Below are 69,945 nucleotides of genomic sequence, written 5' to 3'. Positions count from 1 at the left end.
AATTTACCTTTGTGTACCTCAACTAAGGGCAGCCAGGCTTCCCGCGGGGCTGGGCTGAGATCTGCCATCAGCCCCTGAAAAGGGTTGGGGGGCACCAGGGCTCCCTGTGGGGCTGGTGGCTGCCCCAAGCCTTCCCCTGCCCCAGGGGGCAGCCCGAGGATGGGGGGCTACCAGGGGTCTGTGCTTGGGGACGTTGAAGAGCAGGGGAAATCCTTATTCAGCAATTAAGCAGGGAAACCCAGAACGGTCAAGAACATTTCTTTTTTCAGCCTTTCCACTTTTCCCCAAAAAAGAATCTCAGCTGGTGTTTTCCTGACTGCAAATATAAACTAAGATTTATGAACGAGCCAATCTCAGACGCGTGACCGTTTCGTGTTGTTCTGACCACAACCTGGGCTTTGGCTTCTTTGAGGGACCCAAACTTGGGAGTGGTTGCTCTTCTCCTCTTAGCCTGTAAAATGCTTGAAAAATAATCCTTTAATATGTAGTTTAAGATTATGGACTATCTTTGCATTTCTTATCTCTGAGTTTACTTAGCCCTAAGGCTACCAAAACAAAATCATCCATTATGCCTGGGATTTTTATGAGCTCCTCATGTAAGAGCTGGTGGATTGTTCAGCTGTGGGACCTGCAAGGGCTGAGCCGCGCTGGGGGGAGGCTCAGCACGTTGGCACCAGCGAGAACCCATGAGTGCATCTCCTGAACGCAGCACGTGCTCTTCTCCTTTAGATTTTGGAGTAAATGCTTGGTGATGGCTTGGAAAGAACGGGAAACCCTTATGGCCCCGGAGCTGCTTTCCCTGGAGCTCTGCAGAGGCACCGACGCTCAGGACTTTCACTAACCCTTGTCATCGATGTCTGTTTATTCCCATGAGAGCAAATGCCTCTGTCCCCCCGTGAGACGTCACCGCAGCCCCCGGCCCCACAGCCTGGGGGGATGCGCAGGGGGGGAATGGCCACGGCAAAATCACCCTCCAGGGACCTGTTCCTGAAGGACCACTGGGCTGTTGTTTCCTCCCGTGCAGGGTTTCAGCGTTAACCTGTTAAACCCTCACCAGAAGGGATACAACAGCAGATGTAGCAGTGCAATTGCTCTGAAACGGAGCTGGGATGCTTTATAAAAACATATTTACTGCTGTTATTATGTGTGTTATTCTCGGGGGACAGGGGACTTGAAAGCAGCAGCCGGTAAAATGCACTCGCCAGAGCCCACAGCGAGCGCAGCCCTTGGTTTTGCTGTTCACAGCCCGGCGTGTGCTTCAAGGGGAACTGGCCACCAAGGCCACCAGTGCCGTATGGAAGGAGTCCTCAGCAGCTCCCCTGGGCAGGTGACTTGGCTCCTGTGAGCCACCAGCCCTTGGGCTTTCCTTCTTTTTCTTTTTCTTTTTCTTTTTCTTTTTCTTTTTCTTTTTCTTTTTCTTTTTCTTTTTCTTTTTCTTTTTCTTTTTCTTTTTCTTTTTTCTTTTTCTTTTTCTTTTTCTTTTTCTTTTTCTTTTTCTTTTTTCTTTTTCTTTTTCTTTTTTTTCTTTTTCTTCTTTTTTTTCTTTTTTTTTTTAAACCAACTTGTTTTCCTTACCCTGAGCGAGACGTTTAAACCTTACACACCCCAACGTACAGCCGCTTTAATGGAGATCAGCAGCGCCCTTGGAAATCCTCAGACAAAAGGCGGTCTATAAATGCAACAAATTACATTTCCGACAGGAGGAGTTCGGCAAGATAAGAAAAGTTCCAATCCCCATATTTTCATTTTAAGGAAATTTGAGGAATCTGGGGCCTATGTGTATTCTAGGATATTTTTAGATCTGGGCATTTCGCTTTTATTATTCGCATCAAAACAACATTCTGTTGTTGTTTTGACCTGGAGTAAAACACCCTTCACCTTCAAGGTGTCTGTATTTTTTTACCTCAGCTTTACAAGCTCGTTTTATAAGCCAGGTAATGAGTTGGGTAGTGTGTAGGTACGTACCCACATATATACATGCTTTTATGTCTAGTTTGACTGTAGAAACAAAGAGAGGGTTTCCAATGCTGCGAACACTTCCGCATGCACTTAAACATACGCAATTAATGCCATGGAGATTACTGAAGGAAAACAAACTGCATTCCTGAAGACGATGGGGACCATTCACTTCCATTACCAAAGGAAGATTAAATAGAGATGCTTGTCATTTAAATGGTCAGCTGAGAAATTCCCAAGTAAGTAAACTCAGAGTAAAAATTGCTGTTTTTTCCAGTGTCCGTTTTGCTTTCAGTAGAGGTTTGTTTATGGGATTTTTTAGGGCCGTTCGGGAATACTCAGAGGCAGGGGATAAATTAAATGGAATTAAATCAAGACAGGTTCCTGCCATTCTTGTGTCAAAACCCTTTTTGGGTGGAACTCTGTGAATCTGGGGAGTCCTAACAGCCGTATGCGCTGCCTCAGCCTTGTGCCGCTTGTTGTCTGCAAACAAGCACATCGATATTGCGGTGATTTATCTGCTGGAGAAGTGAGGCTCTCGCCGGGTTGCGGAATGCATCTGGAGCAGCCTAATGAGCACATTCTTCACCATCAGAGAGGCTGAGGAGGGCTTGCAAATATTTTAGCCGTGATTCACGGAGCCAAAAGGTCTTGTTTACTGATACGCTATTTATACCTAGCTCAATTAAACCTCTTCGGGAAAAAATAAAATCAAGGATGCCAACAGTGGCAGTGCTGTTGGAAGTGAGCATCTCCTCGTTAAAAGGTTAGAAAAACACCATTAATAATTTTGATAGATTCTTGCAGGCATATTTATACCTTAGTCTTTGTCCAGCTGCATCAAGTGTCCTGCGTGGTGTGGTGCCGGCAGCAGAGGAGATCAGTCGGAGTGTGACCGTGTCCCGGTGGCAGTCGGTCCCCCGTGGGCTAGCACGGGGGCTCTGGGGCAACCAGCCCTGAGGGAGGGACAGATCCAGACAATCTCCTGGAACCGAAGAGCTGCAGCTGCCAGGGTTGCACCTGGCAGCAACCCTCTCCCATCAAGGTGTTTCCTCAGCAGAGGGGTTTCTGCTTGGTCCTGCTCCTTATGAGCGCCCGGTGGAGAAATAATTGCTAATTCTCAGGGCTCAGTAGTTGCCAGGCCCTGGGGATGGAGAGGGAGAACAGGGCGGTGGCAGAGGATGATGAAGGCAGACAGCAGGACGTGCAGCTGAGGACAGGTCGGTTCCCTCAGAAGAGGTAAAAGGGCAGAAGGTCCCATTCTTTGTGTGAGTCACAGGCTTAGAGAGAGAGACGCCTGTTTAAAGGACAAAGCTAAAGAACCGTTCACACCATTGGAATCTCACTTTCTTGGAAATCCAGGTCTTTCAAACCTGATGGTTAAAAAAAAAAATCAAAGCTTATGCATAAAGTTCTACGTGCTGCAAAGTGCTGTTTCCTGGAGCCTTCACAGGGCGATGAAATACCTTTCCTGGGAATTCCCATTAATGCCTGTAGACTCCTCCTGGTACAGGAACCAGCCGGGGCTTCTGAAGGCGCTGTGTCCCCCTGAGCAGCGTGGCCGTACCTTATCCCACCCCTTGATGCCCTCAAGAAGCCTCTGAGATAAGCGTGAACCTTCACGTGGCAGCGAGCGCTAGCAGCATTGACATGAAATACTGAGATGTAAATTAGTGGTGGAAAGTAAGCACAGCAGCCTTTATATAACACTTTAATATGATGAAGCCATTAAATAATAAAGGCTTTGCTCCCTTAATACACTATTAATAAATTTCAAACCATCATATCTTTAAAAAAACGTGCTTCAGTCAAGTGGAAAGCAGAGTAATGTGGATTTAGAAAGAGGTTGGGAGTGCAACAAATTATAAATGCTTTCTACTTTATCAGCATTACAGAGTACTATTAATTTTAAAAATAGCTTTTAAAAACATACATGGCATACCATAATGGAGATGGCTGCGTTTCAATACATCATCCTGATGACTCTTTCCACAGCAATGAGTTCTGCGGCCACGCCAGGCTCTCTTTTGCAAATATGGTACGTACCGTGCTCCAGCCCAGAAAAAAAAAAAAGCAGTTTTGTCCTTTGATTCCGGATGGAGCTCTGCCGGGGCTCCCGGGCGCCAGCGCCCACGGACGTGCTCTGGGTGCTCATCGAGGGACGGGGCGCTCCCAGGGAAGCACCATCCCTGCAAAATCTCCAGTGCTCATTATCCCCACGGGGCGCTGGAGTCAGCCCAGGATACACATTTTGAATGATTAAAAATAAAGATGTTAATGGAACCCGCTAATGTAGCTGAGTAGCCCCTTTAAAATACTTTGTCTATAAGAGTTTTCAGCGCTAATTGGCATGAGCGCCCTCAGAACGGTGCGCTACGTCTGTCTGAATGATGGAGGAGGTAGTTGCCATAGCAAGGACTGTTTTTATTGACTGCTTAAAGGAAAGAGACACATAAAACCGTAACTGAGGCCAGAAAATGAATTAGAAAAATCCCTGGGTGGCTCTAAGTTGGACTCGAGCTTGTTTGCTTGCCTTTTTTTTTTTTTCCTTAGACTGCACAGTTCCCTGCTCCTCACAAAACAGCAACTACAAACAGGACAGCAGGCAGGGACCCCTTACGGCACCCTCGAAGGCTCGGGTAGAGCTCTGCCTTCTGGCAGGCTGGGGGGGCCCCGCGGTCCCCAGAGCCCCTGTCCCCAGGCTTTGTGCCCAGCCTGCACCGTGCCCCCGGGCGAGCAGCAGCCGCTTTTCCCTTCGGGTGTTCTTAGGGTTTGGTCCAAGAGGACGCCAAACCTGTCTCTGTGCGTGGGGGAGATGGTGCCGTCTCTGTCTGCCTGTTCCCCATCCCTTCTCCCTCCAGTAGTTCCAGTTTTGGCCACTTTGCAGGGAGGCTGCGGGTCCCGAAGGGCTGGTGACAGGAGGGGCTGAGAGATGGGTCAGTGCCCGCTCCCATGGACACCCCAGGACCCTCAGAGAAGATCTCCATTATGAACACGACTGACTGTGAGAACCGAGCCTGAGTTTGGGTCGTTTTGAGGCACGGGGGATGCACACTGGGGTTCTCTCACGCGTGGCCTGGGTCCCGTGCTCTCAGCCATGAACCTCAGCTCAAGCGTTCTCCTCAGCTGCACCATTCCGGACTTTTCTTCCTCAAGGTTTATATGCAGGACTACATTGTCACTCCCTGCAGGTAAGAACACGACTTACAGAGCATGTACGTGCTGCATTAATGTGTTCCCTAGCCCCATTTTATTTTATTTAGTCACACGCAAATATCCCTAATTTAATCACCATTTACTGGCTCCCTAATTCAACCCAAAAGACCAGAATTCACTAAAAGGCAGAAGATTTGGTCTCTAAAAGCATTAGAGTAATGATCAGACACTAGCTCAAGCTCTAATGTTAGCAAAGTCATTTATTTTATTACTTTATCACTTACAAAAAATAAATATGTCCACCTAGAAATGGCAGGCTCCGTTTCCCTGCGCCCTGGTCTGTTCGACGTCCTTCCCCCAGGCTCCTGCCTCCCCACCAGCCCGTGTCCACGGAGCTCAGCGGGGTTTGTCGCCCCGTGGGGGCTACAGCGTCTGACTCTGGCTTCGTGCTCCTTCACGGCAACGTCCGGTTCACGGATTTGGAGCCGCATTGTCACATTCTCGGTCACAGGAATGCCAGGTGCAAACCCATCTCTCTTCATAATGCCCACGTGGCACTCTGTTTCCTCTGTTGTTGATGTGATTATACAGATAAATAATTCCACCAGAGCTGTGCTGGATGAAATCTTTGTAATGACAGGTACAAGGAAATTCCTCTGCCCAGATTTACTTCCACGTGCTGCTCTGCGACTCGGGGCCATAAATCTGGCTTCGCTTGTGGCCAATAGCCACATTCCACAACCATGTTTCGAGTGTGCCCGGTTGTCAGGCTGTGATGGATGGGAGCACGCTCCACGGTCACAATCAGCCATCGCCAGAAATTCACTCACTCTCTTTCTTTCTTTCCCAAATTTTCCCAGTACTTCATATGTGAGTTTAATATCCAACTGCACCTTCTCCGGATTGTAACTCGGACCATCATGTGATGCTTCCACTTAGAGCTCCTGGTCCCTAATGAAAACACCAAGGAAGGATGGTGCACTCATCGATTACAAGCTCATGTGGCAGATGGGAATTAGTTGCGATGGTAGGACCTCTCACCTTGTGCCAGGTGTCCGTGTGGTGCCAGCTTTATAGCAGATTTTTGCCCTGAAAGGGTTATGAAGCCTTGGAATGGGTTGCCGAGGGCAGTGGTTGAGGCACCATCCCTGGAGAGATTTAAAAGACGGGTAGATGTGGTGCTTAGAGACATGGTTTAGTGATGTTTTTTATCAGAGTTAGGTTGGTGGTTGGACTCGATGGTCTTAAAGGTCCCTTCCAACCCAGACAATTCTATGATTCTATGATGAGGTGTTGTCTGTTATCTCACACCCAGTAGAAGAGTGTGAGTCAACGTCAGTGCCACCTTGGCACCCTGGCCAGGACAGCAGGGCTTCAGCTGGGCATTCGTCCTTGCTCCACATCAAATCTGTCCTACGAAAGGACACAGACTTCGGATTACCGCTCGCTGAGCCCCTGCCTGCAGAGCAGAGTAGCTCTGTTTGTGTAGGATCCTGCTCCACTGCAAGCTGTAACATCAGTCTCTCATTTTTCCTGTTGTGTTATGATCAACGGCTGCTGTTAGAGAGTGTTTCAGCTCCATTCATGATGCACACACAGAAAAATGTTCTGCACCATCGTTCTGAGAGTGAGCTATCCAGCTTAAATGAAACATGATCGTTTCTGCTTCAAGCAAACGAGAAGAGACTTTCTATTTTGCACATCACTGAGTTCTACATTTTGGCATTGTTTATTTTACTGAGCCTACATTACAGAATTAAAATATTGATATTTTGGCGTTATTTAGATGGTAACATGAGTGTGTCTCTCATTTAGATGAATTTCCCAGGAGGGAGTTGTTTCAAAGACCCCATCAGAGAACAGAAATAACTTTATCTTTTAAAATCATGAAACACGCTCTCCCTAATTCCCAGTCACAGGTCTCAGTGCCACATCCCTCAGAATGCTGGGAGAGCCCCAAAGGTGGTGAACTGAGATCTCAAAAAGTAATTTATCTTTCCCAGAACATGTGGAAGTGTTTGCTGTCTCGGTGAGGGGCATTCCCTGGCTTCCAGCAGCGCTCCTGTGTGGTGACACTGGCCACGGAGAGATCGTCGCCCAGGAAGCCTCTGAGACAATCAACAAACAAGTGTGTCAAAGGGAAGTGGTGGTTTCACAGGGTGCCCACACCTCAACTGGGGACTGGAAAACCTCAAGTCTACCTTCCCCCTCCTGCCTACAGGAGAGCTGGAGCGGGACTCTTTGTCAGGAACTGTAGCGATAAAACGAGGGGTAATGGTTTTACATTGAAAGAGGGGAGATTTAGATTAGATACTAGAAAGAAGCTCTGCTGTGAGGGTGGTGAGAGCCTGGCCCAGGTTGCCCAGAGAAGCTGTGGCTGCCCCATCCCTGGAGGGGTTCAAGGCCAGGTTGGAGGGGGCTTGGAGCAACCTGGTCTGGTGGGAGGTGTCCCTGCCCAGGGCAGGGGGGTTGGAACTCGATGATCTTTAAGGTCCCTTCCAACTCTGACCATTCTATGATTCTATGACCCTTGCTATGAGGGGAGGAACGTCTGACCCTGGTGTTTGTACCCACGGCATTTGACCAAACAGGACTAAAACCATGAGGGCTCGTGTTGGGAAGCGTGGTTTTCAGATATGCTTCTCTTCCATCCTGACTCTCCGGGCAGAGATGTGTTTTAATAACCCTCCATCTCACTGCCGACTCAGCCCCCCAGCTCCTTAATGCAGCCTTGAGCCAAAGGAGGGCAGAATTCCGAGCGACAGGTCCGAAGAGTTACAGCCCCTTAAATCAAAGCAGGAGACAGCGTCTGAGTGGGAGCCCCCATGAGATGAACGAGCTGGCAGTTCTTAAAGAGTAACAATGAGGTAATAAACAAGATTAACACAAAACTAATGGAGGAATGGAGATAAATACTGGGAATGTCCGTGTAGTGTCGGAGGGGGTTGCATGCCAGACCGCTGGCAACGTGTTGGAGACGGGAGTAGGTAACTCGTACCTACTAAATCACAGCCATAAATCCCGCGCCGCGTTAACGGGACGTGAATGATCTGCTCTGAAATGAATGGGAAAGGGAGTTCACTGTGCGTGATAAAACGAGCTGCTAACCCAAGCTGCTCCTTTTTGCTTAGAAAAGCTCGTCAGCGATGGGGATGGGTGTGCGCGGGGCAGCCGGTCCCCCAGTTTCATGGAGATGGCCCCTGAAGAAGGCCGAATCCTCAGGGTGACACAAAAATATCTCCCACAGCTGCTGTTTTGAAAAAAAAAAGAAGGGGAAATTTATACTGGCAACTTGATTCCGAATTACATAGCGAGACCTAAAGGAGGTGAAAATGGCCCGTTCCTTCCCCTCCAGGCGGAGCAGATCCCTTCCAAAGCCAAGACAGCCCACACCAGCCCCAAACCTGCCTCGTGGGTTTGCCAAGAGATTTCAGTGGGGCACATCTCCGGGTACGGTCTGAAGGCTGAGTCATTTTTGGTTAAACATTAATGAAACAAAGGAGTTTATTGCTTAATAGGGAGACTTACTACTAACAGAAGTGCAAATGCCTCCCCAAAGGAAAGGATGATTTTGTGGTGACGGCACAAGACTTTGCAGATCTGATGCAGAATTGCCCCGTTATTGTAAGCAGGTCTTGAGAAGTTCCTTTGTCCTTCACGTTTATTTGGACAAAACCTGGGTAAGGTAAGGGACAGTATCTTCTATTATGTGACCTGATGCGCTTGGAAAAAGGAGACAAGCTTTTGAACTGACGGACGTCATCAGATCCCAGCTCTGTCCGCTCCTCGGGTTCAAGTCGTACCAATGGGTCTAGAGTGGGTTTACCTTCTCTCCGCAGACCTTCGGGCCTTCTGGCCGCAGAAAGTGGAACGAGAGGGTTATTTTCCTGCTGCTGTGGAGCAGTTGAGTGTGTCTGTGCAAACATGGGGCTACAGCCCGGCACTCGGCGAGCACGTCCTTATGAGCCTCCACGCCTGGAGAGGGACACGGGGCCGGTCACGCCGGGGCCATCCTGGCCGAGGGGGTGCCAAAGGGACTACCACGCGGTTCCAGGCTCATGTTTTAGGCATTTAAGCTCATTCAATACTTGGAGTGAAACCCGTCGGTGCTCCTTGGTGTCCTTACAGCCATTTGAGCAAATCATGGAAACTATTACGGAGGGGATTGTGTCAGCCCCTATGGTACAGAGATGCCTTTCATTTTTAAGTGCTGCGTGGTTTCAACTTGCAAGAACATTTGATAAACTGTAGCTAAACTATAGGGAAATAAATGCTTTCTTTTAAATCCATAGTTGTTTTTTGAACTTGTGAGCAACCCGTTAAGCTAGATGGATTTAGAAAGGCCCTACAGTGTTTTTCTGTTGAAATACCAAATGATAAACACCATTTTTCTTGTGTCCCTGCAGAAACAAGAGAGCCCAGGGTAACATAAAGTTTTCTTTTACTTCCTTCCAACAATGGCACATTTCTTCTTTTAGAGGCTGATTAATATTTATTACTATAGTAAATGGCAACTTAAACATATGCTAGCAGTTCTGCAGTATATCATTAATTTAGGAAAACGGGACACCTACTATCAAACCACAACCCTTCCACGATGAATAATGGCGGTGATATGGCAGCCTTTTAAAAGGAATTACTGAAGCACCGTGGTAGTGATTGAAACGGCAACACGTCGCCGTGCAGAAGCAGACCATTCCAGCGGGTGCGTGTGATTCCACGGCCAGGCGATAAGAGAGGAGCCCGAGGCTACGCACTGCGAGTGGCAACCAAAGTATAAGAAAGTGGGAAACCAGTCACAAGCTGAAGAGGAAAATTAGTGTTCTCCTCATAAGGGACAGTGAGGGGGGTCCTTCCTCCTCTGCCCATCCCAGGGGTGCAGGGGCGCATCTGATGGGGCTGCGGGGTCTTACTGCACCGTGTGTAAAAAGCTACTCCTAAATTCTTCCGAAGGAGGGTTTGCAGTTGGAGCTGGGAGAGAGACTTTGGGGGCTGTTTTTCAACTAAAAAGATACTTTGCAGAGGAGGAATCTTCGTTTTCAAGTATTTTTCTTTTTTGAGATTCCTGGGTTGTTTTCAGATGTGCCTTTTGGAAAGTTAAGAGAGGACTCTTAGTGTCAAAATGAAAAACTATTTAATCCGTAAAACTACATACCAGACTCTAAAGAGCAGGATCAGATAAATTTAGTTGTACTTTGTTAATGGCTCTATTTTTTAACTACAATGATCTGCAAAATTGCTTTTTGTTACTTTTGTATTCTTGCACTTCTCAGATTCCTCACTCTGGTAGTAAAGCTCTTAATGCCGTAACCTGCAGTCCTCAAATAAAGACCACTCAGACAGCCCGGTACAGACACACACACGGGGTGGCAGAGGTACACGATGCAGGACCCAAACAGGAGGCCACTGCTTTATTTACACGTACACAGGATGCACGATAGGGTTGCTGGATCCGTAGGTCTCTGCTTAGAGATTTGCAGCCCTGAACCAAACCTCTCCTGCCCCAGGATGGCTCTGCCGTGGCTCAGGCACCACAGCTGGCTCCCATGGTCCTGGTCTCTAACGGCAGCTCTTTGCCTGCCCTTCCACCCTCATCATCTCCACCGCCTTTCCCACCACGGGGCCGGTCAGTGTCCTCCAGACCCGTCTGCTGACCTCCGACGTCAGCGAACTGCAGCCCTTCACCCCGGGACATCCTTTCGGGGACCTTTCTTGGTTCCTCTGTGCACGCCCACGGCTTTCTCAAGAAGTTTTGCCTCATCCAGATTAAACTTCCTCCCTCCCCACCTCTGCCTTCTACCAGGTGGCACAAAGGCGCTCCTTGCCAGCCTGGCCAACTGGGCGAAGGACGTTCACCGGGCGATGGAGATGGGAGGTGGCAGCCCCATAAAGCTCCCAGCGCTGGTTGAAGCTAATGGCAACCACGGAGCTGTGCCCGTCACAGCACCTGTCCCTCCGGAGCCCGGAGGATCCTTTGCCTCGGCACAGAGGCCGGTTGTTCCGGGCAGCCCCTTCCCGACGGGTCCGGCTGCACTGGAACAACTTCCTCTGAGCAGCGTGGCCAAGGCAGAAGTGAAAAAAAAAAGTCCTTGATTCAAAATAAAAGGGCAAAAAGGATGATTCGTTTTCTTCATAAACACCATATGTCATATCTTACTTTATAGATCTGCTCATGGAACTCAGAGGCTCCGACTGACACATGATTTTGAGAGCTTTAGTCACTACAAATAATCTTTTGATGATGAAACTAGCTGCGTAAAGCTCTGGAAGAAAGACCTTGCATGAATATGGCCAAATTAGGAAACCCATATCGTAACAGCTGTGTTCATAACCACATGTATTGCTGGTTTATTTTTTAATCTACATTGCTGGATCTATTTTTGACTACAAACTAGATGACTCATTTGATCACGGCCAGTGAAAAAAACATAGTATGTTGCCACAAAATACTTCTTAGAGTTGATGCAGTATGGTTTTTTTTGCTTTCCACCGCAACCATATATCACTTTACAACCAACCATGGGCAAAATCAGCCCATTCAGGAATTTGGCTTGCTGTATTCAATAACCAAGGAGCTGCCTGGATTTAATTGTCATTTGTCTGCCTTTTTGATTAGTTTCTTCCATTTATTTTCCTGGTTTTTTTCTTTGATTGCTCTGCTCTTACGCAGAGCCCAGGAGACGAAAATGTCTTCAAAAATATTTCAACCAAATCTGCATTTTTACTACTACGCTCATGGAAGAGGGGCGAAAACTTAACCAAAAGCAGCTGTGGAGCAGTATTTTCTACTTCATTTATCCCTTTATGTTCGTACAAAAGAGAAAAATTGAGAATTAGCCAAGAATGTAATACCACAAATTCTCTGACTAGAAAACAGGGCATAGTTTGCAGTAATCCCTTTAACCATCGCATTAGCTTCTTGATCCAGCGCACAAACCCTGCTCTCGGAGGGGCAGGCGGCTCCCCCAGCTCACGCCGACCCCGGTCGCCGGGGCTGCGGTGGTCCCTCAGCCCCACATCGGGGGGGGGCAATGGCTGCAACTTCAACCAGCTCATGGCATCAGAAATATTTACAGCTGTGGGCCACTTCCATTGTCTTTGGGCCAAATTTTCACTTGCATCAGTCAAGGAGCAAGTCCAGCAGCTCTTTTAAATGAAGAGCATTGGTGCGGATGTGCCCTGGGGTTCGGGAAGGGGCAGGGAGGACGTGGCCTTCATTCTCTGGGGTCAAAAGTCAGGGAAGGGCTGGGAAGCAGCTTGCTCCATTCTTCAAAGCCACGGCTGTAACGATAGGAGTGGCAGGACTATAAATGAGGGATAAAGCTGCAACTGAGTTAGACCTTGCAAAATCCGTCTTAGAAAGCACAGATCCTGACCTGAGAAACGGGTATTGCTCAAGATGCTCTAAATGACAGAGAACGACGCGCTGGGAGGGACAGCCCTCCAGAGACGGCCTCATACGTCTTTTCCTCCCCTGTCCTCAGTGACCCCAACAAACTCCTGACCCTGCAGAGCAATAAAGACAAACGCTAAGGAGGTAGGACGCCTGGCTTCACCTTCGGCGTCGTGTCAGCAGAAGCTGTGCTTGGTTCCGAGGCGATTACTCATGTCAGCCTCTTACTGCCCTTATATCAGCTGGCAACTATTTTTTTGTGTGTCTGTGGTACCGGCTGTCTGCAGAGCTCAGCTGAGGGCACGTCAGGCAGCGACGGTCTGGTGACACCTCTGCGGGGATAGTTTTGCCCTGAGAAAAGCTGCCGGTGAATCAACAGGAAGCCAAAATCTCTGTTTCTCATAGTGGAGCATCTTCCCCCTTTGTCCATCTGCCGGCAATTTATGGGGAATGACTGCTGCAGGGATTGAGCTGGGTTTAGTCATAGGATGATTTTGTCTCTTCCTAGCACAGAGCTAAGTATAGCGCAGACTCATTATTCAGAGGCCGTCAGTGATAAGTGCCCTTGGCATCCTTCCTGAGGCTGGCTCCTCCTCGGAGCCAACTTTAACGTGCCTTCGCCTCCCCTCGGCTCCGTACGCAACCTGCGGCGAGGCGGGAGCGGGTCCCATCCTCAAAGACAAGGTTTCTGGTTGTTTATTCCCCATGACAGGCTGAATTGCTCCAAAACCTGGAAACCGAAACAGGCACCACCCAGCTTGGCCGAGGTTCCCGTCTCTGGTGTGAGAGAGACCATCAAGTGCTTCTCGAGGGGATTCCGAAAATCAGGAATAATCTACCTTCTCGCTCTGGCTGCGCTCAGCCATCGCGTGTCATGATTTATTTGTGTTATCATTAACTATGACAGTTCCAGATGTATTTTATTGCAGATATAAGCATCTAGGATGTTTTAAAATCTTATTCTAATCTTGGTTTTATTATCTTCCGATATTAAGAAATCACAGCGCCTAATTACACGCTGTCTCAAACGCCATTTCCACGCTGGTGAAAAGCCTTCGTTACACGGGGGGAGCCTGGTCACTGCCCTGGCACCCGGAGCCGGCTGGTGCTCAGCTTTACAACCGGGATTTAAAACTAAAAACAAGAAACAAACAAAAAAAAAAGCCCCAGAGCCAGCACTTTTACGCTTGACGTCTCCCAGGTGCAGCCACCCACGAGCAGATCGCTTTCTCTCCACGCTCAGGGGAGAGAAAAGCAGGGCAGAGCCACCGCTCCCCGCTGGGTCCTGGCCCGTCACCCCGTGCCTCGTGGCTCCCCAAAATCCCTTTGTACGTTCTTTCCTACTTCCCAGGTGGCCACGTGCGTGTGCGCGTCGGGAAAGTGAGATAATGTCACCCCGTTGCCATCCCAAGCGTTTCCCGGGGCTGCCAAGCCCTGCATGGCAGGGGTTTGGAAAACAATATCCCTGTGCTGTTCCCTCCGCCCGCCCCCCAAATGCCTCCGGAAGGTCAGGTCCAAACGCCCTCCCCGGGGGAACTTGGCTCACTCCAGAATTTCTTTGGAAATTCTGCCTTTGCTTTTTAACCCAGATTTTTTTGAGGCTGTTTAAATACATCTTCTAAAAACCAAAAAATAACAGGCATTGGCTCTGTGTGTCGGGGCGCATCCCCGCTCCCTCCCGGGGGGTCCCCAGCCCCTGTGGCCCGTTTGCTGTGCCCACCCGCTGTCACCCACAGGGCTCCATCCCCGTTACTTCTCCTGAGCAGGGAGAATCCCACTCCCCGGGACGGACCCTGGAGGCAACAACCACCCAGTCCTCGCTGCGCCAGAGCTGCAGAGGAAAGCCTGGCGTTCTCCAGCCTGGAAAATGTTGTCACCTCTGTCCCTGGGTGATTTTGAGGCCCACGGGAGGATTTGGTGACCCAGCCCCCCCCGAGGCACTGTGCAGATTTACCCCTCCCTGCACAGACCTGGGCAATACACCCCCTGGCTGGAGGCACCAGAAAGTCCTTGTCTTCTGCTGCAGGCTGAGGAACCCTGCGAGAGCCGAGGCAGAGCCTGGCTGGGGCACAAGGGGGCAAATACCGGCGCCTGCATCGCCCTCCCAGTCTCCTCCCAGTGGGGTACCAGCCTTTGCCACCGGTCACCCATTTTCCTTTCCACGCGGCCACTGGAGATTGTATTCCTTCATTCCGGAACAGCTTGTCCAGGTGTTGGGGATAAAATGCCACGTGAGCTCTGATAAACCCTGCCGGGGTCACACGGAGAAGCCAACGAGCAAAAGGGATGTAATTAATCACGAAGCACCCTCAGAAACCAAACGCGGGTCAAAATGAGCCCAGGGTATTCCCTCCTCGGCAGGAAGGGATGCAGGGAATCTCAGGAAAATGTACCACCCTGGGAGATGTTGCATCAGCACAGGAGTGCTGAGGAATGGTTTTTTTACACTACAGTTGTAAAGAGACAGTTGTGTCCCCAGCTGCGTTGTGTCCCCTGCTCCCGGTGGCTCTGCTCCCACCACAGAACATCAGGAGACGGCTGGGTCCCGGTCACTGTTATTCCAGCAGGGTTTTCCCTGGACTCGGGAGTGATGAGGAAGGGACAGAGGGCAGGGGACAGTGGGCAGGGGACGGGGACAAGAACCGGGAGCGGGAGCTCGAGGAGGCTCTTACGCTCCCCTGCACAGGGGGGCTTCGTGCTGGGCCCCCGGCCAACACAGGTGGTTGGAAGCTGGCAAGACCTTGCCATCTCATGCAAAACCACCCCAAACGGCAACAGATTGTCCCTCGACGCTTAACTTATGTTGAAACAACAAGAGAAACACAGTTTTGGACAGTTTTTTCTGCTAAAAACATTCCATGTCTGTCTTCCGTGATAAACTGCCCCGGCACATTCCTGTCTGCCTCGGGAAATCCATTTCCCTGTGCTTGGTGTCCCAGCCTGGGACAGCAGGAAGGTGGGATGGTGGGACAAGGAGACAGTAGGATGGCAGGACAGCAGAACGGTGGGATGGTGGGACAGTAGGATGGTGGGGCAGCAGGATGGTGGGACAGCGGGAGAGCGGGATGGTGGGACAGCAAGGTGGTGGGACAGTGGGATGGTGGGACAGCAGGGTGGTGGGACAGTGGGATGGTAGGACAGCGGGATGGTGGGACAGCAGGGTGGCAGGACATTGAGACAGCAGGATGGTGAGACAGCAAGATGGACGGACAGTGGGACAACAGGATGGTGGGACAGCAAGACAGGGGGATACTGGGAGAGCAGAATGGTGGGACAGGGCGACAGTGGGACGGCCCCCTGCCCAACCAAGAAAGGCAACTTGGCTTGAGACCTGCCAGCTCCTTCCAGCCCGGTGGGGCCCACACTGCTGGGGTACCCCCATCCCCGGCCCCCACCCTCTCCCCTCCGCACCCCTCCCGGCACCGCCGCTTTGGGGCGGGAGTACCTAAAAACACATTTTTCTTATTTTTTTATTGGCCCTTTTCTTTGTCTTTGGTTTTCTCTCAAGCCCCGGGCCCCGCGCTCTCCCCTTCAGCCCAGCGCCGCGCGGAGAGCAGCGCCCACGTGCGCGCCTTGCCCGGCGCGCCCCGCCCCGCCCCGCCCCACCGCCCGCCATTGGCCAGGGAAGTTCGGTGCCGGCGTCGGATTGGCGGAGGGCGGGCCGGGGCAGCGGCGGTCGCCAATGAAAGGCGGCGGCGGCGGCGGCGCGACCGGGCGCGGGAGAGCGCGGAGCGGCGCGGATGGAGCTGAGCCCCGGGCTGCAGAAGGTGGGTCCGCGGGGGCGGGGGGAAGCGACGGACGGACCGACGGACAGAGCGACTGGCCCCCGCCCGGTCGGGGGCGGCGCGGTGCGGGCTGTCCGGAGGAAGGGCGGGCGCGCACCTGGGGTTGGCGGCGGGCACCGGCCGGGCTGTAAAACCGCGTTATTTTTTTTTCCTGTTTTTTCCCCCCATTATCCCCTCACCTCCTGCCCCCCCCCCCCCCCCCCCCCCCGCGCGGGGCCAGCGGCTGGGCTTGCCCGTGTGTTTCACTAAATAGGGGGTGCCGACCGCCCCCCCCGGGTGGGGGTGGTAGCGGCTGGGGTCGCCCCCGGTGCCGCCCCGGCGGTTTGTGCCCCTTGAGCTGGTGCTTGCGGCCCGGCGGGGCGCTCGCTGGAGCCCGCGGGGGTTGCGCTCGCCCCGCGGGGTGGCCGCTCTTACGCGGGTCTGGAGCCGGGCACGGCAGCCGCGGGCGCCGAGGGAAGGCAGGGCGCGGAGCCTGCGAGCAATTAATTAAGCGCCGAGGGGCCGGGGCGGGCGGGGGTGATCCCCGAGGCCCCTGCGCTGTTCCCGCTCCCCGCGGGACGGGGCCGGCGGCGCGGGGCGGCCTCGCAGGCGCTGCCCGGGGACGCCTCGGGGTTTGCTCTTCTTTCTGTACAAGAAACGTTCCTCGGCGAGGCTTTTGCTGGAAAAGGAACCGTTCATTGTCTAAATGAATTGTGCGTACCCCCCCCCCCCCCCCCAGCGCCGCTCTGAGCCTGTGGCCCCGGGGAGCTGCCTGGCTCCTTCCAGACCCCCGGAAAGCCCTGGCCCGGGTCCCCGGGGCTGTCACAGGCTGGCTCTGCCCGGGGCATCCCGGCTCCCGCCACAGTGTCCTTGGATGAGCAAAAGAACCAGAATAACTGAAATGCCCTCTTGGCGTGGCGTTCTGCTGAACGGGAGGGATTTTAAATGCTGAATAAAAAAAAACCCCCACCGAACCCGTGTGGAACGGGTTGCCAGGGAGCAGCTGCTCTTACGACCTTCCCCGCTGTACCTTTGTCACTGCATAATTAGGGGATGAGTTAAACGCTTAATGTCAGCGCTTCTCGGTTTCCACATCGTTGTCATCCCATCTCCTGGTGGCAGATGGCCCCGACCGGGCAGTGCCCGGAGCTGTGCCCTGGGACTGGCCTCCGTGGGACTGCTGGGGTGCAGGGACACCCCCAGACCTTCCTGGGGGGATGGCACCCTTTGCCGTGACCTTCTGTGAGAACTTCTTCGCTGACACTACCTCTGGAGCTCCCTCCCCGTCTCTGTTCTCGAGGTGTAGCTCCCTCGGGCCCCTTAAGTTTGAGCTCTGCCGCTGCTGGCTCCCAAGGAAAACTTATTTGTGGGGTTTTGTGGAAAACTGGATGCTCCTAGCAGGTCACCCTGGGCAAATGTTGGTGTCTGGTGTGTGGGGGGGTGGTGTGTCACTGCGTTGCCATCTGGGTCCTGCGCTGTGCTCCCCTCTGCAGCATGATGCTCCTGCTCTGTGTCCTGCCTGAAATACCTGATTTTTGGGGATTTCCCTCCTTCCAGCTCTGCCCACCTTCCTTGTCCCTGCTGACCCTGCTGACTGCCCACTGTGGGGACCCCCACTGCAGCACCCTGGGGTCACCCTGACCCTCAGGCGTTTGTGGGGTGGCCAGGGCTTGGTGAGGATCTGCCGGGAAGGTCTCCTCTGGTGCGTCATCCCCACTTGGAGCAATGTGTCCTCTGCCAGCGGGTTCCTGTTGCTGATAACCCTCGGGCATGTCCATATGGTCCTGGTTGCCACAGCTGCTGTGGGGAGGGCACAGTTGGAGGCCCTTGGGAAGCTCTTCCCAGTCACCAAGTGGACATCGATCCTCCAAGAGTGAAAACTGACTCTTTTTCTTGGGTAATGGCAGTTCTGTGGGCTGTTTGCTGGGCTGTGGGCAGTTTGGTTCCCCTCACCTGGGGGGACTAAGCAGGGTGGAGAGCCTGCCAGCAGCCCCAGGCTGGAGTGGGGGGTCCCCTGTGGGAGGGAGCAGAGAAGCAGGGCTAGATATGGCCACCAATGAGGGCTGAGCAGATCTGGGCTGTGGAGCAGGAATGTGCCCTGGCGAAGCTGTCTCTGTGCTAGACCCATCTCCCAGGAGCTTCTCGAGCATCATCCCCAGGAGCTGGAGCAGTGGGGGCTGCACAGCGGTACCATACCAGGCACCCCAAAGTCTTGGGGGTGGGGAAACCATCCGAGCCTCTCCAAAACATGTGGCTGGATGCTTAGGGATGCTTAGCTCCCTTGGTGGGAGGGCGAAGGACAAGGTGTCATCTTTAATTTCGCTAAAGTCTGTGGAGGGACCAGCACAAACCATCTGCAGTGGAAGGGTGTAGTGCTGCTGTGGCTTCTCTGCGGGGCAGTGCCCAGCAAGGGGGGGTACCCCCTGTCTATGTTGCGCTCCTGGCGCCCGGACTGGCACCGGCCATGCTGGTATAAAAAAGGAAAAGTCCCAGCTAGTTTGCTCTTCCAAAGGGATGTGAAATGACATAATAAAAACAAGGAGGAAAAAAAAAAAATAGAGACCTTGGATCCCTGTCTGGATAATCCATGCCCAAAGACAAACGGGCGTCCTCGCAGCAGACGGCTGTTTCGTTTCCTCCATTGGGAGAAGGGCACTTTTTTTATTTTTTATTTTTTTTTCCTGGGCACGGGGTGGAATCCTGTCAAATTGCAATTTGGCTTGGCAGTGCCGTGCAGCCAGTTCGAGCAAGTCGGGGGAAGGCAAGTCTGGAACTCATTAGGGCTTGTTGCAAGGCCCCGAAAATTTGATTTTCAGTCGCTGTTGGGTTTAATTATTGTTGATGTCTTGCCTAGCGTATTGTGGGATTCTTTCTGAGGAAATTAAAACAGCATGAGTGGGCCGGCGTTCTGCTTGGCAAAGGGGTTGTTTAGATTACATTCTAAGCGGAGAGTTAGAACTCGCAGCAGAGATAAAGCGGGATGGCTGGCATCGGGCACCGCTGGAGCCGGTTCAGCTGGAGCGGGCAGGCAGCAGGGCCGGTGTGCCGTTCTCACTAAATTCAGTCCGTTTTTGTCAGGGGAGGAAAATAACCCACTGAGCTAAAAGGCACTGTTCAAAGCCAAGGTAAAGTTTACTCGGTTAATACAAACTTTGGTTCTTTAACGTTTTCTTCCACTCTCTAGCATGGGTTTTTGCAAACACCTGAAGCCGGGGGGCCGTAGGAGGGGAACAGACCCAGCCCCAGCCTGTGCAGGGGGGTGTCGGGGGGAGGCAGAACCCTCCCTTTTCTTCTTCTATGGTTGATCTTGATGATCCTAAAGGTCTCTTCCAACCAACGTGATTCTATGATTCTCCATCAGTGAAGTATCCAGACACTTGAAACTCCTCTGCTTGTATCTGGAGATGCACATGGGGAGGCTCTTAAGGGTTGGGAACTTGCCCTTCGTGGAGTCCAAGAGTTTAGATCTTTTTAGAGAACTTGAGGAATACATTGGAGACCCAGCTCTTTCATTCATTTTTTCATAAGCTGTATCCCAGGACCAAGGTGTTGGGGGCACTGGGGCTGATGTTTCCCCTTGGCAGCACTTGGGCAAACATCTGGCTTCCTGGGGAAGAACCGGGGTTAACAAATAACAGGGGTTATGCCCAAAATTAGTCTTCTATGGGACACATCTGTGACATCTGTTCTGTCCAAACCCCCTTTCAAGCAATTTGGGTGCAAAGTGATAAAGACGGCAAGGGCTGTAGTTGCAGTGGGTGCCTGCAAAGCCGTCGTGTTCCTTGTTTAAACATGCCAGTGTTACAGCGTGAACGCTGTCAGGAACTCTACAAGCAACTTCAGCTCAGCTTTGGGAAGCTGGACCTCATCATTTTTAACAATTAGACCGCAGAAAGTTATTTATCCCTTGCAGGCTCCTTCCACGCTCAGGATCTCTGTAGTCCCCACGAGCAGAAGCTCAGAGTTGCAGTATGAGAAGTTGGTACCTTCTCGGTAAAGCCTCCTCTCGATGGACAAGGGGTTTGCTCCCCATTGGTGACAGGTTATTCGTGGCTGGTGGCCTGGGGAGAAGACTGTATTGTCCCGTTTGTCCCCGTGGGACCGGGACCCTTGCTCCGAGGATGTGGTCGTGGTGGTGGAGCCCACGGGAGGACGCGCCACCGCGGGGGAACAGATGTGGACCCTAATGCAGAAACTGCTTGGCTGGGAGCGAGTATTTATAGGTATGAAATCACAAAGCAGCACACGGGTTAAAGAGCTTATTTTGGGACTTGGGCTCAGAGCTAAATCGAGCCCCATAAAATACAATTTACAGGTTACAAAATCCCCCTTGTCCTGCAGGGAGGTGGTGTCTGGAGTATTTGTTTAGGCTGAGGGTTTTTTTCCTCTTTTTAAAAAGGAAATATTGTATTTCAGCCATTCAGGAAAAGAGGTATTCAGATGTCCTAGCTCCAAGCTATTGCTCCATTTAAAGATGGGGCTCAGAGAGAGGGGAAAATTTCAGGGCAGCTATTCACAATTCTTGGAGGAGCAGGAGTTTCCTGATGCTGGTTACCAGCCCCATTCCTCCTACTTCTGCCATCCGCTGACTCCGAGCCCTCTGGATTCACCACCTCGGTTACAGAAAGCCTTTGAACCGCTCCAGAGCGGCAGGGAAATGCCCTCTGCAATGGGGGGCTCCTGCTGGGTACGCTGGTTTTGCACCCCCTGCGTGTCGGTGCTTTAGTGAGTCAAATGCAAAGTATGTTAAAAGCAGTTGATAAAACTGAAGCAAACAGCAGCTTTGGCTTAATTGCTGATGGATAAGGCATCATAAATGGTTAATGTTTAGCTCGCAAGGTGCAATATCTCATACTGGTTTGGCAGTGGCTCTTCAAAGGGGAAGGGAAGCCTGGGTGACACACACACACCCCCCCCCAGTTAAATGGGCACTAATGACCAGGAGTGCTGCTGGCTGGCCTGGCAGTCTAAGGGTGCAAATCAAAAAGTACTAGGGAAAGGGAGGAGGGTGGCTGAGTAGTAGGAAATAAGGAAAATAAGAGGGCTTTTCCTGCTAGCACTTCATTGTCGGTGCTGTGTATCTTTCAGACGCGCAAAAATCTGCATTTCTCAGAAAGTGACTTTTGCTTGTTCCTGCAGCGGTGAAGCCCTGGTGAAGGGCAGCACTGGAGCAGCTGGGTGGCTCTTGTGTACAAACTGCTGTGCAAATACCAATGTTGGTTTCTAGCGCAGTTGTGTATGCCTGTTGGAAGCTTTAAATGCTGGGGGTTTATTGCCTTCCCAAGAAAACGGGCTAAATTCTGCCAGGATTAGCTTTTACATAGACTTTGGCAAATTATTCCAGATGGGGTTTCACTGGGAAGGGACCTGTTGTAGGATGAAAAATCTACTGTCGTCTTATCAGAGGAACATGGGAAAGCAAATTTACCCCAAGGTGTTGGGGCCGGTCGCCCGTGCCCTGCTGGTGTTTGAGGTGGCACAGCTCTTTGGCTTTAGTGTTGGGGTTCAAAATTAATACCAGCCACAAAATTAACTCTGACTTCATTTGCTCTTTCTGAGGACCTGGAAACCTGTCATTCAAAAGCATCTCACTTTATTTTCCTTCTATACAAGAGGGGAACTCGCCGAGATCACGGAGCTCCAGGCACAAATAAACAATCTCCCCTGTGTTTAATGGCTTTAAACTGAAAGAGGGGAGATGTAGATTAGATATTAGGAAGAAGTTCTTTGCTGTGAGGGTGGTGAGAGCCTGGCCCAGGTTGCCCAGAGAAGCTGTGGCTGCCCCATCCCTGGAGGGGTTCAAGGCCAGGTTGGAGGGGGCTTGGAGCAGCCTGGTCTGGTGGGAGATGTCCCTGCCCAGGGCAGGGGGTGGCACTGGGGGGGCTTTAAGGTCTCTTCCAGCTCTATCAGAGGTGCTGCCAAGTCTGCTTGGGCTACCAAAGAGCGCCCAGGGGAGCCAGCTACAGCAGGGAGGCTGCAGGATGGCCAGCCAGCTCCTGTCAGCCAGGAGTCTTCATCCAGAGCATCAGGATGTAGTAACAGAGTGGGATGTCTCCTGGTTTAAAGTACCTGTCCCGGATCTGGACATCTAGGATGGGAACCTGCAGCCCAGGAGCTGGTGTGGTGCTGTCTCAGTGGCTGTCAGAGAGCTGTGGTTTTACTGCACTTTTTTTCTTAAACACTTCATGCCCAAGGCATGTTTTTTGCACAGCTGGATGGGCCTTTTGATATTCTTTTGGAGGGGTTTGTGATAGTGGCCGGATCCTGTGGAAGCCTTGGAGCTGATGGAGGGAAGGTGCAGCACAGGAAGGATGGGGTGAAGGAGAGGATGGGTGGCCTGTGGTGAAATGCCTTTGTGTCTTTGAGCACATCTTCAGCTTCCTTCTGTCTCAGCTGTAACACGTGAAGAGTAGAGCTCAGGAGGTGTTTAGAAGAACTGAATTGTACAGAAATTTGATGGAAGCAGCTGCTGAAGTGCAAGGTGTCATTGTCCGGAGGGACCCCCATTCCTGGTGGCATTTCACGACCTTCTGCTGGTGCTGGCGGTGGGAAGGATGAAGCTGGCTGGGTGAAGGCAGTTGGGGACTGCAGTGAGACACTTACCTGAGCCCTCTGGAACTCAGCACAGCTGCTGTTTAAATTTGGGTGGGTTCTCCCTGTTCCATACACCTACTCACAGCTTGGTTTGCTCTTATAATTAAGACCAAGTGCCTGAAGCACTGCCTTGCCTGTGGAAAAATCTATTCATCTTATTTTTTTTTTTCAAAGTTTGCCCTTCTCTTATCATTATTTCACACATTGTTGGTGGAGAAAGGAATGCTGCCAACTATGCGCTCTTGGAAGAGCGAGGTATTTGCAGAGGCTGTGGCTCTGTTGTGTCTCTGTCATTCTGTAGGTTGAGATCTGGCAGCTCCATTGAAATAGTTCTTTCGGATGGCGATGCCTTTCCCTCGTCTTTATGGTGCTAAAATAAAAGACAAACTTCTTACTCTGCAAAGTTTAATATCAATAAGTGCTTCCAGTGTTCCAGATGATACCTGCTCATTTGCTGGTGACTTCAGAAAATCCTATAGAGAGAATTTAAGATGAAACAGTCTTTTGTAAGTGATTTTTCTTCCCCCCCCCCCCCCCCCCCCCCCCCGAGTGTGGTAATTGGGTAACTGTGCTTGCTCATAATCTGGCAGGGAAACAAATTGCTTTCAGGTCACGATTACAATAGATGTTTTCTGTCTATGAAAATGAGAAGAAAATAAATCAAAACAATCCTTCACTGTTCTCAGTCAAAATTGTAGTAGCAAGTGTGAGTGTCGATTAATGCACTTCTAAGGGGAGCTGTGTGCCCTTGGACAAACTTATTCCACTTGGAGACACTGTCCAGGAGCCCCTTCCCCAGTCCGGGGAAGTTTGTCCAGCCCAGCCCTGAGCTTCCCCACCCGAGGTGAGCTCCTGCCCTGTGTGTCTGGGGTCACAGATGTCTTTTGGGGGTAGTTTCCCCCCAAAAGTTTGAGAGGTGGGTTTAGTGAGGAGCAGGTGATCCCCTTCCTCAAGGAATTTATTAAGAGGTTTTCCAAGATGGGAAAACTATCTAGGAAAATGCTGAGACAGATTGCCCATCCAAACCATCAGTTGAGGTGCTTGAGGCCAAGCTCTTCAAAGGAGGTTTCTGCCACCCAGGAGAGGGTTGATTTGTGCTCTTCTGCATGGGAAAAGGACCTTAACTCACTCTTTTAGTATTAAATGTAATTACTTTAAAAAGTATCTAAACAAAGCTGTGGCTTTTTTTCAGACATACTGGGAATTTTTAGGCCAAGTTTTCAATGCCTTTAGTGTTTACCTGAAATTCTGGATGATCATTTAGGTTGCACCAAAAATGAGGTTTGATTATTTTTTTTATTTTTTGACATGCACTTCAATTGCATCTTGTGAATGCAGAGCTCTAGAGCATTGCTGGGCTGGAATGCAGGCAGTGGTGCATTGATAACCTTGCACTTAAATGCATAGACCAAAGCTAGCCAAATGATTAAAATCAGAAGACCTCATTCAAGCAGTCACCTGTGAGTTCAGAGTGATGTGAGCCTTCTGCCAGCACAGGAGCCACGGGAGGGAAAAACCACCTTGGTGATTTGATCAGATAAAAGAGAATCTTATTCTTGTTCTGGTGCATCTGCTTTTCAGGCTGAATTAGGGAATTAAAATAGGAGTGAGACTATTTGACGTGGATTTCTCATTAGTTCTGGGTGAATGTTACCTGGGCGCTACCTTTACTGCATATAACTGTTTGAAACATTGATGCTATATTAAAGTCTCCCAATAGTGTACAAACCGGTGTGGGCTCAGAACTGGGGCGGTTCTAGTTACTAGAAGGTTTTTGGGGGAGCAGCAGAGGATCTCTTCACTGCCGGCAATGGCTGAGAAGGGACAGTTGGGTGCAACACGGGGTTGTGTATAACAGGACAATTACAACAAATCTGCCCTGCTGGACCCACAACCGGAAGGAAAATGTGACCAAAAGTGGCTTTTTGTAGGTACCCACCCTGGCTTTATTCCTGCTTTTAACTAAAAGGCAGCCCTTTGGATGTGTTAATGTTGTGCTGTTGGGCTTGGCTGGCTCTTTTCCCGCAGCCCATGTCAATGCAGCTCGGTGTAACTGGTGGTAACTGGTGTGCTGTTCCACAGCTTGCAGCGTTCCCCTCGCTGAGCTACAGAAACCTCTTCTGTCAGATGTGAACGCTGACACCATCCAGTTATTGGAAATCCTTTAGGAAGTTTGAGTTGGCTCCCTGTTATTATGCAAGCTTAGCTCCATTAGAGTCAAGTAACGACAATAAATTAATTGCTCTTCATCCATGTCCCTGAACTCCTCAGTTGTGCCGAGCAAACCGGTCCCACCCATGTGAATATCCTAGGACTTCTCCCTTTTCCTTTGTTCAAGAGGCTTTTCTCAAAGTCGGAGCTGTTAATCTCCAAAACTCGTTGCAGCTGGAGGAACCAACTCCACCCAAAGTGCTCACGTGGTCCCTCTGGAGCTCTCCTCTGCCCCGGCTGTGATTTATCGGGGTGGGTATGGAATGTGAGGCTGCGCAAGGGTCTTCCAGGGGCTGCAGGGAAGGGTTTATGTTGGACTTGCTGGGGGGAGCAGTCTGACCGTGAGGAGAGGTGAAATGGGGACCTCGGCTCTGAAGGGCTGTTGTGAACTTTGTAGTAACTTCTTTGAAAACCGGCTTTTCCTCTTCCCTTCCTAAAAAGGAGGAGAAAACATACTTGAGGTAGTTACGTGTCTCCATGGCCGGCTTTAGTCTCCAAATAAGGTGTTGTGCAGTAAGTGCTTTCAGGATCCAGAAACCTCTGCAGAAGCAGGAGGTCCCCACTCCACCAGTCCCTTCTGGAGCTGTGGCTGTGGCAGCTGGTCCCTAGCACCATTCAGAGGCTGGAGAGCCACGGGTAACCCATGGAGCAGTGCCCAGGAGGAGTAATGCATTCATGGGATTCCCCTTCAGCCCCCTTGTGAACCTGCTCGGGTGGGACTTGTGTTCTCTGCTGGCATTGAGCACAGCGAGTTGGGGCAAACGAGTGGAGTCCTCCTTGCATCCCATTGCCACCTGTGAAAACAGCTCTTGCAGGAGGGTGGATGTTCTTGGAAGCTTTATGGGTCTCCAGCATTGGACCATCTTGCCAAAACCGTGAGCCATGTCTGAGGCCCCAGTTCCTCTGAGGATGCAGCTCCAGATGAATGGAGCTCCAGGGCTGGGCTCCAGACCCTGCAGGTCCAGGTGTGGTGGCCAGGCTGCTGCTGACCAAAGGCATGTCCTCTTCTGGCTGAAGCTGCCTGGCATTTTCTTGTGGTATGTGATCTTTGTGCTTTTAATAATGAAACCATCCTGCTAGGAGACATCTTGGCCTTTTGGGATGTTTGTTTCCAATCTGCAGGACTACTACAAACTCTTCTTGTGATTAGACTAAGGTCCCTGTGGATATGCAGGAGAAAAGAGAACTAAAGGTCTTCCAAGGGAGTATGGTCTAAGCATCCCTGATCAGATAAGTGTTATCCTCCTTTTGTTACAGTGACTGGTTTAGCAGCTGGAGCTGGCTCCACTTTCCCGTTTCTACCTTGTTTCTCACTTAACCATGTCCCTTGCCTGTGCTGTGGTCTCACAACATGTAGCATGCTTCTGCAGGAGGTCAAAACTGATTTATCAAGTCTGTCTTGACCCTGTGCCTTGTGCATAGCCAGAGAGAGGTGGTGGAGGAAGCAGCCTGGTCTGAGCAGCCTCATAGCAAAAGGAAGAAGACTAAGGATCACTGAAAAGCAAGTGCCAGGCTCGTGACTGCATTGCCCTTATGTGGTAGCAAATTCTTCAGCAAAGGTGGGTGCCTCTGGCTGGGGGGGACCAGCCTGCAGGCAGTCAAACAGCCCCCCAGGCATGTGCTTGGCTGCATTAGATACTGGTCTGATTCCCCTTGTGTATCAAACTCATTAAAGCCTTTAAAGGAAAGCAGAATATTGCTGTGGGCTCTCATGGCACTTGGTGGGTTAATCCGTCTTAGAGGTGTTCACTGGGACTTCCCAACTCTGCAGTGACCTGGGATAAACCAACTTCTCTATTAGTGGAGGATGTTAGGATGTTAGCTTTCCCTAACTGGTCTTCTTGCAAGCTCTGTGAAAATCTTATACTAACATGAAATTTCTTCTCCTCAGTGCTCCATAAAACAACTGGGTCTCATGGTGTGAGTGTCCCAGGAGCAGTGTGCTGGAGCCACCCCATACTTGATGGCTGCACAGAGCAGAGATGTTAAATGCATCCCAAACATCCCAGGGCTCTGTTTTTCCTTTCTGTACCGTACATCGGCCGGCTCATCGCCGTCTGAGGAGCATCTCAGCAGCCATCCCACCACTCATGCCTTTGGCGGTGAGCTGTTTATTGCTACAGCTTTAGACTGGGTGTGTGGAGACCACAAAGCCGTGACAGCTAGTGGCTCTGTGTCCATATATATCCAATTATACATAAGAGGGAGAGCACTTGTGTAGCTGCAGCTCTAGAAGGGAGGAGACACTTCTGAGGGGCTGTGCTTATGACAACTGGTGTTGTCTGAGCACTGGCAGCTCTATTTGTGGTCTAGAAGTTTGCCAGTAGTGTTAGTCTGGGCATGGCATGGTTGCTACTAGAAGAGCGTTCACTGAGAAACACCCAAGTTTAGTCTGAAGTCTCCTCCTCGTGGATGTACTAAATCTCTGGCACTGAACTGGTTGAGGAGAGTGGAAAGGAGTTTCCACTTCTTGGAAGGAACCACATTCAAGTCATGTGGTTGTGAAAACAGTGTTTTCTCCATGTGCTGTTGAGGACAGTCCTTTCATGACAAGCTCAACTGTCAAACTAGCTTCAGTAGACCCTTTGGCAAAAGGTCATTGGTCAAGATGTGCTGGGCTGGCCAGGGAGTGATGATACACCAGAAAAACCTTCTGAAGCCTGGTGGAGGTGGACTCTGACCTGCTCATAACTTCTAACCAGGGGTCCACCTCACCAGACCTGCCTTGGCAGCTCAGTGTTCCTTTCCAAAGGAGTTCTCAAACTCTAAACCAAGGTGGAGCCACATTTGGGGTTTTTTTTGTCACTTGTCATCATAGGCTTTCTATTTTCCAACCATTGAGTGAACTTACCAGTGTCTAGGATGGCCCTGCCTTTGGCCAGAAAAACAGTGAACCATGGTATTACTGGCATATTCCTGAGATCGTTCAGAGATGTGTTTGTGGGTAGAATGGCCTCAATTTCCTATCATTTCACTACCTAAGAATTTCCTCTGCACTGACTTGCCTTCTCTCTTTTAATAGCAAGAATGCTATAAGACCAGAAAAAAGCCAAAACAGAAATCTTAAAATGCACTGTATATCTAGTCATGGGCAGCAGAATTTTGCTTTTCTTCCAAGTAGTTTGTTGACACAGGCTGCTTTTTTTGAAAAAAAAAAAAAGGCATTACAAATGTCTTCAGACTTTTTATCTTAAACTTCAGTCTGTGTTAAACAATGCTGTTCCCAAACGGGCTTGGCCATAGGTGGAGTCTAAGATAGTTGGAGCATTTGTTTTGCATTATCTTACTGGGTTTGGGGTTTTTTTGCTGTCTTATGTGTCTTTTTTTTTTTTTAAAGAAATCTCCTTTTATGCATATTTGAGGAGCCGGAGCGGAGCTGCGAGGAGAAGCTCCATATCTGGGCAGGAAGTCCTGCTGACCAGGCAGCCCGAAAAACAGGCAGCGGCGCCTGTTATGTTTGGCCCCTGCACAGAGATGGAAGTGAGAGAGGCTCGAACCTCCCTGGCTCCGGAGGGAGCGAGGAATGGCGTTGTCCCACAAACAGGGACATGGCTCTGCTTGGAGTTGTCATCAGGAGCCACTGCCCAGAGGGGTCTGAGCTTGCAGGGGAGGGTGATGCCACGGTTGGTGGGTAAGGGCCCCGTCCCCATGTGGAGGGGCTCAGGTGTGCTCACTGAGGTCTGCATGTGCCTCAGGGATCTCCCCGAGACTCCACAGGGCCACCTGAGCCACACCACAGGCAGCGGTGGGGATGAGCTGCCATCCCAGGACCTTATCCTGCTGCTGGAGACCTAGTCTTCCAAGGGCAGGGACACCTGAGCTGTCTCAGGAGCCACTTCTTGCCTTGAAGAGCCTCTCAATTTTCATGTTTCCCATTTCACCCCATATGTTTCCCTATAGCCACTCTGGAGAGCAGGTATGAGGGTGTTCTGGAGAGTACGGGTTCAGTAGGTACTTCCATGGGGTTTAGACTGAGCAAAGAGCAGTTAACCTCAAACTTGGACCTGGGATGTGAAGCAGAAGTTGTGTTTGGACAAGTAGAACAAAATGCCAGATTGAATAAATTACCAAGAAAGGGTTGTGTTAACACTGAACTAATAAAGTGAAATTCTGGGTTTACGTATCAAGGTGGAGGTCCCAGGCTGGTGGCCACCCCCAGGCCATGGGTTCCTGCGCTGACACTTGGACTGTGAAGCACCAGGTTGTCTTTCTGGGGCTTCATCTGCTGGTTCTGGCTACTGACCATGCTAATCCCTTTGCTTTCCCCCTCGTATGTAATGGAACTCTTCCAAATGAGTTTATTTAATCCAGATGCTTGTATTTTAAATAAACAACCATTGGTAGTCCCTTGCCTATACTCAGCTTCTGTCTGACTCATTAAGGCTAGAGTCAGTGAAGAGCCTACTGAGTGATGGGTTGGGTTATCTAGCACATGGTTCCAGAACTGGCAAGATTTTAAGTGGTTTGTGCTGGACCACTTAAAATGTGTCTATTTTCTGTAGAGCTGACACATAGCTGAAGAATCAAAAATGTCCTGTTTTTCTGGATATTAGAAGCAGGGTGGAGTGTGTGCGTGCACTTTAAGACCATTTTTAAGGTGTATTTTTATGAATTCCTGGGGTGAGAGGTCTTATCACTGGCTTCAAGATACCTGGAAAGGCTGCAGGTGAAAAATGAGGTTAAAACTCCAATTGAAAGCTGAGGCAGAAATGAAATAACAGTTCTGTGGGTCGAAGTGAGGGGAAATGGGCCATGTCCTACCCTTTGGCTGCGCTTCTCAAGGATGAGCAGCTTCTATGGAGACTTCATAGTTCTGCACAAAAAAAAAAAAAACATGTGAATGCTTGTCATATACCTCAAAATTGGCAAACCTGCATCCGGCTGCTTCTAGAACCATCTGTTCATAAAGGCTTCATCCTCATTAGCAGCACTGGGTGTTCAGAGTGAATTAAATGTCTTTCCTGAGTGCCACCAAATAACCTTTTCCTCTGGAAAGCCGCAGAACATGGGTTTGAATGTCAGAGGAGATGTCAGGGTGCCCCAGGTCCATGCGGGAGCTGGTGGATGGGGGGGTGTGGGAGGAAGGAGCAGCTGCTGCCATCATCACCAGCATCACCACAATCACTGTGGAGCCCAGCGCTGCTGGGCAGAGCTTTAGGGGTGGTCACCAGTGAAGCTGCTGCCCCACGGTGCCCGGCCACCTGTGCGGGGTCCCTGCAGAGCCTCCTCAAAGGGGAATTTGTTGTTTTAACCACCCACAGCTCTGCGGTGCGAAGGAGCTGAGCACATTCCTGCCCCCCCAAATGCACACTTTAAAAGCAACCTCTGCTGTTGATCCCACCATTTGAAAATGGAGTTGGCCAGGGTGGCATCTGCCTGTCCCTGTGTGGAGCTGGGAGCACCAAGCCCTCGTGGAGAGGGGAGAAGAGCTGGGGCTGGGCGAGGGAGAGGAGGAGCTGGGGCAGGAGGAGGCCTTACAAGATCATACACTGTTTAAAATTGATATTGTTATGAAAGACTATCATGGAAAACACATGGACTAGGTTAAGGTCACCCAGGCAGGCACCACCCTTCTCCAGCACCAGAAAGCTCTGCAGCCTTCCCTGTTCTTCTGATGGGCTCTACATGGGTACGCACAAACCAACAGTCGGTGCCTAGAACTAGTTTGTGTTTTGAGAGGGGTTAAAGCTTTTCTACAAAAATGGGATGAAGGGGTGCAAGCCCCGGAATGGTCGTGGTGGCCTGAGACACCTACGTGCTAAGCCTTAGCAGAAGATGCAGGCTGTGTGGTCCAAAGTGGTTGGAAAATTGCAAGAGGCTGACACTTTACAGTGCTGCTGGAGGGCTGGAAGTGTTGGGGTTTTGTGGAGGTGGGCGACCGTCCTGCAGTTCAATCTGCAGGGTGAGACTGGGTGAAGCTGAGACGGGGTGAAGCTCCAGTGATGCTGCCATCGCTTCTGCTGGGTCCTGGGGTGGGACTGTCCTGATTTCCCCTAAGTCCAATTTTACAGGGAACAAGGATGTCTTTCAGACAGGAGTCTGCAAGTTTCTGTAAAAACAGCCAGGCTGAGGTAAATTCAGCGTCCCGTGGCGTCCCTTCTCCCTGATGCTCCCTGCACTACTTTGGTTTTGTCCCCAGTCGTACCCTCCTGCGTTCTTCACATTCAGAGAGCCACGTTTGATAAATCCACGGCGCAGGCACTAAAATAGGTTTGTTTTCAATGTTGTTGGCTCCTGTTGTGGCGTTTTGCACCTGCGTCTCTGCTGGTGGGAGGTTGTTGGGGTGGTCTCCGTGCAGCGGCGAGCTCCCACGGGTAGAACGGACCGTCCTCAGCGCGCGGCAGAAGGCGCAGCCCAGCCCCAGCCCTTCCCCGACGGGTTTCCTCTTCTCTTCCTCTTCCTCTTCCCCGCCAGCGCCAGCGGGGTGGAAACTTGCCGCCTTCCCAAAAATACACTCGAGCCCCCGTGGAAAGAGCGGGGAGGTGGGAGCTGCGCCGGTTCCTGGCGATGCACCTCCACGTCCCGCTGCGCGCAACCAGCTGCAGCGAGGCGCGGGCAGTATAGAACCCGAATCAGGATAACCTTGTAGTGAGACCTGAGGCTTCGGTGCCTGAGATCAAGGCGGCTGCCCAGCGTGTGTATCGCGTTCGCTGTGTCTGATGTGCCACCTTCCCTCAATTTAAGGTGAAAACCTTCATCCCGGGCATCCCTGCAGGAGCTTGGGGCAGGGCTGCACGGGCGGTGGTCAGATGGCGTTTGGGAGGTTTGAGGCTTCGCAGGACACAAGGCACGGCTGAAGAAAACGTCTGAAGGATAAAGCACGTTGTTAGTGCTCCGCTCGCGGATAATCTTTGAGGATAAAGCCTTTCCAACTTGGGTGTCCTGTTCTTTTCCAGATGTCGGTGAGCCAGCCGCAGTCGGGAAGAGGTGTGCCTTGTTTACGCTGCAGAGGGACGTGCTCGGGCTTCGAGCCACATTCTTGGAGGTATTGTCTTGCCCTTGGCGGGCCCTGCCCCGACACTGTCCCTTTGGTCCTGTCGATATCCGGGCTCCAGTGACTTTGAGCGCGGGGAAGGGCTGCAGAGCTCTCGAGTGGCGCAGGGAGGACACGCTCTCTGGCTTGCTGAGAAGATGCTCGTGCTCCCTGCTCTCCATCCCTCTTCTCTCACCGATCCTGCTCTCCTGTTACTTTTTTGAGTTAAAAATCTCATCCACGAGTGCTTAAACCAAGCTGAGGCTTCACGCAGTGGGTTTTTTCCTGCCTTTGCTAACACTGCCTGCTCGCTGGGAGCTGAGGCTGTCTCTGCTAGGTTGAGCACAGGTCTGGGCAGCAAGCTGTGGCGTGGGAAGAGGAGATACCTGGACCGAGGGATGGCCCAGCCCATGGAAGGGTCTCGCCTGCCACGGGCACGTCCCCAGCACAGCCTGGCATGGTTGGTGCTGCTCAGTAGGATGTTGGGAGAGGGGCACGGTGCCGAAGCTGCTGCACCCTGTGCTTGGCGTGAGCCACCCTCTGCCTGCTCTGTGCTGCCTTCCCAGCCCACCAGATTGTTTGGAAACTACTTAGTGAGGGCAAACGCGTCCCTGCTTGCCTTGGAGGCAGGGAAATGCTGCCCCCCAGGACAGTCCGGTGCTGTGGGCGGGAGCTGAGCCGAGTGCCCGGCTGTTGCCCTCGTCCTTGAGCACCACGGTGGCTATTGCTGCTGGTGTCCTGAGCATCCCGATGGCTGAAATGCTGTGCTTAGTGCCAGAAACGCCTTGTTATTTGATACTTTATTTTCAGTTTTTCCTCTTAAAACCACTAAAACAGCCGCCGGTGTGGGTAGCCAGTGGGAGCCGAGCAGAGCCGTGTCTGGCTCTGGGCAGGGGCTGCTGCTCTGCCCTCTCTGCTTCCAAACCCCAACAGGGGAAACAAAGGGGGCTTTGAAATGGAAGGCAGCTCTCCAGATGTCATTAATTAAAAAAGAATTAATGCCCTCCGAGGCTGTCTTGCACAACACTAGCCTCTTTTCTGCGAGACCGCAGAGCTCCTGTTGGATGTGGGTCCCGTCCAGGGGTGCCCCGAGCCCGCAGCCCTGTCTGTGCTGCTGAAACCATCCACGGTGGTGGCACCCACTTGTGTCCCGCAGCCTTCAGTTCCCTGTTTCAGAACCTCAGCTGTGTGGAAATCCAGACTTTAAAACACTCTTTTGGTTGAAATGCTTTTTTTTTTTTTTTTTTTTTTAATTAACTCAATTAGAGGCTGGTTTGAATCATGCTTGTTCCAGGATCCTGCTGAAATACTTGGGGTTGCATCAGAGTTAGTTTGTACTCTCTGCTATTAGAGTTTGATGGAAAAACTGGCCAGCAGAGAGCGGCCTTATAGACTTATCTCTATTATTTATGGCTGTTATAATTAAAATCATAGACACTTCAGTATCAATTCCTCTTTTAGCAGTCACTCTTTCAATGGCGTGTAAAGCTTTGTAAAAGGCGAGGCTCATGCTCAGCTGTTGGGGGCTGGTGAGGGGGGGAGATGATGCTGGGAGGGCTGGAGCCCCTCTGCTGGGAGGACAGGCTGAGAGAGTTGGGGGCGTTCAGCCTGGAGAAGAGAAGGCTCCAGGGAGACCTTCCAGCCCCTTCCAGTCCCTCAAGGGGCTCCAGGAAAGCTGGGGAGGGACTCTTGATCAGGGAGGGGACAAGGGGGAAGGGTTTGACACTGCAAGAGGGGAGATTGAGCTGAGATGTGGGGAAGAACTTCTTTGCTGTGAGGGTGGTGAGAGCCTGGCCCAGGTTGCCCAGAGAAGCTGTGGCTGCCCCATCCCTGGAGGGGTTCAAGGCCAGGTTGGAGGGGGCTTGGAGCAACCTGGTCTGGTGGGAGGTGTCCCTGCCCAGGGCAGGGGGTGGCACTGGGGGGGCTTTAAGGTCCCTTCCAACCCAAACCATTCTAGGAATTGTGCTGAATTCCCATGTGCAGCTCAGGCCATGGGAGCCTTTTGTCTTATGCCATATCCCTGGTCTGTGTTCAACCTTTGGAAGAGGCTGATGCTCCGTGGCTGAGCCGTCGCATGATTTCATGCCTCCCACGGCCCATCTCTCATTAAAAGGTTTGATCTCATTTGTCACCCGCAGGAAGATCTGCAAGTCGTGCAAATGCAGCCAGGAGGATCACAGCCTGAGCTCAGACCTGGAGGACGACCGGAAAATTGGGCGGCTGCTGTCAGACTCCAAGTACGCCACGCTCACCGCCCGGGTGAAGGGAGGTGATGGCATCCGCATTTATAAAAGGAACCGCATGATCGTCACCAACCCCATCGTCTCGCGGAAGGACCCCACCTTCGACACCATCACGTACGAGTGGGCCCCCCCGGGGCTCACCCAGAAGCTGGTAAGACAATCCGTGGCGCCTTTGGCTGGTGCTTGTGTGGCTTAGTGGAGAACGTAGCTTGGCTTGGGAAAAAGTCATCGGGGGAGAAAAATAGTAAAACATATGGTTTGTCTCGGAGAGCAAGAATGTGCGTAACACTTCGTATTTTGGAAAACTGCGTAAATAACCAGAGTAGGTAGGGGAGGGGAATGGATTGCCTTTGGGTTTTTATAGGCTTGCTTACATTTCTAGGAGAAGTCTTAATGGGTTTTACAACTAGAAAGCTCGCTGCTTTGGTGAAGCTCGTGTCCAATAATAACATTGCTGAGGACAGATCCTGTCTCCGCTGTCCTGCCAGTTGTACAACGCCTGTGCGGCCCACGCGGGTTCCAAACCCAGCCTGGGGGTGGGAGCCATTCCTCCAACCCTTCCTGGGGTGGCTGGGACCTGGTCCTCTCCCCAAACACCCCAGGAGGTCACTAAAGGGGGCAGAAAGCTGTGGGACATGCACAAGGGCGAGGGGTTAACTCCAGAGACCCGTCTCCATGCTTCTAAAACAACACGGTCTGGACCAGGCTCCTGGGAGCAGCTTGGAGACAAGCTCTTTGGGTGGTTTCATGGGGCAGAAGGAGTTGCCCTGGGCTTTGGGCTCCCTGTTGGAGAGGGAGGTCCTGCCTGGCTTGGTGAGTCTGACCTCTTGCAAACCTGGCTGTGAGCTTGTCCCGAGAGCAGGCAGCGCAGGTGGAGGTGGCTGGCTGGGACACTGCCTCTAACCTGGGGGGTTATTTCAGCAAACACTTCAGGAAATGATGCTTCAGTCTGTCTCAAAAGCAGAGAAATTAAATCAAGGTGGAAAGAAGCAGTGCTCTAAACCCAGTGCTGGGTTTGTAAATTATTCTGTTACAGAAATGATAATGACAAAATAACTCGTCTTTAATATAGTAATAATTCTCTTTGCTTACCGAGGTACTCACTAAAATGACTGAACATAGTCTGGTCCAAATAGAATCACAGAAGGGTTGGGTGGGAAGGGACCTTAAAGCCTACCCAGTTCCCCCCCTGCCCTGGGCAGGGACACCTCCCACCAGACCAGGTTGCTCCAAGCCCCCTCCAACCTGGCCTTGAACCCCTCCAGGGATGGGGCAGCCACAGCTTCTCTGGGCAACCTGGGCCAGGCTCTCACCACCCTCACAGCAAAGAAGTTCTTCCCCAGATCTCATCTCAATCTCCCCTCTTTCAGTGTCAAACCCTTCCCCCTCCTCCTAGGGCTCCCCTCCCTCATCCAGAGTCCCTCCCCAGGTTTCCTGGAGCCCCCTGAGGGACTGGAAGGGGCTGGAAGGTCTCCCCGGAGCCTTCTCTTCTCCAGGCTGAACCCCCCAACTCTCTCAGCCTGTCCTCCCAGCAGAGGGGCTCCAGCCCTCCCAGCATCTCCGTGGCCTCCTCTGTTACAGGTTTTGTAAAGAGAACTCTGGGTGAAAAGGGGGAGATGGGGATTGTGGTCCCATGCCAAGGGCTGGGTCCAAACCCAGGCTCCCAGCCCCACCGTCCCTCCTGTTTTCCATCCGGATGAACAATATTGCTGTGTGGGAACAAATGGAAGTGGTTTTCGGCATGTGGGAGTGTTAGCCAGCAGAGCCCTTCTTGAGGGAAAGCTTTAACTGGCTTTTAGCTGTGTTGTGGTACTAAAAACATTACATATTACACTGTCATTAGCGGACAGCTTTTGCTCTTCAAATTAAACAAAATAGTTTAAAGCTGCTGAAAATTGCAACCAGATTTTGTAAAGAATTGGGGAAACAAATGTGGAGCTCCAGCTGCAGACCCGAGAGGCAGACTGACTTATTTCTCCTTAGAACCCAGTTGCCCTCATCCCCTTGCAGAGAGGCTGACTGGGAGTGGCGTGCAGCCCATCCTGGGAATGCAGTTGGGACCTGTGGTGCTAATTGGAGCTAATTGGGCTTTAATGAGGGACTGAGAACCCCCGTGCACCCAGCTGCCCGGCTGTTTAATCCCAGCACTGCTCTCGCCGTCTCCTCTTCATTTGTCTCCTTGGTAGACGCTGGCCCAGCAGGGATGTTTGAACCCCTGTTTGCCTCCCCCCGGTCCCAGGGGAACTGGGGAGCTCAGGCGGGATGGGGAGGACAATGCTGGCACCCTTCCCACCCAGCCCAGCCCATTCACGGAGACTGCTGCCCAGCCTGGGGTTGATCGGGGACCCAGGATTGATTCTGCTGGCAGCGTGGGGCTGGGTGGGCTCCTTGCTGTGAAGGATGCTCAAACTGCAGCTCCTGGGCTGCCTTCTCCTCCTCTGGGCCCGGACCCCAACTGTACCCCCTTCTGATCGTGTGTTTGGGGTGATCCCAGATGCAGCAAACCCCATCCCTGCGGTGCTGGCGAGGGGCAGCTGCGGGACCATGGGCTTCAGGAGAGCTTTGGGACTCCTTATGGTGCCGCAACGGACAGGAGGATGTCACAGGTCAAGTAAACAACGCGCGGGAGCTTTGAAGACAAACTTTGATAAATTTTGGCTTTGAAGATCCACTTGACAAACTTTTAGGAGAAATGCTGGATGTCAGCTGTTCTCGGTATAGTTCAAAAAGGGATTTGGGCCAAAAAGCTTTGAGTGCGTAACTGACTTGCTCCGGTGGTTTCCTTCTGAAGGCAGGCTGGAAACTCGGGGTTGTTTTTAACGTTGTTGTCCTGAAGTTGATGGTCCAATAATAGGAGGAAGTTCAGAGTGTGTTTTCATTAAGCCGTGCCTGGAGAAGTTATGAAGTAGATATTTGGGGTCCTTGGGGAAAGTGAAAAGAACAGATCATAAAATACCTCCAAAATCCAGTAGTTAACAGTGAAAACTTAAAATGCTCTTCCTCAAAATGATCTGTGCTAAGGCAGCATAGCGTTTGACTGTAATAAAATGTGGTAGTGGCAGAAGAAAACACTTTTTCTTATCCTTCATTTCAGTTTTTGGTGTCAGGTTGAATTTTTTTCCCCTGATCTATTCTCTGGACACATCTGCGATTAGAACTTTAGGTGTTCCCTTGATCGGGGAGTGAAACCCACCGTGTGTCTGTGTGGACACTGAGACCTGCCCCCGGGCAGCCCTTCTGGACCCTTCAGAGAGACCTGAGGCTTCATCTTCTCTCTCCCTCCCAGCACAGACGTTGTGGGTGCAGGGTCCGGCGCTGGTCTGAGCGTTCGTTAGTCTTGGCACCTTTGTAGAGGATTAAGAAGTTCTTCCATTAAGATCCTACCATGCTACTACTCTGCGAGTGCTCTTGCCTGGGGCTGATCCAAGCCAGCGCAGGGAGGGGGGGGGGGGGTCTGCCGTCCTGATGCCCCCGCTCCTGCGGCACCGGGGCTTTGGCTGCTTTTCTTTCCAGTTGTGGGGTTTCGCTGGCAGGGTCTGTGTTTCGTGGGGCAATGCTGTCAGGGAGTTCTCACCTCTTGCTTCTGCCGTTCCTGTTAGGGTTTCTCGGGTCTGTGAAAGCCATCTGTGCACTGGGTCATTCCCACAGCATCCTGTGGCTTCAACAGCGTTCACAGAATCACAGAATGATATGGGGTTGAAGGGACCTCTGGAGATCATCTAGTCCAACCCCCTGCCAGAGCAGGTCCACCCAGAGCAGGTTGCACAGGAACGTGTCCAGGTGGGTTTGAATGTCTCCAGAAGAGGAGACTCCACCACCTCTCTGGGCAGCCTCTTCCAGGGCTCTGCCACCCTCACAGGAAAGAAGTTCCTCCTCATGTTTAGGTGGAACTTCTTATATTCAAGTTTGTGCCCATTTTCTCTTGTCCTGTCACTGGGCACCACTGAAAAAAGACTGGCCCCATCCTCCTGACACCCACCCTTGAAGTATTTACAGGCGTTGATCAGATCCCCCCTCAGTCTGCTCTTCTCCAGACTAAAGAGACGCAAGTCCCTCAGCCTCTCCTTGTAAGAGAGATGTTCTAGTCCCCTCATCATCTTTGTAGCCCTCTGCTGTACCCTCTGCAGCAGTTCCCTGTCCTTCTGGAACTGGGGAGCCCAGAACTGGACACAGATTCCCGAGCAGCACCTTCTCCCACGGGGTGACAGCCCTCCCTCGGTGAACTTCTGGATGTCAGTTCCTCCATTGCACGATGCGCTGAGTGTTGGTGTCTGATATCGTAACGTTCAGCAACATCAACCTGGGGAAGAAGCCCTGCCTCCATGAAATCATTTATCTATGGCTGTTGCAAATCTTCGGGCAGGAGTCTTGCCCTGCCGCCCTGCTCCGACTCTGCAGGTTTTACAGACGAGACGAGTTGTTCAGGGTAGTGCAAATGTTTCTGTATTTAAAAGGCCCTACCTTTACAGTAAACAGTTAATTGCTCCTCCACTTTTTTTTAAAAAATTCGTTTTTTTCAAGTGCTGACCAAGTAAGAACCAAATCTAATGCAGCTGGATGCTGGTCTTTCCGCGGGAATGGCAGGGAGCCAACTGGCTGCCCCTCTCCTCTTCACACCACAATAGGAAAAATGCCTTGAGTGGGAAACTCCCTTCCCCTTAGCGCCCGGCCAGAAGAAGTTAACTCTGCCAGCCCCGCCGCTGCAAACGCGAATGCAGCCCAGGACAGGTCGTGGTTTACTCGGCTGTTGAGATAGTGGCTGGTGGCCAGCTGAGTAGAAGACTTTATTTTGGAGACTGTTTGTTCCTTGGCATTCGCTTTCTGTGGGGCAGGGCATCAGTCACCGAACACCTTCCCTTCCCTTCCCTGCGGAATCGGTGGCTGGGGAGAGCTGGTGGCTGTCGGGGTTAAGAAAGAGGTTCAGCTGCCTCTGACTACTTATTCTTGTATAAAGATATTATTTTTTCAAGTGATGATAAAGGGGGATCTTTTACTGTAAACTATGCCGCATGCAGCCCATGAGGGCTCCCCGGAGCTCTCCCAGTCCTGGCCCGGGGCAGTGGGAAGCTGCCTGCTCTTGGATTTTGATGTTTATGGGTTTTCTGCTCTTTTCAGCTGCCTTGCTGTCAAGTTACCCGGGAGAGTGGCACTAGTGCCAGCAATGGAGGGTGTTGGGATTTGGGTGCAAACTTGTGAAGGAAATCTCTGCTGCTTTCCTGGGGAGTCTGGCTTCTTAAAACAAACAAAAATCCACAAAAAAATCCAAAAAACCCCCCACCCAACCTGTTTTCTGAGGATGAAATGATTTACAGTAGCCTGGCTGCTACTTGCGTCTAAGTTTTACTTCAGCCTTTTATTTCTGAAGTGTGGGTTAGAACGACTCAGAGGTGGAGGGAGGGGAAGGGACATGTTTCCTGCCACCGCTCCATGAAAACTGGTGCTTCCCGGCCAGAGGGGGCTCGGAGTAACTGTGGGTGCTCTCTCCCTCCCAGGCCATGCAGTACATGGAGCTGCTCCCGAAGGAGATGCAGCCGGTGGCAGGGACGGACGGGGCGTACTATCGCCGGCGGCAGCTGATGCGACAGCTCCCGCTGTACGACCAGGACCCCTCCCAGTGCCGCGGCCTCGCCGAGGGCGAGCTGAAGCTGATGGAAGACTTCGTGAAGAAGTACAAAGCCGAGGCGCTGGGCGTCGGGGAGGTGGCCCTGCCGGGCCAGGGCGGCGGTGGGAAGGAGGAAGGGAAGCCGCAGGACAAGAGCATCGCTGCCGGGAAACCCTCCGAGTCCACCAACGGGGCCCTGGAGAGCGCGCCCGCCGGAGAGCACTATGTAAGCCCTGCGCTTGGCGGTGGGACGGGCTGGCAGGGGTGTCCCGGCGCTGCTCGGGGTCCAGGGAGCTTTTGGGGAACAGATTTGGTCTCAATGAGAGCAGGGGGAAAGATTGCATCAGCCAGGGTTAGCTGTTCTGTGTTGACAGTGCTGCTCCTGAGGGCTTCTCCATGCTCTTTCCAACCAGTGGAGCAGTGCTGGGGAGCTTGGTTCCATCATGGTGTGCTTTGGTGCAGCACTGAAAAACCCCGATGGGTCCCCTGGGGTGGTTCTGCCACCCTGCTGACCACCGGTGTCCATCCAAGAGGGGTGGGCGATCTTCTCTTCACCATCTCCCTCCCTCCACAGCAAAACCTGTGCCGAACCACCAAGGTTCTCCATTAGCTGTAGGAGCTGGTGACTTCACCTTTTGGATTCTTGGCAGCTCTGAAAGACAGGGCATGACATGTCCCTGGATGATTATGTGTCAGTAAGGTGCCCAAGATCAGAAACTGTGTTTTACTGTGAGCCGGTGAGCATTTCCAGCTGGGCTTCCCCGCCAGCACAAGTGGAAATACCACAAGTGACAGGTGGCTCAGTCTAATTAATGCAAAGCTGGGAATGTGGAGATAGCGCTCCCAGGGCTGCAATCGCTCTGGGGGACTTTGAACAGACCGTGCGTGTCTCTGGGCATAAAAATACATTTCCACAGGGGGATGATTGAGATTTCCCTAACACCCTGGGAGATTTATACTCTCCCAGCGCCGTCTGGAGTGGCCATTGTGGTTGCTGAACAAATGCTTATCATAAAATATGGTGAGTCAAAAACCTCATACTGGCCCTCGTGAGGGAAACTTGCAGCAGAGGACTAAAAGCTGGGTTAAAAAATGGTGTCTGAGTATTCTTAAGGCAAGATTTTTCTAGGCATTGCTGCACTGAGATTGTAACACATTAAGAGCAGTTTTCATTTTCATTCCATATTGGGTAATGTCTCCCCTCTGCTACGGCCTTTTCTATCCACGTGCATCTGACTTTCGGAGCCCAGGGATACAGTAAAAGTTGTTCACTATTGCAGCAAAATACTGAACTGGACAAAGAATTTTAAGCTAAAAAAAATAGCCAGAAAAGGAAGGTTTCCATTAAACATATCAATAAAAGTCATTTTAGCAATGAGGGTTTATTTAGACTTCAAGGTCGTCCTTCCAAATAAATACATAACTGTGATGTTATTCGCTGTAATTTAAAGCATCATTTGTCTGGAGGCACTCGCTGAAAATGGAACAGCTTCAAAAGCAGTTGCAGGAGATCACTTCGACCAGCGCAGGCTGCAAAGTGCTGGGGGTTCTTGCCCTGCTGAAGACAGACCCCCCTGTTTCCCCTCTAAAAAACACCACTCGTTTTAATTCGATCTCCCGTGCAGGAGCTGATGAGCTGACCTGGTAGGAACGGACTGTGTGCCGAGGTCTGAAACTTGCTAAACTTCCAGAAGGTCTAACTGGCTTTCACAAAACTGCACTGGGAGAAAAGTTCTGCCATAGAAAAATGAGATATAGCACTTTATTTTGCAATATGTGGGGGGCTGAAAGTATATGGGAGCTGAGGGAGCTGGGGTCGTTCAGCCAGGAGAAGAGGAGGTTGAGGGGAGACCTTCTCACTCTCTACAACTCCCTGAAAGGAGGTTGGAGAGAGGTGGGGGTCAGTCTCTTCTCCTGTGTGACAAGGAATAGGACAAGAGGAAACGGCCTCAAGTTGTGCCAGGGGAGGCTTAGGATGGATATTAGGAAAGATTTCTTCACCGAAAGGGTTGTCAAGCCTTGGAAGAGGCTGCCCAAGGCAGTGGTGGAATCGCCATCCCTGGAGCTATTTAAAAGCCGGGCAGACGTGGTGCTGAGGGACATGGGTTAGTGGTGGGTTTGTCAGTGTTGGGTTGATGGTTGGACTCGATAATCTGAAAGGTCCCTTCCCACCCAGGCAATTCTATGATTCTATGAAAATGAACCATATAAAGACTGAGAATGGCTGTAAAGGGACTGAGAAAATGAAGTGCATGAAGCCAATGACATTGGAGGCTTTAATGTTGTCAGTGTATTCAGGGTTGAAATGTAGATGAGCACGCTCCAGATGTGGAGGTTTTGGTACCTCTCTGCTTGTGTGACCATCTTCTGTGTGTCTCCTAAAACTAAACACGATGCCTGCTCCCAAGCCTGAGGAAGCTCCCCCGATCCTCCTCCGCTGCTGCTCTCTGGGATGCCACAGGTGATGCCCACAAGGACCACCAGCCGGCCCAGGGCCACTCCAGGCCATGCTGTCCTTGGCTGGGAGCGTGTTTGTCCCAACCCTCAAAGACTGGCAGGATTGCAGCAGTGAAGAAGGCTTTTTGAGAAGATACAGTGCCTCTGGTTCAAGGGCATAGGGGGAAAACAAGGTGCGGAACAGCTTATTTTGGACATCCTGATTCTCAAGCAGCTTGTGTGGTGTTTTTTCATTGACTCCATTGGAAGTAGGACACAGATTTGAATCTATGGAATATCAAACTTGTCAATCAGCACCAGCAGCTTGATTTTACCCTTATTTCAGATCAAGGTGTGAGTCTGAACTATAGATTTTTGGAGGCTGAATGTAGGGGGGAGGGAGACCTAATAAAACCCCACTACCCTTGCTCTGGAAGAGAACGAACCTGGAAAGCACCAAATCTGCACCAAGAAACCAGCTGGAGTGATTTCCTGGGGTGTTTGTGTGGTCCCTGCGCTGAGGTGGTTACACCTCCCGTTGCACGCTCAGGCCAGCTGTGTTGAAACTGGTGTGTAAAGGAGAACATACGGGGCCAATGTAAATCACGGAGAGAGGCGTCAGAGCTCCAACAGCTTCTGAGCACCTCTCGGCTGCAGAGGGGCCCCCTCCCTGTAACGTCTGTCCTGGGTGGCTCAATGTTCTCCACCGAGCACAAAAATCACCTTTAACCCCCTCAGAACTGGAAAGTCTTCTGGTGTTACAAGCCACTGGGTTGGAATCTAGTCAAATCCTGAAGCAGTTGATCGAAACGAGCCATTGTCCCAAAAGACGCGAGGGGAGCGATGCGGGGAGTGCTGGGGGGGGCTGTGGTGTGCCGGGGGCTCCGTCTGTGGGAGCTGCTGTTGCAGAACAGCAGCCAGCAGAGACAGCAAGTTTGAAAAAGCTTAGAAGAAAGGGATGCTTTCTTGGCCAACACCTCTGGTAACTCTGCTAATTAAGTCTTGACTCCTCTCCCTCCACGACAGAGATGTAAAATGAGTCCCAAGCTGTAATCCCCATCTTAAATTTGAAGAGCAGCTTTCTGTTTGCTGTGTAAATGGCAGGAGGATGGAAGTTATGCTGCTCAGGAAAAGCCCTGGGAATAATTGCCATAGAGAGAAGCAGCAAAATAAGTTGTGGGGTTTTTTTAACAGTTCTTATTGGCAAGAAACTTGAGCTGGGAGTTGGAAAGCTGCTGGTGTTTGTTCTCGCTGTTAGATCTTGCAAGATAAGCAGGGCTGGGATGGATGGATGGGTCTGGCGGCTCCTCCAGCGTAGAGGCAGCCACAGGGTCGGGCTCTCCGGTGCCCTGAGTTGCCCCAAGTGCCTTGAGGGGGGGTACCGGGGGCCTGGGCTCCTGTAGGATGGGTGCCAACCCCTCCACACCCACCGCCGTAGTGTCACCTACTTGTTCTCGTCTTCACGGAGACCAGAAACAGCCCAGCTTCTGCACGGCTGGAGCTGATCCTTCCTTGCCTGGGGAGGGCTTAGAAACGCGTCCCAAGCCCTTCGCGGTGGAGGGAGCCGTGTGAGCAGCAGTATCCCCTTTCAGACCCGCAGGAAAGCCACGCCAGGAAATATTGTGTCTCCTCTCGCGCTGCCTTCGCTGGTCATACTGGTTTTGCTGGTCAAACAGGAGATGCCCCCCCAGCGTGGTGGTACCGCGCCAAGGGCTGCGGGGCAGATACTGAAAACGCAGACTGAGCGAGGGAGGAGGCCATAGCAAAACGCGTGGTGTGCTAGAAATAATAGTGACAAAACAAAGAAAAGCCACTCGGTGGAGGTAGAAAGGCCTGTCGCCTTCTGCTGTGTGAAGGGAGGGGTGAGTTTTAAGAAAACTCCCCGGATGCAAAGACTGGTCTCTTTAGTGCTTGTGCCATGAGCTGGCAGAAGGGGTTGGATGTGGTGGGGAGCTCATCTGTAGTTTGGGGCTTGCAGAGCTCACAGAGGAACCCCCCCTCTGTCTGTCTGCCCCACAGAGAGGCCGGTGCTCCTGCTTTACTGGGGTCGTAGCAGGGGGATCACCGTGGGGTCCTGTCCTCCCAGCACAGGGTTCTCCAGGCCATGGTGGCATCAGGGTGGTGTTCCTCGGGACAGGGACCACAGCTGTCCTGCGGGATGTCCACCTCCTCTGTCCCTGCCCCATCCCTGGTGTCCTCCTGCAGCTCAGGAACTGTTAGTTTTCCTTCTGCTGAAAAATTATATTTTTGTCTCTCTTCTACCCACCTCTTAGAAGCTGCAGAGATTGCGGGGGGAGTCTGGAGATTGCGGGGGGAGTCTGGAGATTGCGGGGGGAGTCTGGAGATTGTGGGGGGGTCTGGCTTTATGGCCAAGGGCTCTGCTGGAAGAGACCCCAGCTGCCACCTAAGAGCGTTTCTCGTAGGCAGTGATGAAGCACAGAGTGGGCCACTATTAGCCTGACCTGGACCAGCCAGACTTAAATGGGAACGTAAATACCAGCCCGTCGGCTTCAGAGAGGGGAGCTGTAGAGCTGGCTCTTCACTAATCGCGGGATCGCTCTGCAGGCACAGGTAGAGGGTAAACCCAGTTGGTCTTGTGTGTAATACGCACAGATGCTAATTAATCCTCAGATTAGCCTCTTTGGACTGTCACAGATTGAAAGCACTGTGCTGGAATCTGCGGAGTGCCACCTGTCTTATGCGTAGACGTACATAATAAAAAAAAAAACAGTGAGAAAAGAACAAAGTTCCTAATCTCTGTGCAAAATAACATCTTTTATGCTGCGTTTCTGCACTGTCGGATGTCTGAACTCTTTCTTGGAGAACTTTTAGATTTTAGTGAAGGCTGGTTTTAGCTTGGGGGGGACCCAAAGGCCAAACATGTAGCTGATGGGGATGGTGCTGTTCTTACCTGCTCAAGGATGTGGCTAGAAGAAAGTCAGCACTATCCCAGGTGAGAGCTGGCACATACATATTTATAATGGGTTTTAATTATAGTGTGACTTGACACTGTGTCCACACGTAGCACTGATTCAAATGTTTGCACAGCTTCTGGGGTGATAGAGCTGTCAGTTCTGTCGGCCACGGGAGCCCTGTGATGCCCTTTGTGTTGTCCGAGTCCTACTGCACAACTGAGACGTTTTTCCCAGCGCTTTTGAGCCACAGCCATTGCCTTCTCTCCGGTGTAGCTTTCCCTGCTCTTCCACCTCGCTGCCCTGGTCTCTATGCCCTCACGTCAGGCTGGTGTGTTTGCTGCCCCTTCCGAGCTGATACCGCTGTGGAGTTCCCACATTTCCCTTCACAGAACAAGAGCTCAAACGAAAAACAACCAAAGCCACACAGCTCAGCAGTCCTGGAATGGAACGTTTTATTTCCGCTGCCCTCTGTGGTGCTGTGGGATGTCGAGCAGGAACAGAGTAGGTCCTTCAGGCTCTTTGGAAGTGGGACGCGTGGAGGAGGTGGCTGGAGACTGTGGTGCTCTCTTTTGCTGACGGTGCTGCTCACCAGCTGTGGGGTTAGGAACGAGGCATTGAAAAGATGCCCTGAATCCGTACATCTGGGAAGTAAATATCTGTCCTGGAGGGGTTCAAGGCCAGGTTGGAGGGGGCTTGGAGCAGCCTGGTCTGGTGGGAGGTGTCCCTGCCCAGGGCAGGGGTGGCACTGGGGGGGCTTTATGGTCCCTTCCAACCCGGACTGTTCTATGGTTCTGTGAAGTATCTGTGAAATCTCTATGAAATATCCATCCCCTGCACTGACCGCTGCTGCTGTGCTCCCTCCCCACGCTCACCCCCTGCCCCTCTCTTGCAGCGCTGCGAGACCTGCAAGCAGGCGGTGCCGGGGGACTGCCCGGTGGTCTACGCCGACAGGGCCGGCTACTCCCGGCAGTGGCACCCGGCCTGCTTCGTCTGCTGCCACTGCTCCGAGCCCCTCGTCGACCTCATCTACTTCTGGAAGAGCGGGGCGGCCTGGTGCGGCCGCCACTACTGCGAGAGCCTGCGGCCACGCTGCGCCGGCTGCGACGAGGTGGGGACCAGCCACCGTCCCTCTGCTCCCCACCAGCCGTGGGCTCGTCCAGGGCTTCTCCAGCCAGTGCCTTACCCTGGGATTCTCATCCTTCTGGGGCTGCTCACCAGGGCTGTGGCTGGAGGTGCCTAAAGAAGATGGGGCAAAGCTGAGACGTTAGTGGCAGTCCCATCTAGCTCTGCCGTATCTATCTCGGAGCAACAGTCCAGCTCTACTTGCATTTGGGGTTGTTCAGCCTGGAGAAGAGAAGGCTCCGAGGAGACCTTATAACGGCCTTCCAGTACCTGAAGGGGCTACAGGAGAGATGGGGAGGGACTCTTGATCAGGTCATGGAGCCATAGGGCAAGGGGAATGGTTTTAAATTGAAAGAAGGGAGATTTAGACTAGATACGAGAAAGAAATTCTTTGCTGTGAGGGTGGTGAGAGCCTGGCCCAGGTTGCCCAGAGAAGCTGTGGCTGCCCCATCCCTGGAGGGGTTCAAGGCCAGGTTGGAGGGGGCTTGGAGCAACCTGGTCTGGTGGGAGGTGTCCCTGCCCAGGGCAGGGGGGTTGGAACTCGGTGGTCTTCAAGGTCCCTTCCAACCCAAGCCAATCCATGATTCTATAATTGAAAATCTGATGGGTTTTTAGTGCTTAATTGCAGCCCCATGACTTTGTCTCACTTGCCCAGGTGCAGTCCCATGACTTTTATTTGCCTGTTCCCGCAGCCAGGGCTCACGGGCATGGTGGGAGGTGTGGGGCTGGTTCTCCCTGCTCCTGCCCTGGAAATGAGTACTTGTCCATCTGTCTGTCCCCTAGATCATCTTCTCGGAGGACTACCAGCAGGCGGAAGGGATGGCCTGGCACAAGAAGCACTTCGCCTGCCTGGAGTGTGAGACGCTGCTGACGGGCAAACCCTTCGCCCTGGATGCTGCCGGGCTCCTCTGCACGACCTGCAGCAAAAGCAAACGCCTCTGAGCAGGAGCAGCCCCCACCCCCGGGGCACAACGGGCTCCCCGAGGGCCCCCCAGGACTGGGGTCACTTGATGAGTACATCAGAAGGGGAAGGTTAAAAAAAAAATAATAAATTAGAGCCTGACTATTCAGTTGCAAGCAACTCGGTGCCCCCCTGCATCCCGTACAACGTGCAGGAGAATGTTCCCTTGGGGAGGAGGCACAGGGCACTCGTGCTCCTGCGGGACGAGGAGGGACTGAAAAGGAGGTTCTGTGTTGAGCTGGTTTTTATAGAGTCTCTCCAAGCTTCTTCTGACTAAGTTCTTGCAATAGTTTTTTGGAAATAACACATCTCAACAGTAACTCTTGGCATACTAAACCCACGGTCACGGTCGCAAACGAGGGTGGCTCTTATTTTTTGAAATCCTTACTGGAAGTTTACACTAACAGGCTGCTGACAACTGTGCTAAAGCAATGGGTTTGGAGAATTTGATTAACCCGGGTGACGGCTTTCTGAAAGCAAATGATATGAAATTGCAGCAACGTGTAGCTGTAGCTTTCCCCTAAGCGTACAATAATGCAAAAATAACGCCTTGGCACACAGGGTTTAACCCTGGGGCGATGGGAAGGGTGCAGCTCTGCCCCGGGGCCGCCGCCTGCCTCAGCCCCTGGGAGCTTTAGCCCTGAAGCTGGGGTGCAGGAGCATCCTGGCAGGTCCCCCCACCACTCCCTGCCTGTTCCTCCAAGCGAGCGTCTTTCCACAGAGCGGCATTGTGTGCCCACCGTGACGCTGGAGGTTGTTAAGAATTTAAAGCATGGGCCTTTATTTCAGCTGGGTTTGAGCAAGGAATTTTATGGAAAACAGCTTTCCAGCCGAAGCTGTCTGGGAGCCAGGGGGAGGGGGTGCCTGAAATGCTGCAATGGCAGTTTTTCCCCGTACTACATCACTGACCCCTCCAAGAGCCAGGGAGCCCTCCCTTCCCTTTGGAGCTGGCAGACCCTCGCCCTGGGCTCTGCCCTGCTCCTCGTCCCGCAGCTCTCCCGTCCCCTCTGGGATCTGAGAGGGGTGACACCATCCAGGATCCGGCACTGAGTCTCCGCAAGTAGTGTTTGTTCCCTACGACAAGCGATGCTTCTGGCAGTCACCGAAAATATCGGGTAGTCCAGGCTGGCGGGTGCCTGTGTGCTCGGTCTTTTTTTCTCACATTAAATGTCTAGGTTATTTGCCAGAGAACTGGAATATATTTTTTTGCAGAGGTGAGTGTGCAGGGAGATCCCAGTTGCTGGGTTTTCTTTCTGCTGCAGACGATGCTGGTTTCTCTCCGGTGTGCTCCACGCGGTGGGTGTTTGCTTCCTTGTGATAAAGTGACTTGCAGATGAGGGTCGGGGGAAGCCGTACCCGCTGTGGGGTTAGAGCCTGCCGGCCGTGGGCCGGGCTCTGCCCCACACATGGGGGCTGCCCCACACTGGTGCTGGGGGGAGCAGGTCAGCCCATCACCCTGTGTGAGCTGGTGGGACCCATGTGGGGCGCAGACATGTCTGTACGTGGGGTGCGAGTGCCTCTTGGCTCCCCCCCTGCCCTGGACTCTTGCCCGGTCGATACTTCTGGAAACCCTGGGGTGTTTAAAGAGAGTGAATGAAATGCTGCCGCAGAACAATCCCGAGGTGATGGAGGAATGTCACAGGGTGTCGTGGCACACGTGCTCCTGGGGTCATTTGACCATCTCGGGTCGGTCGGTGGCTGCGTTGGGTGCCTGGGGGTGTTCCGTCTGGGAGTTCGGTCGGATGCTGCAGGTCAGGATGCGCAGAGCTGACGTTGTGTGAGGAATAACAAAGCTGCCTTGGATACAAGCTCGCTGGTTATCAGTGAAGTGGGAGTGGAAAATAAAGCCCCGTGCTTAGCTTTATTGCCTCTTCTTCATTCTGTTACAAGGGAAATGTCTTTAAAACTTCATAAACTTTTTTTTTTTAAAGACGCATCGTCGTTCTAAACCCCGGGATGTTAAGGCAGCCAAAAGCGCACACACGGAGTGCAAGCAGTGATGGGAATCGTGTGAATCGCCTGTGAAATGGTATTTTAGCCCAGGCAGTGACATCCCCACAGCATTCCCTGGCGGAAGGTGGGTGTCCGTGTGTGCACACAGCTGGTTACCCCGAGCGGGGATCTGCCGGGGGGGGGGTGCACAGCCAGCACGGGTGGCTGGAAGAAAAATAAATGTGAAAAAAATAAACCAACAAAGCATCACCAAAAGCTCAGCACTGCACTCTGCTCCCTGGGAGCTTTGGGGTTGTTTTGCCTTGGCTGGCAGCCTAGTCCGTGCAGGGTTTGGGATAAACTGAGCCAGAGCCCTGAGCGCAGTGGGATGTTCCTTAAACATCCCTGTCTGGAGGGGGATGGCGGCCGTGCCTCCTCCCGAGCTGGATGTGAGACCAGGGGCCGGGGACCTGTGCCCAGCAGCCTGGGCTTGCAGTGTGGGGGGCTTGGGGGATCCCACGGGCTGGGTGCCCGCCTTCAGCACTGACACTGTTGAGCCCCACAAAGTGTGCGGTAACAATTTTTCCTTTTTTTGAGTATTTCACACCAAGGACACAAGCTTAAGGCCATGCATCAAGTCTGGAAGAGAATAGGGTGTGTGGTGTCGCAGGTCCCCAGGGTGGGGGATGCTTGAATGGACCTCGACCATCTGTGGCTAAACCAATATGGATGGGGACCCTCATCCTGTGCCCCTGGGCAGAGGGGACAAGGATGCTCCCAGCTCCCTATGGCTGGCACGTTTGCTGTGTCTGTGGGGCAACACCTGCACGTAAACCTTTCAGAGATGAGATTTCCAATGGACCCCTCTTCTCCTGCAGTCCCCCCCCCCCGCCTGGGGGGTGTGCGGGTACAGGGGATCCCCCTTCACCACTCCCAGGGTTAAACCCCTCAAGGGCAGGCGTGGAGAAGAGGTGGGTCTTGTTTTCTCCGCTGCAGAAGGATGTGGGTGGTGGGAGCTCAGGTAAATGTCAGAGCGGGGGTGCGGGGAGAGGATGGGGTTTCGGGGGGAGTGCTGGCACGCCTGCCTCCTGGTCCAGCGCTGCTTTACTGTCCACTGTGGTGGTGGGTGGCCATCACCCTGGGGCTGGGTCGTCCCCACCGCCCTCCCTGCGGTGAGGTGGTCTCAAACCACCTCGTGTCCAAGGGCTGTCCCCAGTGATGGTGTCTCTGTCGGGTTTATCTCCCCAGACTGTGCAGTCCACGCAGAGTAGCACCAACTTCTTACAGAGTCCGGCTCCGTCAGCACAATCCTCCATCGCTAACGCCTGCCTTTGGCTACTTGGAAAAGAGATACCATGGTCTGGTTTGGGTTTTGGTTTTGTGATCCATAAACTGTAATTTTTCTCCTCCCTAGTCCCCGTTTCAGCATCCGCGTGCTTGCTTTGGGCTTCTGGGGCTGCTGGCGTCCACTCCAGCCTTTCGGGTATTTCTGCAGCTTGTAGAACACTGACTGCAAAAAAAAAAAAAAAAAAAATTACTGCAATTAAACAGCTTAACAACATCCTCTGCCTCTCAAGTGTCAGGAGCAAAAGCATGAAATTAGTGTGTCTAACAGCTCAAAACATATGTGAGCCTTTAGTTCTGATATTAAAATGGAAATTCAGAGTGAGCATGGAAAGGCGCTCGCCCCCAGTGAAGCCGGTGCCCTGTGTCGTGCTGTGGTTTATCCCCTGGACCGGAGGCAGCTGCTGGTGTGGAGGAGAGCTCAGTTTGCGGGGCTGTGCTGCCCAGACTCGCAGCCACCGGCGAGCGGCGTACAGAGCCTCTCTCCAGAAGATGGATAGAAAGGGAGGTGTTTGCCAGGGTTCCTGCGTACGATGGGAACAGGCGAAGGGCGAAGACTCTGCTGTGTGACCATGTGAAAAGCATCTTGTGCCACAGCTGTGCCCGGTCCATCGTTTCGAATAAAAGCTGGGCTACAAAGACCGCTCGATGGTGTCTGGCTCGTGCGTGACCCCGAGCTGGTCCGGGCTGCTCTGGGATCCCAGGTAAGAGGAAAAGCCAGGATTTTGGACGCTGGAAGCTGCTCATCCCAGCTGCGCCAGGTTTGCTCTCTGCCAGGTGAGAACAGACAGGGCGGGGGGGGGGATATCAAAGCACCCACAGATGGGAACAGGTCTCACTGCACCCACCAAGCCCCACAGTGTGCCAAGGACCTTGGCCACCCCCCCGGGGAGGTGACAAGGCTGGGGGGTGACGGTGCCGCGGGGCCGGTAGCATTTTCTGTGCTGTCCATACATGAATTTCTGGCTATCCATGGATGTGGACACTGATCGTTTCCCGCACGGATCGCGTGCGACGGCGTCTGCCGGTGGGAGCAGCCCGTAAGGGCTGGACTCCTCACCTGCTGGGTTTTAGTATTGGTGGAGCTCTTTCATGGAAGCACAGGGATACGTTGCGTTGGGTAATGGTCGGTTGGGCACCACATAATGCAGTGACTGGTGCCCGTGTTTTAGCTTGTGAATCTGCAAAGGACAAACCCCTGAATTTCCTCCTGTCAATGGCGAGTGCAAGGACTTTGTGTCTCCTACGTGAACGTTCAGGTCCAGTTTGTGCAGTATAATTTTCTCCTAAATACGACTGACAATACATGAAAATGTTCCTAAGACATTAAATAACCTATTTCTGGATATGAAAGCCTCCCAAGTCTTGCTCCGGTTCCCTCCCCGAGGGAAGGGGGCTGCGGTGGGGCGAGGGCTCCGCGAGGAGGAGGGAAGGAGGAAGGTCGGAGGTGCTGCTGCTGCCGAGAGCACGCTGCCACCCCTGCATCCCAGACGCTGGCTGGCGTTGGTAAAATGCAATCACCCCCAGTATTTCCTCAGGATGGTCTAGGAGAGCTTTGAAAATAAACTCTTCAATGGGTGAGAAATAAATATTGGAGCGCAGCGGCGCTGGCAGGGAGGGTGGCCATGGCCGAGCCCTGGGCTGGAGCCCGTGGCCCATCACACGCCAGCAGTGCGGGGAGAGCCGCTGGCCCCAGCCAGGCACGGGGGGGCCTTCCCCTGTTCCCCCCGACTGCAGAGCCAGCCGGGAGCACGATGCGGGGGGGGAATGGGGGGCAGAGAGAAAATAACCTTTGACGGGGGAGAAACCGCAGTTCAGCTGAAGTTTTGCAAGCTGAAGTGTTTCAAAGCTCAACTGATCTGAATCTACAAATATTTGCAGTGCTGTCTTATTTGTGGTCCCTGTTTTTATTTATTTTTTTCAAGAAATATTTGAGGAAGGAAAAGGGGCCTTCTGTTTGTGATTTGGGAGGATTTCGCCAGTGGAAAGGCAGAGGCTGTTTAAGGACAGCGGCTCCATTGGGGTCACCTTCCTCCTCCCAGGTTTCCCACAGCATCTCCCCTCAGCACCGGGGTCATCCCCATCCCGGGACCATGTGTCCCCTGGGGGGCAGCTGGCCCTGGCTGCAGGGAGGGGGTCCTGGGCACTGCACTGCACATAAGCATGGGGAAAAAAAAAAACAATTAACTAAGGTGGGGAGAAAAACAGTTCAGAAACGAGCAGTGGCTGGAGCGATGGCTTTATCCTGCTCAGCCAGGGAGGTGTGCTTGGAAGAAGGCAGCCCTTTGCTTAAGTAAATGCAGATTCTTTCTATAAATTTGCAATATCGAGTCTAAGGCCAACAAGAGGACTCGAGATAAAATTTCCCAGCTCAGATGGGTAGGAGAAAATTAGCTATCACTGTGACAGGAGGACAGTATCTCCCTGTTAATGGGTGACACCTTCAAGGATAGGTGTCACCCAACCCATGGGTGCCGAGGAGGGACTGGGGAGCTGGCTGGAGTCTCCCAGCAGGGCTTGCTCCCACCACCGCTTTGCACAGGTTTCTCCAGGCAGAGCCGGGGGGAGGCAGATCTGGAGACATTTAACAGGTTTCCCTCGGAGGTCTGTGGAAAACACCTGGGCACTGTGATTTATTTATGGGCCCTGAACCCATGAAGAGGGAGCTCTGTCATCAGGAGCGAACGAGTGGTGAGGGGATGAGAGCTGGTTGCTGCAGGGCATGGACGGTGTGTGGGCCTGGGGCCAGCTCTGCACCCCCCACGCTGCTGGGGCCGTGCAGAAAAGGTAAGAAAATCTTTAAAGAAGGCAAGAAATATGCTGTTCTGACCTTCTCCTGCGGCGCTCGGCTTTTGAGCACCGGAGCGGTTCTGCTCCGCAGGATCCTTCCTCCCTGCCTGGAAGAGGCTGTTTTGCTCTGGCCCAAGAGGTGGAGGTTTGGCTCGATGGTGATCAAGCTGCGCTTCACTTTATTCTCTGCAAGAAAAGTAAGGAGCATTCAACTTTACAATATCTCTCAAGAAAAAAAAAAAATCTGTTTGCTTGGGTATTTCTCCAATGAATTGGCTCGGTCCTGACTTGTAGGAATTGATGGGGTTCTTGTTATTTGCCTCGGTGGTGACAAACAGCAGAGAGAAGTTGTTCAACACTAGTGTAACTCAAGGAGAACGGGACACCTGGGCAGAAGACGATTGCCTCGAACAAAAACTTTTCAGGAGTTTTATTAGTGCAGTCAGTTCTTAAAAGGATGTGATTTCAGATACCTTTAACTAATAAAACTCAGAATTCAGTGGCTTCAGGTGAAAAAAACATAAACCAAAGGCAGAGTGAGGTAGCTATATAAACACTACAATAAAGCTCTCTTAAAAGCCCCAGAGAGAAAAATTTAGAGGTGCAAAAACAAGTATTCATGAAGTGCTGGTGTGTTTCAGTGGAAACACTCTTCCAGAGGCTCGCACCAGCTGCTGCCGTAGGACTGAGCTAAATAACGTTCAAGTGGGTATGTGTTATTCTATAAAAAGTGAGGTTAATTATGCCTGTATAAGTCTAATTTGAGCTTTTATTTACATTTTAGCTCAACTTCTTCAGCCAAATCACCCCAAAAGTAAATCTCTCCACATTGAGGTTTCTATGCGTTCTTGCCCCGTTTCAAGAGGTGATGTGCTCCAGCATCCCCAGTATCCCCACAGCACTGTGCTCAGCCCACGGGGCTCCTCCCGCAGGAATATCTGATTTATGCTTCCCACGTCCATGCACTGCGTGGTGCTGCTAGTGGAATAAAACTGAAGGGAAGCGGATTTTGTCTCCCTGGAAAGCAAAGTGCCTTCTGAGCAAAACTGTGATGAATCGTGTTCCAATAACCCCTTCTGCTTCCAGCAGCTTCCAGGTGTCATCTCAAACCATCTTGCAGATGGGAACCCCCCCAAGAAATGCACCCCCAGCCCGGGTTGCTGCCGTGAGCCAGAGCCGTGCCTCATCATCCAGCTGGCTGCAGGACCAGCACTGCAGCCACTGAACGTGCTTTTTTGAAACAGATTTTCTTATTTTAATTTTTTTTTTTTAATTGTGCAAATTGCTGACGTGTTTCACCGCTCCACTTGCTTGGAGAGGATAACTCTCCCATTGCTTTTCTGCAGCCTTTGCTGGAAACGTGTCCCCTGAATGGCCTGGGCACCCCGTGTCCTGCTCGGTGAGAGCTGTGGGGAGGGGGCTGCGTGGTGAAATGGGGCAAAACCTCTGCGGTGAGAGCCCGGCCCTGCAGGTCCCAGAGGCTGCAGGCACGCTCCGTCCTCTGGAGCGAGCTCCAACCATCCAGCTTCAGCTCCAGCCACCACCTGCAGTGGGAAAAGGGCTTTTCCATTAAGCAGTTCCCCGCAGCGCCGAGGGCTGCAGGACCCCACCGTCCTGGGGGTGGGGGGGAGGCTCCATGCAGCTGTGTTATTGTTGAGCCAGATGTTTCATTCCGGGCTTAACAAATTCCTCTGGAGCCCCGCAAGGGTGCTGGAGCATGGAGACTGTCAAAGACAGACGTTTTCTCTGCACATGAACTCAAAAAGCCGAACGAGACACAGGCCAACTTAAAGACCAGCGAATAAAGGCCTCTTTTATAAAAGAAACCCATTAATACTTTGCCAAGGCCTTCCCCTGAGACTGCCTAAATAAATTTCCTCAGATTGACAAGGCTTGAAAAGCAACCCTTTTAGTGGAACGGGGCTCGAAAGCTGTTCAGCTGGGAGGCACCAGCCTTCTGGTTTTGCAGCTCTGAATTCACTCAGAAAAGAAAGGCCATTTTTCAAATCCAAGGAAAATTTGTTGTGGCAATTTTTCTTTTCTGGTGATTTTAGAGGGACTAAACAATCGCAAACTCCGGGAACCTCCACGTTAATAACAACAAGTTGCCTTTAATTAACTACTCGATAAATTGACTGTGCCTAGTGTTCGGGGGGGTTTCATAAGTTCCCTGGGGTTTAGGGATGGACCTTCCTGTGGCTGGAAGAGAGCGGAGACGTGGCAAACTGCGTTGGGGAGAGGAGGGATGCTGGCTCCCCCGGGATGCGGGAGGACAGACGGCGGAAAGAAGTGGTGCTTCGAGGGGATCCCTCTGCAAGCACCATCAGCCGGTCTGTAAACTGCCTAATTGCAGTGCTTTCCCCGCGCCCGCACCAGAGCCCCGCTTTAACGAAGTGCCCTCGTGTTCCTGAGCCCCTCTGTGACTGGCGCCTGGTTATTGCCCAGTTGCAGCGCTACGGAACGGCCGAGTCCGTGGAGCTCATCCCTCTCCAGGTGCGGCACCTCGGCTCCTGTGCTGACGTTTTGAACCACGCAGTGAGAAGCTGAAGGAAAGACAAGAAGTGACAGGTCAGGATGGAAAAATTAGACTTGCTGTAATTAGCGTTCCGTTCCCATCCATCAGCCCTGCAAACCCAGCGATAACAAATGGGTGTGCTCAGGCTGTCCTGCGCCCTGGTCTCATCCCAGGGGACGTCCCACCCTGCACCCCATGGGCATGGAGCCTTCAGTCCCCTGTACAGGGGCTGAGGTGCCTTCCCGTGATGGAGAGCCAGCCACTGGGTCCAGGCTGGTCTCCAGTGTTGTGGTGCACGCGAAGGTCTATGCATGGAACCCACCCTGTCTGTGCGACCCCCCCAGCAGCCTGGGGAGGCTCTTCCCATCTCTCCCAGCGCAGCGATGGGCAGCATCCCAGCAGGCACAGGGACTGTGATTTTGGGTTGTGTTTGTCTCACGGAACTCCCCAAGAGCCGTTTTTTCCCATACATGGTGTAAGGTGTCTCTATGGCCTCTCATGGGCACGATGCTGGGGTTACATCTTCATTTTTTGGGAAGGGGAAAAGCCAAACAGAGCCCTCGCCATGCTTCCTGCTGCCCTCGCGCACACGCATATCCCACAAACCAAAATGAAATCTTTTGTTCCTCAGCCTTTAATTGACCGGTGCTTCCTCCCGAGGCGGGGGCCAGCCAGCAGATGGCTGTCGTACGCGCGGGGCTGTGGGAGAGACAGAGGCACCCTGTTCTCAGGTTGCTTGTTCCATGGGTGTTTCCACATCCCACGGTGCCAAACTACACCTCCCAGGCGAGTGCCACAGCCACAGAGGATGGGGTGAGGGGGGACAGGACCCAACAGGGAAGACAGCATGTCCCGTGCCCCATTGCAGCCTCGCAGCCACCAGCAAACTCGCTCTGCATTACCGGGAGCTGTGGGCACTGCCCAACTCCATCCTGGCTGCTGCTGGGGACACCAGGCGTGGCAGTGAGGGATGGGGAGATCCCCCAGAAAATGCATATTTTCTGGATACCTTCCTGTATTCCCACTTACAGAGTCATAGAATGGTTTGGGTGGGAAGGAACCTTGAAGCTCACCCAGTGCCACCCCTGCCCTGGGCAGGGACACCTCCCACCAGACCAGGTCGCTCCAAGCCCCCTCCAACCTGGCCTTGAACCCCTCCAGGGATGGGGCAGCCACAGCTTCTCTGGGCAACCTGGGCCAGGCTCTCACCACCCTCACACCAAAGAAGTTCTTCCCCACATCTCAGCTCAATCTCCCCTCTTTCAGTGTCAAACCCTTCCCCCTCCTCCTATGGCTCCCCTCCCTGATCCAGAGTCCCTCCCCAGCTTTCCTGGAGCCCCTTGAGGGACTGGAAGGGGCTGGAAGGTCTCCCCGGAGCCTTCTCTTCTCCAGGCTGAACCCCCCCAACTCTCTCAGCCTGTCCTCCCAGCAGAGGGGCTCCAGCCCTCCCAGCATCTCCGTGGCCTCCTCCGGCCCCGCTCCAACAGCTCCCTGTCCTTCCAGTGATAAGTAATTCCAGAAGAATCCTAGACAAGTCTGTCCATATCTCTCCATCCCCAAGTCCCGGTCCGTGCTTCCCCCTGCTCCGGGGGGCTCTCAGGGGGAGAAAATCCTCCTCTTCTCCCCCAGACTCGGGCCCATCTCTCCTCTCTTCAGGCAGACGAGGGAGCTCAGGCTGGTTTCCCGCAGCCGTCACCAGCACTAACACACCCTGACCACCGCTTCTGCTTTTTCCATGGTGTGCTAATGCAGGAAATGAAGGACTAAATTGCAAAGGTTGACAGCCGGTGGCCTTCCTTATCCTCAGTGCAGACCAGTGTTGCCTGAGGACCAGTAAAGCCCCACAGATATTCAGAGCACAGCTCCCAGCAACCTCAGGCTCCTTTATTTTTGAGAGAGAGAAAAAAAAAATGGTATTTGCAGAGTTGCTTTCCTAATATTTTGGCTGATCGGCTTAATTGTTTTTCTCCGCAGCGCTTAATCGTGTCTGTTCCTGCAGCTATTACTCAGGCATTGCTTCCGCAGATATTAATGTGTATTTTGTTTAAACACGGAGTGCCGATGTCATGCCCGAAGCCCTGCGCGGCTCCGGGGGTGGGAGGGAATCCAGGCGGCGTCTGGCAGGTTGGCGAGGGCTGGGGCGCAGCCAGGGCATTACTCTGAAGGAAGAAACCCTGCTTATATTTTAACACTGTCCAAATATTAGCACTGCCCAAAGGATGTGGAGGTGTTACCTTGACACAGCAGCACCCAGAACGCCGTCTTCCGTGGCCAGATGTTAGATCTCCAACACACCTCTTTAAACGCAGGGTTTGGATAAACAGTCTGAAAGGGAAGATTGGGAGCAAGCGGGAAGAAAAGCCCTCGTGAAATGGACTCCTTTATGAGACCAAATCTCTTTCTGAGGGCTTCCACTGGGACTCGTCTAAAGCCACTGTTTCACTGGTGTCCTCGGGCTCCAGGGATGGATGGGCTCGTCCCCAGAGCTGTGCCGACTCGCAGCGCTCAGCATCTGTCCTCCCATCAGCCTCCCACAGTAATTCTTCTTCGGGACCACGCTAAAACTACTTCCAGCTCTTGCTGGTTTGCTCCAGGTGACACTAGCATTTTTTGTAACAGGGTGCCTCACTGTTTTCAGGGTCAAAAATGTGAGTTTGTGACGCTTGGAGACATTTACCCACTTTCCAGGGACTTTTTGAGGGAGATCAAATACTCAGCGGGGCTTATTGTTCTGCCAGCCCCTGGTTGCTGGGAGCCTGGTGCCTTCGGCAGAGCACGAGCCGAGGCTGTGGCCACTGACCGGGCTCCGGCGTGTGCCCCCGCTCCCTGGGCTTGCTCACAGCCCCTCCAGCCTGGCAGTGCCCCTCACCATGGGGGCCACAGCAGGCGGCCCAGGGGGCAAAGCCCTTGTTGTTCTTGCTTAGGCTTAATCCTGAGCCTGGGTCCGATTTTCGGATGCGCTGCTGTCCCCCACCTTCTTCCCCCCCCCAGGTTTCCAGCCACAGCTGCTCCTGAGCCCTCCCAAGCCCCACAGCTCCTCTGCTGCCTTCCCCACAAGCGGGGGGCTTCCTCCAGCCGCATCCCTGTGGCCCCCTACAGCAAGTCCCCTGCCCGCAGACCTGCTTTTCTCTGCTGGCAAGCGGGTGTGCTTCTCGTTTGTCAGTGGGTAGCCCAAGAGCCCTTCCGCTGGCCAGCCTGGCATCCCAGTTGGATGCTCCAGGGCTGGATCCTAGGAGCAGTTCCCAGATGGGGGCTGCCCAACACGGCTGCAGCCCACCCGCCCTGTGCACAGCCCGGGGTCAGGCTTGGTCTCAATGGGTCCTGTCGGGTTAAAGCAAAGGGACACCAAGACCTGTCCCTGTCCCTTGCTCTTTGCCACCCTGTGGCTGCAGCGCAGTGAGGGGCTGCCCTGGGGAAATGCCAAAACTCCTGATAAAACTTGACAACCCCACCGCAAAGCACCACTAAATACAAATAAAGAGGGAATAATCCGACCTCCTGGAAATCAGTCCTGGAGGAGAGGCCACTGGCAGACCCCCAAGGACTTCCCGGTGATTTTGGAAGCCACTGGGTCCAGCCAGGGTGACCCCACTGCCCGGCGCCCACGTCTGCCCTCCTCGGCATGCCAGGGATGCACTCACCAGCCAAAAGAAGAGCCTTTTGAATTTTTCAGTACAAACAAAATGAACAAGTTACAAATATCTTACTCTTTAAGAATTTATTTTTTCCCCCCAAAAGGACAAAAGTTTAGACAAATCAAATCCTGGTGTTTACAGTTGAAAGCAACCAGCAAGGAAACGGCATTTTCTGCCTCCTTTAGAATATGCAAGAATTTACTTGACTGTCGGGCACAGCATTTAAACCATAAAAGTTCAACAAACGGTACATGCTTTCCCACTAACTACGGCAAACGCCACATGCCCCTACATGCCAGCCCATGGCGTGCAAACCTCACCAGCTCTCTCCTGGTCTGCACATTGCTGGGTCTGGCTGGGATGGAGCCGGGGCTGTTGCCTGCAGCCCCCCGGTGCTGACCCTGCCCTTCCCTGCCGGGTGCAGTGTGAGGCGCCCAGCCCGTGACATTGTGGCACAGGCGTTTGTTTAGGGTCAGGGAAAAAAAGCTGCTTTTACAGAGGAACCGCTGTTCCAGTGCCACAGGCAACGCTCTTTCCCATCAGAAGGAGCAGGGTGCTGCTGACGGCGTCAGACGCCCAATTTTGTTTTGTTTTACTTTTTCCAGAAATCCCGTCCTTTTCTCTTTCATACGCTATGGGCAGGCTGAACGTAACTGATCTATCTTGGGCTGCAGCCTACTCTTAAATCTTCAAGAGGAAACCTTTCTTTCCTTTTATATTAAATTTTTTCCCCTCGGTCTGGCTTTAAACCCTTCAGCAAGGCATGGCATTTAGATTTTTGCATCAGATTTTTGGTTGTCGTCAATAGTCCCCCGTGTGACTTACGTCTGTGCTTTGAAGGAGCATGAAAGCGCCCTTTGATTAAACTCACTGGGTCGCATTCCCTGTGGAAACTTGCTGCAGCCAGCGGAGCAGGAGCAGGGAAAACCTGGCCCACGCTGCCCGGAGCAAGGAATTTTGGCATCAGGGTTTGGAGGCTGGAGAACAGCCTGGAGAAAGAGCCAGGGCTGTGGCGAGCCCTGGAGAGCTGGAGACTGCAGTCAACGCTCCTCATGGCAAAGCACAGGGTATCTATTTACCAGAAAATTTGCCCCAGGATCTTTCACCAAGAGAAAGCCAGGATTATTCAAGGGTTTCCCTACAAATGCTGTTGCCTGGGGGAAAAAAAAAAATTCTTCTTCTTTTATTTTTAATCATTTTAAATCAAATTTTGAAATATCAAGAGCTACTCCAAAACTCTAAAGTAAGTTTTTACCAATTTTGATGGAAACGTTGTATTAGGATAAATGTGTCTTCCCCGAAGTAGCTGTTCTACATGGTTTCCCAGCCACCAAAAATGTGACTTAGAAATGTTGCCGTGAATCCCTTTATCTTCTTCCAGGAAGGAGTAACCTCTACATCAGAATTAAGTTCTCAGATCACCTCTGCTTCTTGATTTCACTCAGTTTGAGAAAAAACCTCCAGGCAGAGGTAAGTCAAGGTCTGGAAAATTAAACAGTTTCTAGCACAGAAATGGATGGCTTTATGGATTTCAGACCAGGGGTGGGAGCTGCTGGGGTGAGCCTGCACCTGGTTCCCAGGTCCACAGTGCGGCCACCACCCTGGGGACAGGACACTCAGGTGGCAGAGGGACAGACCTCTCAAAACCCATCTGGCCATCAAGTTGATGTTAAATACTTTGGACTGGTTTTGAACACAAACAAATATTTAGCCCGTACCATCTGTTTCCAGTGCAGAAACAATGGGCTGGCAAAGCACCAGCCCCTCGTGGCGGGGATCAACCCCAAAACCCAAACCAGATGCCTTGGGTTGTAAGAGGAAGCCACTGCGGCACTTAGGGCCTCTGATAAAATACATTTCCAAAGGGCTGATGATGGCCCTGGGCAAGGAGCCTCTCGGTACCCGATGCTGATGGCATTAGCCCACAGCTTGGTCCCGCAGCCTGTGCCCAGCGGCAGAGAGCCCAGAGTGCAGCGTCTCTGCAGATCACCAGCCCCTCGCTCCAGTGGGGGGTATTTAGCCTTCTAGTTGTTTTGGCTGCTTTTAGCAAAAATTCACGGGAGGCAGCTGGAAAGAGCTTTTCCTGCAGCTTCTGCCCAAATCCCCAAAAGGCTCAAGCTCTGCTGGCTCCTTCGGTGTCCGTGTCTGCTCCAAGGGCCACCAGGAGCTCTGCAGGTGCGTTTCTACCCACGGTGGTCCCAGGTCTCCTGTGGGTCCCCGAAGGAGCATGGGAAGCCCCCAGGGACTTGTCTGCCTTTCACCCTGATCTCCACGTTACAGGGGTGATGCTGGAAGATCTCCCCCGTGTCCTCTCACCTCCTCCTGCCCCTCACCGGAGGGGTAGGGTTGTGTTTGGTGTTTGCTCACAACTCCTTCTCCCGTAACCCAGCACGGCAACGCTTCTGCTGCCCTTTGCACAGCTGAAACACGGATTCATTTAAGCCCTTCCTGTGTCCCATAGCTCCCACCCCTATTTACAGGCAAAGCTTTGCATTTCACTTACCCTCCATGCCCGGCTCAAGCATCACGGGGTGAAGTTGCTCTTACACTTTTCAGAAGAAACAGCCCTGGGACCTGGAGCCGTCCACAGCAGTGCCAGGGCTTCAGGTAACTTCCAGCTGGATTTTAGCTTTCTCATTTTTAACTGCAGTTTTTAATGTCTGCTGAGCAAATGTCAGTAATAGTGATGAAAGGATCTTTTTTTTTTTTTTAATGATTTACTGCATAAAACAGAATTTTCAACCCGCCAAGGCCTGCTCCAGGGGCAGGGTCCTTGTTTTGCACTGACTTTATAGGAATGCTGTTATACCCTGTGCCTCTGAGGATGAACAAGGTGCCAGTGTTTCCTTTGTTGTGTTTGTTTTAGTGCAGAAAGGAGTTCTTTTCCTTCAGGAGGCTTAGAATCAAATAGAAATTTTTATTGTTATTTCATACAGCTCATAAATCTTTCCCCGGTAACGTCAGCAAGTGCACAAGCCGCATCTGAACGCGGTGGGGGAACGTCACTGGAATTATACCGGGCTCCGGTGGGAGCTGAGGTGGGAGCTGCTGGGGGCAGAGGAGCAATGGAAGGACCCAGGGCAGGGGCTGCCACCACCACGGCCCATGTCCGACTGTTTGCAGCCCTGTGGCGTTCGGATCCATCCTCCCCACACCGCATGAGGCTACGGAAACCCTCCCGGCACCCGGTGAGTGCTGCTGGAGCCCCCACATCTGGGCACTGCCGTTTTCCCATGAATTCAAACTAAATGGAAGTGAAGACACAGGAGCTGTGATTGCTGGACCAAAGGCACAGAGGTCCCAGCAGTTCAAAGGCCTGTAGGTGCCCCCAGGAGCCCCCCCCGGGCAGGCGGGAGCAGCACCCCGGGTGCTGGCGGTGCCCCCGCAGCCCCTGCAGCATCCTCCTTTCCCCCTGGAGCCGGGTTGATCGCTGAAGTGGGGCCTGCGCCCCTCTGCCAGGCTGGTAAAAAACCAGCGGAGAAATGTCGGGGGAGAGAATGAGCAGAAAACAACCCCCATAAAAATAAAAGACCGAGAGCAATCTGCGTATCCTGGCGCTGCCTTTGGCTGCAGCTGAATGCAAAATTCCGGTTAGTTTTGGAGTATCAAACACAAAGTGATGCGTGTCAGCCCAAATCACAGCTCTCTGTGAGAGATCCCGATTCTGGGAAAACAAATTTCAAACTGTTAAGAAAAAAAAAAAGAAGTGGTTGAAACACTTCAATTAACTGCAGCTCTTATGTTTTCTCAAATTTGTCTTGGAGCCTCCCTAGATTTTCCTCTTTAATCCCAAAATGGAATTCAATTTATTTCATATGTTCTTAGTGCCTGAACCAATTAATGTATTTTCTCATCCTTAAAAACTTACTCCTTTATGATAGCAAGCCCTGTAACTAATTTGTAGCAATTTTGAGCCCAAGAACTACAAGAAATAAAGAGTTAGAAGCATTTGCTTGTCTGGGAAAGTGAGGAGCTCCACAGACAATCACACAACTGCTTTTGAGCTGCTGCCCAATTACTAATTACTCTTCTATTGCAAGGACAGCCCTGAAGGAGCAAAACTAGCAGAGAGCAAAAGATAACATCACTTCTCTGCGAGGCTGTGCTTTGACAATGATAAGATTGTACAAGCTCCCAGCTACAGCTCAGGCAAATAAACATGTCATCTGTCTGGGGGACGGGGTAACGTGGCCAGGAGTGGGAAAAAATAAAAAAAAAGAAAAAGAAAAAAAAAAGCCTGATAATGCTCCATTTCAGTGGGTTACAGAATGTGTCTAATTAGTGTTTTCCTTGCACAATATTAAAGGTTTGGTTTTTCTGGCTCTGTCTTCTGACTTGGCAGGCATGGCAGAGAAAGCCCTGTGGTCTCGGTGGCTCCGCAGAGGATGCCTCTGACCGCCCCCCCCCGAGCCAGCCTCGGGCCACCCGTGCTCCCCAGGAACCGCAGGTACTCTGGTAGAACGGCACATTTCCTGCGCTGACCCTTGCCTCCACTTGTAAGGGCTTTCTTCCTTCCCATGTGTGCGTGGGAGAGGTATTTCCTTGTTTGTCATGCAGCGGGGCTGGCTGATGTCTTCACCAGCTGAGCCCTTCCCTGTCAAAAATAGAGGCAAGAAGTCAAGGGGACTCCAAAACCCATCGGAGTTACAGCAATTCTTGCTGCTGCTTCATGAATATTGCCTCAAATATGGATTTTTTGAATGTATTTCCACTAAGTTCTCGTTATAAATAGCCAGAGCAGCTTAAACTGGAAAATGTGCTTTATCTTCTTTGTTTCCCCCCCCCAGCAGGGTCCCGTTTGTGTTCTGGTGGCAGGGACAGCGAGGGGTGCCTGGAGGAGCACCCTCCCCACCGGCACCTCTCCTGCATCCCCAGCCACAAGCTGACCCCAAGGTTGTCCTGTTCCTTCCCTGGGATGGCTCCCTGAACCATTTCATCACCCACAAATGATGAAAAGCAGGGTTTCCTGAGGCGAGCATGAAGGAGCATCCATGAGGAATGGGCACTGTGTGACTGTGGCCTGGCTGCCCGGTCCCAGCCAGTGGCAATGGGCATCCCAAACTAAACAGTCCTCAGGCATTTTATTGCTGGGAATACCAGCAGCACAAGCTGGCAAAACCACTTCTTGCAATAAAATGACTCAGATTAATTCTTAAATGTAGCAAAATAAATTGGTTTATCTCTTAGGAGTCATTTATATGCGAGTTTTGTTTGGTTTGGTTTTATGCGACTGGGAAATAGCCCTAACCCAGAAATACCCAACTTCATCTGATTTTTCAAAATTAATCTTTTTATTTCTAATTAATTAGCTCTTGGCACAGGATTTTTTTTTTTTTTATATATAGTGGGGTTTCAGCCAAAAGGAGATTTATAGAGTTGGGCTGTGAATTCTGATGTGACAAGAAAGTTCCAGAGTAGGGATATAAAGCTGGTTGTTCCATGCCATCCCAGGGAAATAAAGCTGGTTATCCCAAGGCATCCGGGGAAATAAAGCCAGTTGTCCTGCACCATCCCAGCCGTGCCATGCCCAGCACTGGACAGGCAGCCAGAGCTGCCAGGCAAGAACAACCAGCTGCCGAGTGGTCACGGGCTACCATGCTGAGTGAGCGGGACAGTGAAAGAAAGCCCCGGTTAGTGATCTTCTGACGGGGCTGGAATCGCTCTGACATAGTCCATGTGGATTATTCAGTGAATATTGGAGTCTGGGGGGAGCTGGGTTTAGAACAGAAACCTTCATGTGAGTTGTGAAACTGGTTTATTGTTATTCCCAGGGCAGAAGAGGTCTGGCTCATACCGGAGGAAATAGCACCTCTAATTTACTGCAGAGCTGCCACCAATTTACTTGATCTCGTCACCAGTAAATATTACTGCCAGATGGGCAGAGCCACAGGGCGGGCAGGGAGAGGAAAACGACAGAGGTGGAAAGAAAAAACCCCGTCTGGCTGCAGCCCACGGAGCTGGAGGGACCCTCCATCACCAGGGGATGCTGGGGACCACCGAGCTGCCGGCTCTGCCATGAGAAGTGGTACCCACGAGGTGCCCCTGGCTCCATGCGTGCTCTGGAGCACACCGTGTCTGATGGTAATATGTGTAAGAGGGGGCTCAGAAAGTGGCTTGGGGGGTCGATTTTCAATTAAATACCCCCCAGGTGCCCAGGCAGGATTAGGGTCCCTTGCCACCTCCCAACAGCAGCACCCCAGTGCAACCCAGTCCCTGCGCGCTGAAGGAAGGCTTAAAGCTCCCTTCAAACCCAGATCCCACGGCTGCTCGGGATGGCTTTGGGCTCACAGCTGACCCCAGGTCCTTGCCAGGAGGGGACACCGGTCCCACGCCCCCCCAGATCCCCCCGGCACTGCGGCTCCTTGTCCTGCAGCACAGGGACTCGCTGGGGCGATAGCTGTTTGAATCGACTGCTTGGAGGGTGATGTCACCGGAATCGCAGGGAGGAAAAAGCCAAATAAGGCAGCATTTTAGTGAAAATATGTCCTAAAATGGGAGTTTGACTGATGATTAACAAGCGCAAAACACAGATATGATATTACCATGTTGAGAGCGCAGAGCCCGGCGCAGCCTCAGACGCTGGAAAAAACCCTCCAAGACCCGGAAAGATGAGAGAAAAAGCATCCTGATTCCGAGCAGTTTTCTCTGCAAAAGCAGGCGGTGTCAGGAGGTCAGTGTGTGAAGAATCTCGGTGCTGAGACAGATGGACAGATCAATGCAGGGAGGATATTTTTTTCCCTGGGAGGATATTGTTTTTTGAAGAGTCTCTTCAGTATTCTGTTGCCTTTTTGACGTAAAGCAATGAACCTGCTCTGGCAGGGAGAAAAAATGTTATTTTACAGAAGAAAAAACACACAGGGGAAGCTAAACTGAGTTGAAGAAGGAGGGAAGGGGAGGACAGAGCTCCTTCCCACCCACCTGCCAGCTGCTCCCAGGGCTGGAGCAGGCACTGGTGGCCCTGGTGGCCTGAGGGGACCTGGGCAGGACAGGGGAGCTGGGGGAAGCTGGTAGGCTTCATGCAAGGCTTCATCCCTCCTGGCATGGAGGAGGTGTTTGGGTTATCCCAGTGTGCTCAGGGCCCTGGGGGAGGATAGAAAAGTGGAGAGGGGCTGGAGGGAGGGAGGTCCTGGGGGAAACCCAGTCAAACCCACTGGGAATCCATCCACCTCCCATCCTCTGCGATGCTGCAGTCCCCTGCCACCAACAACCACAGAGGATGAGCTGAAAGCATGCTGCTGTGACCAATTTATCATACTTATTGGATGACACTGCATTTAAGGGCTGTTGTGTCAAAAGATTGAACTTGTTTTATAAACCCTCAAAGACTTGGGGGTCTGGGAGGGTGGTGGAAAACTTTGGACTCACCTGGCAGAGTTTTCTCCCTTCAGCACAGATGGGACACCCCGCCCCAGGAGGTTACTGAGACACGTGCTGCAGCGACTGAAATAACCCTCAGTTTGAGCAAACTCAGTTGTGCTGGAGCTGCAGCCTGAGCCCATGGCAGCTGTGACCCCGGGGGGCTGCACAGGGATGAATTCCTGAGCAGCAAGTCCATAAAGACAAATTCAGGGACTACCCAAGGCCCCTGAACATCCCTTATGGTGCTGGGGAAGATGAGGGGAAAGGATGGCAGAAAACAGCCACGCTCAGGTGCTGTCCCCAAACAGCATCCCCGTGGTCCAGCCGGGGGTGCCTCTGCTCGCACCCAGCAGGGCCTTAGAAAGCTTCGTTTTCTGTAAAACAGAGCATAAGGGTGTCAGCATCATCGAGTTTCTTTCCTCGTTCCCATGCAGCGTGAATAATAAAGGTAGTAGTGCAGTTATTAATAACAGCAGTGACCGGTCCCCTCTGTCAGTGAGGAGCGGAGCACAGGCTGGCAGCAGGAGCACGGAGCTCTGCTTCCCGTCGCCCCGGCAGAGGCAGCCCATCACCCGGGAATTTTATAGTTTCCTGTGAAAGAGGTCCTGCTCATTCATCAGGCATTGAGAAGTGTGCGCGAGCCAAGAATGTATTTATTTTTGATCTAAATATAGTTGACGTTTTATTAAAAAAACGCCAGGAATGGCAGGACTCCCACCCAGGGCCGTCACGGGGGGAGGCGGCAGCCGGCCTTGGGTGTCAGTCCCTTCTTCCCACGTGTGCCTTCCTCCAGGGGTGCTCGTCCCACCTCGGCTGGGTAAGGCTTTGGCACAGGGACAGTCGCCCAGTGCGTGGGTGCGGGACGGGCTGACAGCCCCACAGCCGCTGGCTGCTCCCACTGTCCCCCCTGTGCCCAGGTGAGAAACCGGTGACCACAGCGTTTCCCCGAGCACAGGGACACGGGCAAGTTTGAGCACTGATCAGAAAGCAGCCAGCTAAAGGCCCCCCCTGGGGGGACGGGGGATTGCAGACGGAGGATGTCCCACCACATCCTCTGTCACGGCGGGATCGGGGTGCTCTGTGTCAGGAGACCGCTGCCTGGCCCTCCCCACACAGCAGCCCAGGATGAAGTTTATCTTGTGCGTCGAGGAGGACTCGGTGAGAGCGAAGCGGGGGCTGTATTTGTTTCTCAACAACCACTAGCAACTGCTCCGTCCAGGAGGAGTCTGGCCCGATGATTATTTAGGCTATTTGGATTGCTTCTAAAGCTTATCCAAACTGTCTGCTCCCGCTCTGTTGGTGGCTCAGAAGAAAAAACACCCTCCTTTCTTTCCTCTGTGCCCCGATGGTGCTGTGTGATCCTCTCAAAGGGCAAGGTGCCCTCCATCAGCCTCAGGTCCAGCCCCGGCAGAGGACGGGACCCTGCCTGGGTATGGCTACTGGTTGCATTTCGCTACTAGCCCAGTCTCGGCAGGATAGGATGGTTTCCCTGGGGACTCAGCCCGGCTGCTGTCTGCTCGCCTGGTCCCAGCCCCGCAGCATCCCAGGGGCTGAGCATCCCTGCGTTTCCCTCATCTCCCTTCTCCCCTGCCAGCCCATGGGAGCCATTTCCAGCTCTTTTTCTCAGCAATTTCCCTTCTGTGGATGCACCGACATTTCCACACCGATGGGCAGCAGTTTAGGTCTCCCCAGGGGGTTTGTTGCCCAAGCTGCACGGGCTCTGGGGCTGCAGGAGCGGTGATGGACAGCTGCTGCTCAGCTCTCGCCCAGCTTTAACCCTTCAAAACCACGACAAAAATCAAGCCCTGGCTGTGGCTGCAGAGGCTGCAATGACTCTCCTGCACAACCACAGCCCATGGGTCCTGCAGCTCTTTCCAGGGGACCCCAACGCCAGCACCCTCTGCCCTGCGCTGCACAGGCCACCCAGTAGGATGAGGTGCAGGATCAGCTCCTCGGGTCATTTTTCAGCCTTGAGCAGGTCAGGGACTTGTTTAACCAGGGCAAGGCCAGGCTAAAACCACATTAGATGCTTCTGCTGAAAACAATCTGTCACTGCCAGGCAGGCAGCCTGCTTGATTTATGTGCCCCCCTGGCTTGCTCCGTGCACCTGGCTATAGAAAATGCATATATATATATATATTTGTAAGTACAAGCGCACACTGTTACATGTATATGCATATATATATATATAGGAAGGAACCCCACATGTGCATCCTGTGGTGCTGTGTAAGGAAACCTGCACTTACCTTCTTGGTGCCCTGGAGCCTCGAAGCTCTGAAGTGAAGGGTTTGCCAAAAAAAAATCCATCCTTGTGGATTTTTAAAGATCGAACAATCCTCCTTTTTAAAGACTGAAAAGCCTCCCTTCGCTCCCCTGAACATTGCTCTGTGCCGGGGCAGATGGGGGCTGCTGGTACCACCCATGCAAAACCCCCCCAGACAGCACAAGAACTGTGTAAAAAATCACGAGGGAGGAGAGGAGGGTTGTTTGGTTTGATTTTAAATACGAGTGTTGGTGTCTTTCTGTTTACTTGCACATTTCTGAAATGTTCAGGGCCCGTTTGCTTCATCTCCTTAAGCACTAAGCTGCAAACACAAGTGTTTGCACTTAAATTCAATCAGCCTTAAACCCAACGTGAGCCAAGGTTCTCCTGCGAGCTCTTCTGAGATAAATGGTGCAAGATTGGTGATAAAAAAGAAAAAGAGGAGTTTGTTCTCCCTTGCCTGGATGAGGCCTGGGAACCAGTGATGTCCTCAGGGGCAGAGCTCATCCCCCCCATGGGCACAGGGGTGACCCCACCTCCATCCCCCAACCTCCTGCTCTCCCCCTCGCCCCAGCCACCGAGGGCAGCACGTACAGCAAGAGCCTTTTATTCTTAGGTAATAATTTTGTATTGGTACAACCACCCCTCAGATGGTGTTACTGGGTATTTTAAAATTAAATCCTTTAAAGTTAGAATTGCTAATTGGATAGATTTTGAAATATATCATTATAGATTATGTAGTAACTTGGGAAAACTGACAAATAAAAGGGGGAAAGAAGGG

The 69,945-nt window shown here is 52.3% G+C and overlaps 1 protein-coding gene across 2 annotated transcripts; it reads left to right on the top strand.

Annotated features, from left to right (window-relative positions):
• The first annotated feature begins 16,223 nt into the window (after positions 1-16,223).
• On the top strand, positions 16,224-49,188 carry LMCD1 (LIM and cysteine rich domains 1). 2 transcript variants are annotated; one of them, XM_074151515.1, is made up of 6 exons: positions 16,224-16,272; positions 31,971-32,059; positions 34,186-34,441; positions 39,783-40,118; positions 46,136-46,351; positions 47,149-49,188. In XM_074151515.1, exons 1-6 carry the CDS (start codon positions 16,246-16,248, stop codon positions 47,305-47,307), a joined length of 1,083 nt encoding a protein of 360 aa, XP_074007616.1. In that variant the 5' UTR covers positions 16,224-16,245; the 3' UTR covers positions 47,308-49,188. The 2 variants fall into 2 exon arrangements, with proteins under 2 accessions (XP_074007616.1, XP_074007617.1); XM_074151516.1 differs by lacking the exon at positions 16,224-16,272 and adding an exon at positions 31,487-31,758 and having other exon boundaries at positions 47,149-49,186.
• The last annotated feature ends 20,757 nt before the right edge of the window (positions 49,189-69,945 follow it).

Source organism: Numenius arquata, chromosome 8 (assembly GCF_964106895.1).
Source record: "Numenius arquata chromosome 8, bNumArq3.hap1.1, whole genome shotgun sequence".
NCBI lineage: Eukaryota > Metazoa > Chordata > Aves > Charadriiformes > Scolopacidae > Numenius > Numenius arquata.
This window is presented reverse-complemented; position numbering and strand designations above follow the sequence as displayed.

Bases quoted from the DNA above. Each gene is read 5' to 3' on its own strand.
- LMCD1 (XM_074151515.1), top strand. From the start codon at position 16,246: ATGGAGCTGAGCCCCGGGCTGCAGAAG. The intron at 16,273-31,970 runs GTGGGTCCGCGG...GTTCTTTTCCAG, and splicing joins TGAGCCCCGGGCTGCAGAAG to ATGTCGGTGAGCCAGCCGCA. The intron at 34,442-39,782 runs GTAAGACAATCC...TCTCCCTCCCAG, and splicing joins CGGGGCTCACCCAGAAGCTG to GCCATGCAGTACATGGAGCT.